This window comes from Gigantopelta aegis, chromosome 2 (genome assembly GCF_016097555.1).
Source record: "Gigantopelta aegis isolate Gae_Host chromosome 2, Gae_host_genome, whole genome shotgun sequence".
NCBI lineage: Eukaryota > Metazoa > Mollusca > Gastropoda > Neomphalida > Peltospiridae > Gigantopelta > Gigantopelta aegis.
The window spans coordinates 10,185,401-10,240,646 of NC_054700.1; the positions used below are offsets into that span (position 1 = coordinate 10,185,401).

Sequence of the window (55,246 nt, forward strand, 5' to 3'; positions counted from 1 at the left end):
GAAGCCTTTTCAAAAGTGTTGATAGATGTCGTGGGACCATTACCGAAAACGCATTCAGGCAACCGATTCTTGTTAACAATTATGTGCTTAACTACGCGTTTTCCAGAGGCGATTCCCTTAAGGAAGGTTACTGCGTCTGTTGTAGCTAGTGCACTGCTTAAGTACTTCACGTATACGGGTTTACCAGGTGAAATTCAAAGCGACTGGGGTACGAACTTTATGAGCAAGTTAATCCAACAAGTACTGTCTATGTTAGATATACGACAGATTCGTTCTGCTGCATTCCACCCTGAGAGCCAGGGCGCAATAGAACGTTTCCACCAGAGCATGAAAAGTATGCTCCGCTGCCATTGTTTCGACAATGATACTGACTGGGACCAGTCAATTCCTTTCGTGTTGTTCGCAGCACGGGATGCTAAGCAAGAATCCTTAGGATTCACCCCATTTGAGTTGGTCTATGGGCATTCAGCCCGAGGCCCTCTCAAATTGGTAAAAGATAGTTGGTTAGACAAGGATAATGCCGAAAACCTGCTGATTTATGTAGGGAGAGTTAGAGATAGGTTGTGGCAGGCGACCGAACTGGCTAGGAAGCATCTGAGCTATGCTCAGAGCAAAATAAAATCAGTGTTTGATAGGAAGGCTAAGAGTCGGGAATTTAAACCAGGGGATAAAGTGCTGCTGTACCTTCCCATTAAACGGGGTTCTGTGCAGAACCGGTATTTTGGGCCCTATGTTGTGCACAAACGGGTTAATGAGACAGGGTATGCGATAAACACTCCTGATAGGGTTAGGAAAAATAGGTATTGTCACATCAATTTGCTAAAAGGTTATTTTGACAGACTGCCGATAGATCCAGTGTTACCTGTCCAAATTGAGAGTCACTCAATTTCCTGTGATGACGTCAAGACTGCAGAGGTCAAGTTGGCCAACAGCCAGATTCTAGCAGACTTGAGCCCCCAGCGAGCAAAGTTGACTACGTTGATACAAGAAAATGTTTCCATTTGTCAGGACCTTCCAACGGTTACCAATACCTTAAGCCAGGATGTGTGCTTGGAACCCAACGCTAAACCGATTCGACAGCATGCCTATCGGAGAAAACCTGGAAAACGTGCGACACTGAAAAAGAAGGAAACGAAGTTCTAGTGGTCAGATGAATGCGAGAAGTCATTCAACCGTCTCAAGCAGATGCTCTCCTCGTCTCCCGTGATGGCAGCACCAGACTGCTGGCTATGAATGCCAGTGACGTGGGAGCTGGAGCTGTGCTGTTCCAGGAAGACGAGAAGGGAATGGACCATCCTGTAAGTTTCTTCTCCAAAAAATTTGACAAACACCAGGTGAACTATTCCACTATAGAGAAGGAAGCTTTGGCCATGGTACAAGCTCTAAAGCATTTTCAGATCTACGTGAAGTCTTCTTCTGCAGAAATTCCCAATTACTATTGAACATATCAAGGGCACATCCAATGTAATCGCTGATGCCCTGTCCCGAAGTTGAACGTTGTGATAATGTGTTGACGTTCTTGTTTTCTGTTTGTTTTTATATATTTTATTGTATACCAGGGACTCAGAGACTCAGTGTGATTACTGGTAGTCACCTTATTATTATGTGTTGTAAATGTCCGGATGCGTCGGTTAACGCACTTTTTGTTTTGTTTTAATGTAGTATATTTCCCTATTCCTAGAGTAGAGGAAATATCCTTTTTGAGGTGGGGGTGTGTGACGGAACATGCTCTTATTTTTTTTTTCGCCTGTGGCGATGTTAATTGTTTCAGAGGGCTGTGTGCACTTGGTTACATAATACCTCCGCGCGACCGTACCCCCCTAATACACACTTAGACCAAGTGTGGAGGCCATGTGGTCAGTAGTTACGTAATACCTACGATAGTGCGGTTTTACGACCGTGATTTTTGGCGAACTAGGCGACAGTAAGTCTGGCCATCTAAGGAAAAATACCGTCTCTGGGAGTTGGGGCAAATTCACATGATAGGTGAGGTACCGCTTTGTGGCCCCAGGCGATATTCGCTGTCTCTCAGATTTTTGAATACATAGATAGGATACCAATATTATTTAGACAGTGTTTCCGGTAACTGACGAAGTAAATTGTAGGCTTCACTGTTCTAAACATATAAAGCTTAGCCGGTCATCCTAGAGGACCTAGGTAAACTGTATGTTATTGTCTTTATTGTGATAGGTACCAGTATTAATTCTGTATTACAAGGTTACTGAATGAGTAGTTAAGGGTTAATTAAAAATTAACCAGTTAGGAATAGAGTTGTAATTCCTTTATTAATTAAGTTCCCCTGGAAGCGTTTCTCAATTATCACACGTGTATGAGCTAGAATCCTCCCACCCTCATTTCGAAGAATTGCATTTCTCTTATTTTAAAGGTACAATCCCTAGTTTCCGCTCGTGAAAATTAACACTAAGTTTAGTTAATCTACAAACCTGTAACACATCTGGATAAAGGTACAGTGCCTAGTTTCCGCTCGTGAAAATTAACACTAAGTTTAGTTAATCTACAAACCTGTAACACATCTGGATAAAGGTACAATCCCTAGTTTCCGCTCGTGAAAATTAACACTAAGTTTAGTTAATCTACAAACCTGTAACACATCTGGATAAAGGTACAGTCCCTAGTTTCCGCTCGTGAAAATTAACACTAAGTTTAGTTAATCTACAAACCTGTAACACATCTGGATAAAGGTACAGTCCCTAGTTTCCGCTCGTGAAAATTAACACTAAGTTTAGTTAATCTACAAACCTGTAACACATCTGGATAAAGGTACAGTCCCTAGTTTCCGCTCGTGAAAATTAACACTAAGTTTAGTTAATCTACAAACCTGTAACACATCTGGATAAAGCTACCACGGAGTGAAGTTAAAGTATGTAATGTTTAAACGAGGAAATATTGTCTTTAAAAAAAAGTAGAGCTTGTCTTGATAACCATTATTTCTCAGACGAACGTGCGTTTTTAGCATTATGAAAAATGCATTTTGGGTTACAATAAACACCTGTATGTAATATGTAAGTTTAATCGTAGAGATATTTTAATAGTCGGAAACACCTTACAATGCAGGAAACTCAGGAATGTCCCTTTAAATATATTGTCTTGTTTAGAATATCAGTGTCTGTATATTCAATGTGCCTCTGATCGTCTTAATATTTGTAAGAAGCCAAAACTGGATTTTGTCTTCAAATACCTTCGTACGGATGAAAACAAAGCATATTTTAGGAATTGAAATGAAATTTAACCTAGTACAAATATTAGAACGATCAGAAAGATGTCAAACATTTGGTAATTCTGACTCGTAGTCATCAGAGGAAACCCTTTACATTTGTCCTAATGCAGCAAGGGATGTTTTATATGCACGTTTCCACATACAGGAAAGCATATACTACGGCCTTTGTCCAGTTGTGGTGCACTGGATGGAACGAGAGAAAACCCAGTGAGCTGAATGGATCCAGCGAGGTGGTTCGATCCTGCGACGTAAGCAAGTCAAGCAAGCACTCAACCGACTGAGCTAAATCTCGCCCCTCATTGAGAGATTGAATCTGGACTCTGAACGTTTTATATGGGTGGGATGTAGCCCAGTGGTAAAGCGTTCGCGTGATGCGCGGTCGATATGGGATCGATTCCCGTCGGTGGACCCATTGGGCTATTTCTCGTTCCAGCCAGTGCACCACAACTGGTGTAACAAAGGTCGTGGTATGTACTATCCTGTCTGTGGGATGGTGCATATAAAAGACCCCTTGCTGTTAATCGAAAAGAGTAGCACACGAAGTGGCGACAGCGGGTTTTCTCTCTCAATACCTGTGTGGTCCTTAATCATATGTCCGACGCCATATAACCGTAAATAAAATGTGTTGAGTGCGTCGTTAAATAAACCATTTCCTTCCTTCTAAACGTTTTATAAGCACGGACCCTGATCGTCATCGGTGGCTAATTTATGCAAACAATTATTGATCGTGACAACCCCCACCAAAACTACAGTTATGTAATATAACGGATATCCGCCCATGCACTCCGTAAAGTGTGAATAGATATGCATTAGTAATCGTTTTCCCTAGCCTGTACTGCATAATAAACAACGCCTTTAACCCTTGTTGGGTCATTATGCGAATTGTAATCAATACAAAGTACCTCTTTCCATTCACGGGCACTGAGATATCTCACGAACATAAAACGTAAATTTAAAAAAAAAAACCCACACACATAAAAATAAGGAGTGTACAAGTGAAAAGAGCGTCGATCGTAAACTTCATTCAATATGAAATTCGTATTGAAATCTTTTATGTCATTGTTACTAATGCAGGGGTCGAATTTCAATTTTTGGGGGTCATGCCAGTTATAGCCTTCGGTTTAATATAAAACATTAAAGCACCAAGGCAAGTTAGAGGGCACAAAGGCAAACTTTTCCTTCAAAGGAGGGGCACAAAGGCAACTTACTTTGTATCAAGGTTCTAAGACAAAAATTATTTCACATTATGGTCTTTGACTCTAATGTTTATTTTTGATACAGATATATGCCATACTAATGTATTTTACAAAGTTAATAACATGTAGCATATATGCTACATTTCCCTTAAATGCCCAATGTAGCCGATATTCTACATTATTAAAGGAACATTCCTGAGTTTGCTGCATTGTAAGATGTTTCAAATTAATAAAATATTTCTACGATTAAACTTACATATTAACTACATTTTCTTGTTTAGAATATCAGTGTCTGTATATTCAATGTGTTTCTGGTCGTTTTAATATTTGTAAGAAGTACAAACTGGATTTTGTCTTCAAATAATTTCGAAAAAAAATATTTTAGGAAATAAAATGAAATATAACCTCGTACAAATATTATAACGATCAGAAACACGTTTAATATACAGCCACTAATATTTTATGCAGAAAAATATATTTGATATGTAATTACAATCGTTAAAAAGTCTCTGTTAGTCGATAACATCTTAAAAATTGCAACAAACATAGGAATGTCCGTTTAAAAGTATATACAAATTTATGAAAATTCAAAACTCAACATGGAAGTATTCAATGTACACTAACATCTGTAAGTTGAATGAATATGATAATTTTTTATATTTATTTTGAACACTAGAGGGTTAAAATACATGAATGTGTCAAATATGCGGGCACCGTCACAAGACTACTTTATCCTTCCTGCACTGACGATAGGAAGACTTACACTCTCAGGACTGGCTAGAAAGAATGAAGCTCCGAAGGTCACGGTGGCAAACCAGATTAGGCAGTTCGGCATTTTTGTTGCCGTCGACACCGTAAGATTTTAATGGTATAACGCAAGTAAGAAGGGCACCGACAGCAATTGCTTGGTGAAATTCGAACCGTGCTAAAGCTGTGTAAAGCCATTAATCAGTTTATTTTGGCTGGGATCGATCCCTGTCAGTGGGCCCATTGCGCTATTTCTTGCTCCAGCCAGTGCACCACGACCGCCCCCCCCCCCCCCCCCCCCCTCCCCGCCGCTGAAGCAAATGGTCCGCTTTCAGAACTAAAACATACCATACAGCTTTATGCATATGGAGTTGCTGGTGGTGCAAACCAAAATAGGAAAAGGGTCCACTTGGTTCAAATTCGACCACCACCCCCCAGGTCCAGATCACGCTACCCCCCTGCAACACGTCAGTGATACGTGCATTCAAACGAACTGTTATATAAAGACAGACACACATACACATACCCAACACGTCAGTGATACGTGCATTGAAACGAACACTAAATTAGTTACGCTGATCAAAAGGTTGACACCTGCTCTACGTTCAGTGAGCAAACGTTTCGCTAACGTTCGCGAACTATCTGATTGGTTCCCAACGTGGCCATTTTGGTTTACTATGACGCGCATAAACCAGTCTAGCGGACGTTTTTTCTGCTTGGTCTGACTGAACGCAACCCAGACTCATTTACCTGACGAATGAAGCTACTACACCTGTGTTCGAAGAACTCGCGCTGACATGGCGAGGTAAGTGCGATTTTATTACAGGGAAGGGACGTGTGATTTTATTACAGGGAAGGGACGTGTGATTTTATTATAGGGAAGTGTGATTTTGTTATAGGCAAGTGTGATTTTGTTAGAGGGAAGTGTGATTTTATTATAGGGAATTGTGATATTATTGTAGGGAAGTGTGATTTTGTTATAGGGAAGTGTCATTTTGTCAGAGGGAAGTGTGGTTTTATTATAGGTACGCGTGATTTTATTGTAGGGAAGTGTGATTTCGTTATAGGGAAGTGTGATTTTATTTAAAGGCGAATGTCCAGTAACTCTCTATTCATAAAAAAACAATGGAGAAATGGCTCGCGTCGGCCCATTTTTTTTTTTGGTGTTTTTTTTTTTTTGTTGTGGGTTTTTTTCAGAAATGGAGAGTTACAAGGATATTCCCTTACTTACAATACACCACTAAATAATAACTATATGCTAATATAAGTTAGTATGGAGTTTAACACCAGTGTTTTTGGTGGGTTAAGTAGTGTTTTGGGTATTAATTAAAACAACTGTGATCATACCGCTACCTCGTAGACATAATGGAAGCAAATATAGCAGGTTTCCTCTCTAAGTCTATGTCAATGTTACCAAATGTTTGACATTCAGTAGCCGATGTGCTCTAGTGTTGTCGTTAAACAACAACAACAAAAATACCTTTTAGCTTAAAACATTTTGTCAATGGTAAGACAAGCGATGTGTGGCTGCAGTGGATACTTCTCCCACTCTCTAGGCGTTGACCACGCCACATCATTGGTTCGTTAAATAAGCATCCCGTCCGTAACCAGTCGGGTGTCAACCGGCCTCAGTGGTGTCGTGGTTAAGCCATCGGACATAAGGCTGGTAGGTACAGGGTTCGCAACTCGGTACCGGCTACCAACCGAAGCGAATTTTAACGACTCTCTCAATAACCACTAACAATTAACAACAAATCCACTGTCCTGGCCAGACAGCCCAGATAACTGAGGTGTGTGTGTCTCTGTGTGTGTGCGAAAGCGGGCTTCGGGCTACAGTTTATACGAAAATTCCGTCACACAGCGGGCTTTGGGAACCAGTAGCATTTGGGCGACAGTAAATGCCGTCGCCCAAATGCCATTACCACTGTATTGTCGTTAATTGTTAATATATTTAACATTAATTGATGTTCTTTAATAGTTATTCGTTGATAATTTGAAAATATGACGAAACGTTGCTCGAAAAATAAACAATAATTTTAAGAAACGAGCTTTAAATTGGCTTCTACCGAAATGTGTGTGAACGATAAACTGTCAGAGAGCAGGCTTCGGGATACAGGTGTGTGAATCGTATAACGGCGTTGTTTGTTCACCAATAGCGCCAGTACTCTGAAAACCTCGTTTTATTTTTATATTCCATCTATGTGCAAATTATCAATTAATTCTAATACGTGAAAGCTAATAACACCAGGGGAGTGCGCAGGAAATTTTGCAGGGGGGGGGGGGGGGGGGGGGGGGGGGGGGGGGGGGGGGGGGGGGGGGGGGGGGGGGGGGCAGGCGAAGCCCGACACCGCGAGCGCCGCAGGCTCGAAGCCCGTGATGGGGGGTCTTTAAGACTCGATAAGAATAACGTTATCTAAATTTGATAGAAAAAAAACCCTGTGGATCTTTGGTAAAAAAAAAGAAAAGAAATAATAATAATAATATAAAAATCGACACCATATGCGCACGGTATCAAACGAAGGTAAATATATACATGGAAGATGACGCTACTGTACTACATATAGCAACTGAAATTTTAGATGTATAGTCTGCTTTTTTAAAGTCTAGGCACGGATTTAGATTGCCCCTATCGCCTTAATAAAAACAAAAACAAAAACACCTACATATATCCGCGCATGGATGTTATTTATTGTTGCGATCTATCAGCAGTGACGGCAGCAAATTGACCTGTCTTCCTAGAAAAATCAATCAGTCAATCAATAAAGTAAAAAATAAATGAGATGACGATGATTGGTTTCATCCACACTTAATTTACTTTGTTTTTAATTTATGACATTTGGACTGTCTTTGGATTTCTTTCTCTTAATACAGTTTAATAAAGTTCAAAGCCAAATAATAAGAAGACAAAGAAGAAAGACCGTTAAAGTAGTGTCTGATATATGTTATGTATATGTAGAATAAAATAAAATTATCAAGTTATATTAACCAAAAACGCATTTAATGGTTAAAGAATTTAACCCCACCCCAATAATAAATAATGAAATTAAATCTCCCAGAATGCACCCACAGACATCTTGAATTAACAAAAAAAAGAGAAGAAAGTCTACACATCATTTATGTGGCACGTAATCGGAGGGGACTCTTTTTTTCACCAAATTTACAGGCTCTATTCCTACCCTCACCCCGAAAAAAAGAGAAAAAGACTCCGCCCAATAATTTTTTACCGTTATGCTACCCACCACTGATACATTATACCAGCTGGACGGTATTGTAGTGAATTACACGAACCCATGGTCGGGCCACATGGCTTTTATAGGTACTTCGGGCCCCTTCCGGTACTTCAATCTTTCACCCCACTACAGTGCCTCAGCAAAAAAAAAAAAAAAAAAAAAAAGTAAATAAATATATATATATATATATATATATATATATATATATATATATATATATATATATATATACAATTGGCGGGCTCGTGTTTACGTGTGCATATTTAGCTATGTCCCAATTATGGCGATAAAATAATGTTGACTTTCTCTTATATTTATGTCATACTTATCTAACAACCAACATGAAGATATTCCACTTCTTCTTTCGCAAAAATATATTTTGACCACTGGTTTATTTGTGTGATATCGCCTTTCTTCATCTCTCCCCCTCCTCTCTCTCTCTCTCTCTCTCTCTCTCTCTCTCTCTCTCTCTCTCTCTCTCTCTCTCTCTCTCTCTCTCTCTCTCTCGTTCCAGCCAGTGTTCCACAAATGGTGTAACATAGGCCGTGGTATGTACTATCCTGTCTGTGGGATGATGCATATAAAAGATCCCTTGCTGCTAATCGAAAAGAGTAGCCCATGAAGTGGCGACAGCGGGTGTCCTCTCTCAATATCTGTGTGGTCCTCAACCATATGTCCGACGCCATATAACCGTAAATAAAATGTGTTGAGTACGTCGTTAAATAAACCATTGCCTTCCGTTTCAAACGAAAGGCGAAAATCTCACTCGTTTCGGCAGGCACAGTTTCAAAATGTTCACGTGCCTTTAAATAGTGTAACCAGAGCCCCACGATTGGTATATCAAAATGTGTTCTATGTGCCGTCCTTTCTGTGAAAAAGCATATAAAAGACCCTTTGCTGCTAATAGAAAAATGTGACAGGTTTCCTCTCAAGACTACGTGTGATAATTACCCGTTGTTTGAAACCTAATAGCAGATTATTAATTAATTAACATGCTCTAGAGGTGTCGTTAAACAAAAAACAATTTGAATTATTTAAGCAAATGTAACAAAGTAATATGGCATATCTAGGCCCAAGATGTCCCAATTGGGACATCTGGGGTAATTGGGACATTTTGGGCTTCAACTTGCCCCTCCATATTCGATGCATATCAGCTAAGCTGCAGATAGATCATGCTGTCTGCTACAGACACAGACGTAGTTTGCCTTAGCTATTGCAACAGTGGGTATACCTGAGAGATGTGAACAGTGGGTGGCTTTTATTAGTACCTGTCCACATCACCCCGACCAAATTGGTAGGGCAAAGGGAATGGGGATTAGTTCTTCTCCAATATCGAGTAATGGCTGACTGGAATTAAAGTTGTGTATGCAGTTTACAAGGTCACGTTGTATTAACTTTGAGATTATATAATAAAGAGATTATTACCCTTCTGTGTTTCGGTATCGTCAATATCACATATTGGGAGTAAAAATAATGTAACTTTAAACGTCATTTCCAACTAAAACGTATTTACGGCCCTAGTACTTCTAGTTAACGTGTGTGTCATAAAGAAATCAATTTCAGATTAACCTAAATACATCACAGTATCGATTTCCATTGCGCCTTTTTCACTGGGTGGTATGGTAGTGGCGACCTTCCCCAAGTTCAGCCAGCAAATGTTTCGCTAACGTTCGCGAACTATTTGACTGGTTTTCGACATGACCATTTTAATTGGTTTAGCATAAACTAGTTTAGCCGACGTTGTTGTTTTTTTTTTTTTTTTTCTCGGTCAGACTAAACTGAGCCCTGGTCATCACCTAGGAGCAGGAAGTCATTCATTCATTCATTCGTTAACTTGCTATCACACGTATATGTATTGGCATTATGTGTTATCGAAAAATAACGAATGGTGTTATCACCGACGGGTGTGTGAGAAAAATATTTATTACATACCTATTCAATCTTACTATAGTGATAAAGGCATTTTGAAACTGTGTGGTAAATATATGTTGTATCGTACATATATGCGATCTGGACCGGAACTTTTAAATGGGGAATTCCCTTTTCTTTTTACTGCAGTTAGCTCCTTTTATTTACTGACGTCATATATGATTTACAAATGACATTATATCGTATTTGAAACATCACACAAGACTGCCGCAGAGTATGATTTTTAACCATAAATGAATCCATGAAAGGTGTTTTGATCATAGATTTAACAGTGTTGTTATGACGTTAAATAAAAACCGTTTTTGTAAAACACAAAAGAAGGTATGTAATACATACAAAAATTCACATATGTTGTTTTCGCTTCCTATTTATTGCATTCGTTTATTTTGCGAAAGAACATACCATGAGACCGCTAAGCAAAATAAATCCGTGCAATAACTAGGAAGCGAAACAACGTATGTGAAGTTCTGTCTATTTATTACCCCAGCAGGCACTCATAACTGGGAAAATAACTATGATAAATTATCATGCATTGGTCTAACGAACAGTACTATTGGATGACCTTGTCGGTCCTAAATATGACGTCATCACGATTTGGCAAAAACACAATGATGTCATGTAGGTTAAAGATTTTGTGTTTACGGCTGTCTGGTTTTGGTGTTAAATGTGTAACAAAATTTCATTTTAATGCAATTTATTATAGATTTTGTACCAGAATAAAGAAAACTTTTGTTTTTGAAAATTATCTATGTACGTGATTAAAATACAAAGTTATAACAATACTCAAAACAGTGCGTAAAGTGGTTTATATGATTTATATACATATATGTGTCGAAACTAAAGGCTTTTAGAGAACAATTGGTAATACATAGAATAACAAACTCGCTACCATTTATTATTATTATTATTTCACTCGGGACATAAATTTGATAATAATTGGTAACTCGTTTATTATCCTCTATATTATCATTGAACAGAGTGGAGATATGATCAGGGTTCTCAAGAATTAAATATTTCTTTTTAGATATAATCAAAATCGTTGTAGCGAAAACGTGTTTAGCGTCATCGTTTTTATAGCCTACAGGACGCCAATAGAATCTCAGTTTATTTTGTTATCTTAATTTAAATAAAATAAATGATATTTTATAACAAACGAGCAATGTATTACTGAAATCATTGTTTACTCATAGGAAAGGCATCCAGGGGCGGACTCGGTGATAGTGATATAATGGGGTGTTCACCCTTTGTGGATTTGTTTTGACAGATATATTTCACCAAAATATTGAGTCCTCGCCCTGGAGGTAGTACTAAACCAGCTTATATGGAGTACCTGTTAAAAAAAAAAGTGTACTCAAATTTTGTGCGGAATTAGGGTAGTCATAGACGCTACCCGTTATTTCTGAAATGGGCAGCTTGACCTCTGTTTTTTTTTCTGATTCACTTCAAAGGTGAGGGTTGATAGTATTTATATCCGTGGTATTTATTTTGCCTGATACGCTGCAGATAGGAGGTTTAGCCATATATGTTACTATTGCTGTCTATGGGATTTGATTTGGTAGTATACACCCTGGAGTATTCGTCATGTACTTCGACATTTAAAGCTTAGCCCAATAACCGTTCACACACCCTTTTTCAAGTATCTGTCTCCGTAACAGGTGTGCTGGTAACCTAATATAACTCCTTTGTGTTAACCAGGATGTTGTTCGACAGGCTAGGTATCTGTTACAAGCGATACAGCCAACGAACAATGACTGGGATTACAATGATCTACAGTTTCTATCTAAATTTACGCGTATTCATATCATGTTCGTCCACTTTTGGTGTCTCCACTGTTCAAAGGAACCAAGCGAGACCTAACTGAAGGAAAGAAGATCTGTTTTATTTAACGACGCACGCAACACATTCTAATGGGGGTTATATATTCAGGCCCGTACGCAGGGGGGGGGGGGGGGGGGGGGAAGGGGTGCGACGGGTGTGTACGCACCCCCCCCCCCCCACAAAATTACTAAAGGTCCACTTTTCTCTATTAAATTTAAATAACGTTACGTAATCGTTGTTTTGGGGGGTTATTTTTATGTTGATTGGTCCCATCACGAGCAAATCGCACCCACCCATTAAAAATCCTGCGTACGGGCCTGTATATGGTTGCAAATGATGAAAGAGAAAACTCGCCGCCATCACGCAATGAGCTATTCTTTTCGATTAGCAGCAAGGGTTCTTTCATACAGACAACATCCTACAGATAGGACAGTACATACCACGGACTTTGTCACACCACTTTTGGAGCACTGGCTGGAAAAAATAGCCGAATGGGCATAAAACATTATGTCACCTCATAATAATTTCAATCTACCTGCAAGAAAATAAGGTGTCACATGACATTTATGATTTAAAGAGTATTTATGAATTGAAGAGTATTTTGTTAAGTAACCTTCATTTCAGCTGAAAATCGCAGTCCATTTAAGAAACAAATATTTTACCCTGTGCCGGTTTCAACCTCAAGTGTACACCGCATATCAAATATAGACATTGGGTGGATTGATTGAGTAAACCCCCAGCTCCCTCCTTCCTGCTCCGCCGTGCCTGATACTACTTAAAAATATATTAACTTAGTGGGAATAGATAATAGTACAAATAATCAATGTCGCATATTACTATCAATTGGACCTGCATTTTCATAACAACAATATGTTTGTCCCTGTGTTAACTGTTTGTGGCGTTTTATTTTTGTTTTGTTTTTTTGTTACACATATAGGAATCTACACAATAGAAACAAACAAACAAACGAACAAACACAAAACAAAACAAAACAAAACAGAAAACAATACAACCGCAATTTAGTGTAAATAAAAAATTGATTCAATGAAACAGTAAATATTTCTTATCAAATTCAGTTACATTTTTATTTTTACTCCAAAGATGTATACTAAATATATTTAGTTGGATAAAATAAACTACATTTAATGTGTGTGCGTGTGTGTGTGTGTGTGTGTGTGTGTGTGTGTGTGTGTGTGTGTGTGTGTGTGTGTGAGTGCGTTTGTGTATAATAGGTATACACCAATGAAGCGTGAATAATATGTAATTTATAACTTCACTTAAAGATATTATGTCAATTATAATAAACATAATATTTGGCTTTATTGGTTTGTTTTTGAAGTGATATTGGCTAATTCGTTTACACCTTTGGAATATTATAACAATACACAATTACATACAATATTTTTAAAGTGCTAAACGAAGGAACTAATTGGTTATTCGTTATTTAAAATGTGCAAACCAATATAACTATCAACAATAAAGTTTAATATTGCGAGCCTTATTATTACTCAAAATTACAGACAGCAACAAAATATACAGTTCTTGTCATCCACGTAAAATAGGGATGCGTTCAGCGACAACGAACAGCACCAACGTTCAAGAACTATTTGACTGGTTCTTGATTCTGTTTAAATTCAAACTCAATACCAAGTCTGTGATCATTGCAATTAATTAAGATTGATAAACTGATTGTTGTTAGCAACTGGCCTCAGTGGCGCAGTGGTTAAGCCATCGGACTACAGACTGGTAGGTACAGGGTTCACAGCCCGGTATCGGCTCAAACCCAGAGCGAGTTCTTAAGGTCTCAATGGGTAGGTGTAAGGCCACCACATCATCTTCTCAATCACTAACTTCTAACTAACCAACTAACAACTAACCCACTGTCCTGATGTGTGTATCCAGGACAGCGTGCTTGAACCTTAATTATTTCTCACTCCAGCCAGTGCACTACGACTGGTACATCAAAGGCCGTGGTATGTGCTATCTTGTCTATGGAATGTTGCATATAAAAGATCCTTTGCTGCTAATAAAAAAAGAGTAGCCCTTTGAAGTTGCGACAGCGGGTTTCTTAGATATCAATATCTGTGTGGTCCTTAACCGTAACCGCGTCAAACAATTAGTGGTTTATAGTGTACTGCTGGAGTTTTATATAGCAATGACCTTAAGTGGTCATCCGTATAGGTGGCCCATCCAAAGATGGTAAGCTCACGAATGCTCTTGGAACTTTATGGGTCACCTCGGAAGTTCAACAACAACATCTTCAATATAACAAAATGACATGTTTTATTTAACGACGCACTCAACACATTTTATTTACGGTTATATGGCGTCAGACATATGGTTAAGGACCACACAGATATTGAGAGAGGAAACCCGCTGTCGCCACTTTATGGGCTACTCTTTCCCATTAGCAGCAAGGGATCTTTCATATGCATCATCCCACAGAACAATACTGTCGAATTACGTACTTTACATGAACATGCACGCTCTTTGAACTGGATACACATTACGCAATAGGGTTTTATGGCTCTTTGCTGTATAGCTTTGTACTTGCTTTGGTGGTCTGTATGGAGAGATGGTAAGAACACATGTACGTACGTACACCTGATTGCGATGCAATACACATGAACACCTGCATACATGTGCATGTGCAGACTATGACATAAAGACAAGTTTGTCAAATGGATTTCGAATACAGGTTGTGTGGGGTTTTTTCGGGTTTTTTTTTTTTTTTTTTTTTATCTGTTGCTTTGATATTGCAAGGACTGTGCGGTCACGAACAAGCTTCATTTTGTTAATCCAATCTTGGAATAGTGGCAGTCCTCTTACTGCCGGTGCAGGAAAGATGAAGTTGTCTTGTGCCTTGCTCGGACACATTCATTTGAGTCTAGAATCGTGGTCGATCCCTGCCAGTGGGATTATGCCTCGTTCCAGCTACTAAGGCATGGGTATGTATTATCATGGGGGGGGGGGGGGGGGGGGGGGCGTATTTATAAATAATAAAATTGAAGTGGAGATATTTTATTTTGATTTTTGGGGGGTGAGGTGGGATGGATATAGCCTATAACAATGACCGTGGAGTGTATTTGAAAGGGTGGAGAGGGTGGGGGCATGGTGTCGGTTCAATGGTCTGGGAGATGAAAATAAATGAATTTCACGGTCTCAACCTGCTTCCCTGAGAAAAGTTTGAATTTCAGGTGTTAAAATGTCACATTTCCGGTCTTCTGAACAGAGTAACTGGAAAAGTGGGAGAATGAGGACTATTAGGTCGGTACCCTTTAGGATATTAACATTTATTCCATTGATAGTAATATAACGTTGGATAAAAATGGAAATACATGGAATTTTGCCCAATATGTACCAGATTCTTCTTCGTAGTTAATTAATCTCATTTTATTATCTGTAGTTTTATTTCTAGCATATATTGTTTTGGCCTCGAGATACTTTGTACGTAAATGTGTGTGTCTTATCCCGAACCAGGGTCGCTTGTTGTGCGCTGACCTTTTGTTACTGCTGTCACTGTTTACACGCACGTGACCGAATGTCGAGGCTGCCGTGTCTAAAAATAGATCTTTTAACATATCGGTAGCTTTTGTGACACATGCTTTTGTATTAGTAGACTCGTCGTCAAGAATTAGATAAATGCTTTCGATTATGTTTAAAATACATGAATGCGTCAAATATGTATCGCCGATGCGGACACGGCACAAGACTACTTCATCCTTCCTGCACCGCCTGTAGGATGACTGCCACTCTCCCAGGACTGGCGTGACAGAATGAAGCTTGTTTGCAACCGCACCGTCCCAATCATCTTGCCAAGTCGGAAAAATATATTGATTAATACGAAATTTAAAAAGCACTGTAGGGGACACCAATATGGACACGGGGCAAGTTCAAAGCAGACTTGACAAATTTAACGAAGACACAAAAAATAAAGTAAATACTACAATATACTACTGGCCCCAAAACTTGTGGCAGCACATGAAAAGGTATCATAAAACATACTAATAGACTTAGCGTGGATCAAATAGCATATATGTAATGTCGTATTTTATTGGCCAAACAAAAAAATTAATAAAATTAAAAAACAATTATAACCCAGCGAACAGATTCGACATCACAGGCCCGTGGGAAATGAGGTGGAGGTGGACGGGGTGTAATACAGCCAGCCCCGCTTGTACTCGAGGACGAAAATGAATAAAGGTAAAAATGTGACTTGTGTCCCGTCTCCACACTATGGACGCTGAAATGCCCCGCTAGAAGTCATGCACCCTCCCCCAGATATTGTTCCTACGGACCTGGAACCTGCTCCCCTCCGACAAATTAGACAACATCCATAGCTGCCTGTGACAATCGTCACGTAGGCAAAAACAAACATTATTATTTTTAAAATTTTATATATTTTTTAATGTTCCGTCTAACTCGCAGTATCCCCCCCCCCCCCCCCATCCCTTTTAAAAACATTTTTATTTTGTTTTCTCTTTCTTTTTTCATTATTATTTATTTTACTTTTTTGAAATACAGTAAACGTAAAAACAGATTCGACCTCCTCTCACAAATGAAATGAACTTTCCGCTGATGTGCCAAATATCACATACGCAAAACCAAGCGTATTCTTTTTTCCCCCCCTTTTTCTCTTGATTTCACTTATTTTGTTAGTAAACCGAAGAACTCTCCATTCTCCATACACTCCTTTTTATTGTTTGCTTATTGTAATCGTTTCCCTTTGAACGATTTACAAGGGTTAATGGTCAATACAAATGTATTATTTACTTATTATTTTCCTTGTAATGCGAATGCCTTGTAAACACGTATATCGCGATTTTAAAAAAAAAAAACCACATGAAATAAATATATAATTTTTTTTTCTTAATTCATAACGTAGTGTAACTGACAACCGTAGCGGCAATTGACAACAAGAAAAAGGTCAGAGGCGCAAATCAAGTAGCTCGTGCACGTTTGCAGTGACCGCCGATCAACCGTCTAACAGGATTTTTTCCCCCGACTAGTCTAGACGCCGTCTAGCTTGGGCGGAGTCGCCGTCTAGACGCAATTATGGTTTGTTCGCGTACTGTAACCATATCACTTTAAAAAAAAAAAACCTCATTGTTACTGCTTACTTACATATTCATATACACTTTGTTATTACAATTAATAGTGCTATTTCTGTTCGTTGTTTAATAAAGAATATTCTTTAATTATGGCTTATTTTCTTGTCTTTATGTTTATATTTTTCATATACAGGACAACAAAGACACATTCTAGTTCTTCCCATCAATTAACATAATTATGGAAAATAACAATAGCGTGCTATACATAGTTCTGTGAATATAGGTTCCCCCTACACACACACACACAGTTGAAAGGCGATAAAAACATGGATTTGAATTAATATTTTGTGTTTTATTACGTTTTATTTTAGAGCCAAATATAACCGACCTGTCAGTTCGAGTGTCAACAAAAAAGCCGACCTTAATTGTTAAATTAATATATATAATTAATATAATGCTATTTTGTTTCTAAATAGGACGTTATTTAGTAGTAGTATTGTAGTTATATTAGACGCTGTAAGTTGACCTGTTGTTTATTTACTTCCAAAACGGTTGAGTATCTCTCATGCTTGAAACAATATTTTAAAATGTTATTTTAGATACAATACTCGAGATCGATAGAGCTAGTAACAACTTTTCAATATTCACTGGCGAGAAAAAAATGCACTGATGTAACACCACATAATTTAAAATATATATATATAAAATACCATTAAAATGAACTAGTATTATCTTATTTTATGTGAGAGTCCACTTAATCTGTATTCCTTACAAACAAAAAGAAAGAAGAAACAAACAACAAAAAGAACAACACGACTCAGGGCCGGGTGGAACAGGGAGTGATGGTATGACCCTCTCACGTCTGAAAGGTCACTTTAAATGTATTTTTTAATGCTATCAAGCAATTTTATATGTTCGCGTAGATACCGACAACAAAATCATACTTTTAGAATAAAATCTTTAACTGTAGGCCTATTGGTCACTGCATAGCTCTTCTGATCTATGTACAACATATATATTTTGTGCAACATAATTATGATAACCGTATCCAGGTTTGTCATTCAGTTCAAAATAATCAATGTTATTGAAGAAACCAAAACCGTGGTTTGATAAATCCTTCGAAAGCTGTCAAAACTTTGCCAGGAGATTGTTAAAAAGGGTCAATGTATGATAACAAAATGAGGAAGGGCTATACCTCAACACTAGTTCCACATAATATTTTTTGGTTTCATTGCAATATTAGGCTATTCTTATAGGCGTCCGCTAAGTACACTCCCTCGGGTCCAGACCACGCTAAGCCTACGATACGTTCCCACTACCCCAATAATCCATACCATGTCCTAAATAAGTTTAACCGACGGCCGCCCCCTATTAGGAATTCAGACTAATGTTTCTTGTCTTCATTAGTTTCCAACTACGTATTAAATCTACTAACATTTAACAACTGGTAAAAAATCCAGCCCTCGTATTAAAATACCGTGCACAAAAATAGTCATGTGCCTGTCTTCAATTTCCAGCGCCATTTCCTGCTCTGTCCATCATCCGCCTTAAGGACTCGAGTTATTAATAATACTTGGATTGACCCAAAGTCAGATGCGAAAAGAGAGGTGGTGGGGTACAGGGCATTTATGTATTTAATTGTAATAATCATTTGAAAATATCCTTGTTTTAAAAAAAACCCAAATCGATAGAAAATTGTGTTCTTCGAAAGTTGGCTAGGCCTATCTGGGTATTTCTTCATGCAATTTTAAAAGGGTATAGAAACAAACGAATAATGAAAAATAGCCGAAACGTAGTGTTTTTTCCTCTTTACGTTTTGATAATCTCCCATCAGTACACTGCTTTCGCTGCGTTGTAGGCTACTCTCAAATACCTCTATTTTGTCACGCTTTTAAAATTCGCGTTTTACCACATGTATCCTACAACAAATTCCGCGTTTTAAAACGTGACCATTCATTTAAAGGAAAGATAACTCTTTCATTAAATTAAAGTTTATTTGGTGTGACTGTGAATTTTCATGCAATATGTTTGTTTGATTCTATTCGTTCAAATCGTAACAATATTTGGTTTGTTACTGTTAAAAAATTCTGCATTCAAGATAAGTAGGAAACTTATTATACACTTAATTTTAACAAAAAAACCCACAACCACCACACCCAAAAAGCATTCGACAAAATTCAACTCATTCCCCGTATTTGTTTTTATTAGATCTGAAACTGTCGTCCAAACCCGTTGTGACATTCAGAGTGTGAGAGAGCATTTGGGCGACGCGTTGTCATACAGGCTTTGGGCGACAGTTGGTGTGTGTTTTGGTTAAAACAATTAACTTTTTTCATTTTTATGTTGGAATTATTACTATTTACTAGATTTTACTCTGTACGTGACAAAATGTGTGGTGCATATTATTTTATCTCAGGAAAAACACACCTAGCTTCAATACTGTAGCCCGAATACAGCTCTGTGACAAGCTGTCACCCAAAGCCTACTGATTTGTACACAAAAAACGTGTGTGCGTGTGCTGTCTGTATGTGCGTGTGTGTGTGTGGCGCGCATGTGTGCGTGTGTGTGTGTGTGAACCTTAATTGGATATAAGCACGAAACATAGGTTGAAATAAATAGTCGGGTGTGTTGCATTACATGCTATTTACATATATTTACATACTATGGGTGACAGCTGCCAGCTCTGTTGTTCAACTTTGGTTGGGGTACATACAACTTTGAGGTTGCAATATACCAAATAAATACCTATTGCTGATAATGTTAACGTTACTAATAAAACGGTATTTTTCATTTGATTTTCATCTGATGTTCGGTGGCTTATAGATCCAAATTAAGGTTCAAAACCACGCTGTCCTGGGCCCACACCTCAGCTATCTGGGCTGTCTAGGTCCAGGACAGTGGGTTAGTTATTAGTTGGTTAGTGAGAGAGAAGAGGATGTAGTGGGTCTTATACTACCCACTGAGTCGTTAAAACTCGCTCGGGGTGGGGAGCCGGTGACCGGGATGCGAACAGCAGTACCCCTACCAGCCTTATTTACGATGTCTTAACCACGACACCACCGAGGCCGGTTAAACGGATATAAGCTTAAGAGAAATGAAGCCTGCTCGCACGTGCCCCGTTCCATTCATCTTGCCAAGTCGAAAATAGATATTGGTTAATATGATATTAAAACATCACTTTAGGGGCACCAACACTGGCAATACCCGTAATGGCAACATGGCCGGGTACCCAACAAAATATAACATCTTTAATTTCAATGCATCCAATCGATGCTCCACTTAGCGTTTACCGTAAAGTTGGTAGACACGAAAGTGAGTCCCTGTAAAACCACCTATATTGAAAGTTTGTTTTGTTGTTACCGACACCACTAGACCACATTGATTTATTAATCATCCGGCTGTTTGGATGACAAACATTTGCTCATTTTGACGTTTAGTCTTAGAGAGGAAAGCTATACGTTTTTTTCATTAGTAGCAAGGGATTTTTATATACACTCTCCAAACAGGGACGATCAGCACATGCCATCATGGGTCTTTGATATGATACCAGTCGTGCAGTGCCCTGTCTGGAACACAAGAAAATAATATAGTTGGATGCATATGAATCCTTATATACGTCTCCAGGGGCTTGAATGATTGCCCAAACTTTCAGCAGTAAAGATTGATGATGAAGTCGGGCAATATCGCGTAGAAAATTATTAATTATGATGGCAAAACGTAGCTAGAAGCCACATAATTCACATCCCGTGAGCCGTCTGGTTGTCAACATCTAGTGTATACTGCATAACGAGCTGTATAATTTAGTGCCAGTAGAGAAGTATCTGTACAAATAATCGATGTCATATGTTACTACCAGTCAGAGCCGCAAATAGCTTTTACTAGCTCAGTAAATATTTGACACTGTACCTCACACTTTGATCGGAACTTTCTGCTTTAGTAAATGCAAAATTCAGGTTAATTATGCTAGTCTGGCTCAGTTGTGGATATTCGCTGACTCACTTGTTTTTTTGTTTTTGTTTGTTGTTTTGTTTGTTTGTTTTGTTGTTGTTGGGGTTTTTTTTGTTTTTTTGGGGGGTTTTTTTTTTTTGGGGGGGTGGGGGGTGGGGGAGTTTTGAACGTGTTTTGTAGGTCACCGAGAAAACGGATTATTTGGACTTTGAACTCTATCAACGTGCCCATATCCAATCAAGGTTCAGGCACGCCCATCCCGGACTTAAATTCTTACATCGCCCCGTGACTAATTCCGGGGACAGGAGGGAGTGGGGTGGGGGGTAGGGAGGGGACTGTTCATTCTTAAAAATTATTTTCGGGTCGGTTTTCGGTTTTTGTTTCCCTGATTCGATTTATTGCGCGGTACGTTTCACAAGTAGTACAAGTACGGCAATTATCATACATCCATTTTAAACTATTTTAGAGCAAGACATTTTATTTTTATTGGCATTTTTTTAAATATAATTCCAAATATAAAATTATATCTTGACTAGAAAACAAAAATTGCATTTTTACCATGCCATCTTAGCGTGTTGGGTTCTGGGATAATTGGGCAATGTGTCCCCAGGATTTGAGTTCAGAGAGTTGGCAACATAATTCGGGGAGAGAGAATGCTTGGGATAGTCCTCCAGTTTTTTTGTTTGTTTTTTGCTTCTTCTTTTTTCTAATTCAGTAGTCTATATACGCATTAAAGAGTACATAATATATGGGTGCCATGTACATATTATAGAAGTCCTAAAAGAAAGATATATGTCAAGACCTATTTCTGTAGTGTTTATTATTACATCGATAATGTCAAAATCATTGATGAGAAGTCTACATATATATATATATATATTTATATAAACGATATATATATATTATATTTAAAAGTAGGGATTACTCGATATAAGCACACATACATAATATATAGGCCTTGTGTTTGAGCTATTAACTCAACACAAGTAGTTACATAAAAAGGTATTCACTGATTAAATACTACTACTACTACTACTACTAATACTACTACTATACTACTACTACTACTACTACTACTACTACTACTACTTACTACTACTAATAATATATAATAAATAAGCAAGCAACAAGTATATGCATAATATATAATAGGGAATTATTTAACTAGTTATTATTTTTGATTTACTTTTTGCTCGTACTGAAAATGAAAAATAAATCTGCAAAGGATTTTTTAAAACTTTTTTTAAAATAACAAAAAAATGTCAAAGTTATTTGCGTACATTGTAGTCCAGGAACTGCGGAACGATTTCGTCCCGATATAAAAACGTACGGAAATTACCGATGTTGAATCGTTTTAAAATTAATAATTGACGGGAATCATTCCCAGTCTGGAAGCTGGATCGCGGTAATGACGTGTTGTTTCGCTTGTGCACACTGCACATGCTTCGCGTGGCTCGACTTGGGGATCCTTCACTTCGCTTGTGTTTTGTCAGCGAAGTGAAAGTTTCTACTGGAATGTATGGCTGCCATTGGAACTGATTGAACGCTGGGACGCTTCTCGTTTTGACAGGCCTAGGTTGGATTCTTTTTTTTTAGCGAGATTTATTGCCTCCACGTCATTTCATATTTTCTCCGTCTGACTATGTTGACTTGTTTTTTTCGTGACTCGTATGACGGCCATTCTGCAGAACGCACACGTTGTTCGCGTTTAGTGTCTACATGTCCGAGCCTGTCCTAGCAGCACTGGGAAGATGTGACGCCCCACTCTAAGAAGAAATAGGAAGCGGGGTCGGCCCCTACTTACTATTTTCTAGACTTTACTTTGTTTTAATTGTGATACCATCCTCGTATCCTCCTATCCTCTTCTTCTTTCTCTTATTTATTTTTGGACTGTCATTAGATCTAAAATGCTCCAAATTATATAAGATATATCCGACCGAGCAGTCAATTCCTTTTATTTTTGGCTTGTAACTTTTTTATGTTTGTTTTTAAATTGCTATTTTCAAAATTCTGCCCATTTTTACAAAACTCTCCATCCCGATCAGGCACCGATCTTAGTTAAAGCTCTTTTCGACCACCCCATCTAATCTTCGATGCGACAAATTTAATGATATAGAATTTTCTTTATAATTATATTAATTAGAGCTGGCGCATCAAAATTTTAAAGGCCCAATATATTAAAGTGGAATAAATATAATATAAATAGATTATATAATAATTTGAAAATTATTATTGATACAATTCTGATAAATATATGCGTGCTGTTCCCCTTTATATTTATAAATTAATCATTTGGTACTTGGAAGGAAAATTAAGATAATAAATGTATAAACAATTAGGGATTATTAAATAATATTAAAAATAATCATTAAAAACATGAAATAAGTCCTCGCGAAGATAGCTACTAATAGAAAACCACAGGAAAGAAATACTGGAAAAGATTAATTGTAATAATCATTTGAAACATATCCTTGTTTTAAAAAAACCCAAATCGATAGAAAATTGTGTTCTTCGAAAGTTGGCTAGGCCTATCTGGGTATTTTCTTCATGCAATTTTAAAAGGGTAGAACAACGAATAATGAAAATAGCCGAAACGTAGTGTTTTTCTCTTTACGTTTTGATAATCTCCATCAGTACACTGCTTTCGCTGCGTTGTAGGCTACTCTCAAATACCTCTATTTTTTGTCACGCTTTTAAAAAGTTCGCGTTTTTTAACCACATGTATCCTACAAATTCCGCGTTTTAAACGTGACCATCATTTAAAGGAAAGATAACTCTTTCATTAAATTAAAGTTTATTTGGTGTGACTGTGAATTTTTCATGCAATATGTTTGTTTGATTTCTATTCGTTCAAATCGTAACAATATTTGTTTGTTACTGTTAAAAAATTCTGCATTCAAGATAAGTAGGAAACTTTATTATACACTTTAATTTTAACAAAAAAACCCACAACCACCACCACCCAAAAAGCATTCGACAAAATTCAACTCATTCCCCGTTATTTGTTTTTATTAGATCTGAAACTGTCGTCCAAAACCCGTTGTGACATTCAGAGTGTGAGAGCATTTGGGCGACGCGTTGTCATACAGGCTTTGGGCGACAGTTGGTGTGTTTTTGGTAAAACAATTAACTTTTTTCATTTTTATGTTGGAATTATTAATATTTACCTAGATTTTACTCTGTACGTGACAAAATGTGTTGCATAATTATTTTATCTCAGGAAAACACACCTAGCTTCAATACTGTAGCCCGAATACAGCTCTGTGACAACTGTCACCCAAAGCCCTGATTTGTACACGTGTGTGTGCGTGTGTGTCTGTATGTGCGTGTGTGTGTGTGCGCGCATGTGTGCGTGTGTGTGTGTGTGAACCTTAATTGGATATAAGCACGAAACATAGGTTGAAATAAATAGTCGGGTGTGTTGCATTACATGCTATTTACATATATTTACATACATGGGTGACAGCTGCCAGCTCTGTTGTTTCACTTTGGTTGGTACACACAACTTTGAGGTTGCAATATACCAAATAAATACCTATTGCTGATAATGTTAACGTTTACTAATAAAACGGATATTTCATTTGATTTCATCTGATGTTCGTGCTTATATCCAATTAAGGTTCAAACACGCTGTCCTGGGCCCACACCTCAGCTATCTGGGCTGTCTAGGTCCAGGACAGTGGGTTAGTTATTAGTGGTTAGTGAGAGAGAAGAGGATGTAGTGGGTCTTATACCTACCCACTGAGTCGTTAAAACTCGCTCGGGGTGGGAGCCGGTACCGGGATGCGAACATAGTACCTACCAGCCTTATTTCCGATGTCTTAACCACGACACCACCGAGGCCGGTAAAACGGATATAAGCTTAAGAGAATGAAGCCTGCTCGCACTGCACCGTTCCATTCATCTTGCCAAGTCGAAAATATATATTGGTTAATATGATATTAAAACATCACTTTAGGGGACACCAACACTGGCAATACCGTAATGGCAACATGGCCGGGTACCCAACAAAATATAACATCTTTAATTTCAATGCATCCAATCGATGCTCCAACTTAGTTTACCGTAAAGTTTGTAGACACGAAAGTGAGTCTGTAAAAATAATATATTTGAAAGTTTGTTTTGTTTAACGACACCACTAGACCACATTGATTTATTAATCATCGGCTGTTGGATGACAAACATTTGCTCATTTTGACGTTTAGTCTTAGAGAGGAAAGCCTATACGTTTTTTTCATTAGTAGCAAGGGGATTTTTATATACACTCTCCAACAGGGACGATAGCACATGCCATGGCCTTTGATATACCAGTCGTGGTGCACTGTCTGGAACAAGAAAATAATATAGTTGGATGCATATGAATCCTTATATACGTCTTCCAGGGCTTTAATGATTGCCCAAACTTTCAGCAGTAAAGATTGATGATGAATCGGGCAATCGCGTAGAAATTATTAATTCTGATGGCAAAACGGTAGCAGAAGCCACATAATTCACATCCCGTGATCCGTCTGGTTTCAACATCTAGTGTATACTGCATAACAGCTGTATAATTTAGTGCCAGTAGAGAATAGTATCTGTACAAATAATCGATGTCATATGTTACTACCAGTCAGAGCCGCAATAGCTTTTACTCCGTAAATATTTGACACTGTACCTCACACTTTGATCGGAACTTTCTGCTTTAGTAAATGCAAAATTCAGTTAATTATGCTAGTCTGGCTCAGTTGTGGAATATTCGTGACTCACTTGTTTTTTTGTGTTTTTGTTTGTTTGTTTGTTTGTTTGTTTTGTTGTTGTTGGGGTTTTTTTGTTTGTTTTGGGGGGTTTTTTTTTGGGGGGGTGGGGGGTGGGGGGAGTTTGAACGTGTTTTGTAGGTCACCGAGAAACTGATTATTTGGACTTTGAACTCTATCAACGTGCCCATATCCAATCAAGGTTCAGGCACGCCCATCCCGGACTTAAATTCTTACATCGCCCGTGACTAATTCCGGGACAGGAGGGAGTGGGGTGGGGGGTAGGGATGGGACTGTTCATTCTTAAAAATTATTTTCGGGTCGGTTTTCGGTTTTTGTTCCCTGATTCGATTTATTCGCGGTACGTTTCACAAGTAGTACAAGTACGGCAATTATCATACATCCATTTTAAACTATTTTAGAGCAAGACATTTTATTTTTATTGGCCATTTTTAAAATAATTCCAAATATAAAATTATATCTTGACTAGAAAACAAAAATTGCATTTTTACCATGCCATCTTAGCGTGTTGGGTCTGGGATACTTGGGCAATGTGTCCCCCAGGATTTGAGTTCAGAGAGTTGGCAACATAATTCGGGGGAGAGAATGCTTGGGATAGTCCTCCAGTTTTTTTGTTTGTTTTTTGCTTCTTCTTTTTTTCTAATTCAGTAGTCTATATACGCATTAAAGAGTACATAATATATGGGTGCCATGTACATATTATAGAAGTCTAAAAGAAAGATATATGTCAAGACCTATTTCTGTAGTGTTTATTATTACATCGATAATGTCAAATCATTGATGAGAAGTCTACATATATATATATATATATATATATATATATATATATATATATATATTTAAAGTATGGATTACTCGATATAAGCACACATACATAATATATAGGCCTTGTGTTGATTATTTAACTCAACACAAGTTACATAAAAAGGTATCACTGATTAAATACTACTACTACTACTACTACTACTACTACTACTACTACTACTACTACTACTACTACTACTACTACTACTACTACTACTACTACTAATAATAATAATAATAAGCAAGCACAAGTATATGCATAATATATAATAGGGAATTATTTAACTAGTTATTATTTTTATTTTACTTTTTGCTCGTACTGAAAATGAAAAAATAAATCTGCAAAGATTTTTTTAAACTTTTTTTTAAAAGAACAAAAAAATGTCAAAGTTATTTGCGTACATTGTAGTCCAGGAACTGCGGACGATTTCGTCCCGATATAAACGTACGGAAATTACCGATGTTGAATCGTTTTAAAGTAATATGACGGGAATCATTCCCAGTCTGGAGCTGGACGCGGTAAGACGTGTTTGTTTCGCTTGTGCACACTGCACATGCTTTCGCGGCTCGACTTGGGGATCCTTCACTTCGCTTGTTTTTGTCAGCGAAGTGAAGTTTTCTACTGGAATGTATGCTGCCATTGGAACTGATTGAACGCTGGGACGCTTCTCGTTTTGACAGCCTGGTTGGATTCTTTTTTAGCGAGATTCCTTGCCTCCACGTCATTTCTCCGTCTGACTATGTTGACTTGTTTTTTTCGTGACTCGTATGACGGCCATTCTGCAGAACGCCACGGTTGTTCGCGTTTAGTGTCTACATGTCCGAGCCTGTCCTAGCAGCACTGGAAGAGTGACCGCCCCACTCTAAGAAGAAATAGGAAGCGGGGTCGGCCCCTACTACTATTTTCTAGACTTTACTTTGTTTTATTGTGATACCATCTCGTATCCTCCATATCCTCTCTTCTTTCTCTTATTTATTTTTGGACTGTCATTCTAAAATGCTCCAAATTATATAGATATCCGACCGAGCAGTCAATTCCTTTTATTTTTGGCTTGTAACTTTTTTCTGTTTGTTTTTTAAATTGCTATTTTCAAAATTCTGCCCATTTTCAACTCTCCATCCCGAGTCAGGCCACCGATCTTAGCTTATTTCTTTTCGACCACCCCATCTAATCTTGCGACCAAATTTAATGAATAGAATTTTCTTTATTAATTATATTAATTAGAGCTGCGCATCAAAATTTTAAAGGCCCACTATTTAATTTTTGGATGTAAATTTCAAAATTGTTCCCTTAATTCTTTTTTCTGTCCCGGGACGAGCCCCTAGCTATCCAGAGACAGGCCCCGGGACGGACATGCTCGAAACGCTAGTGGTATATGAGCTTGTAAAAATTATTCGCACTCGCATGACGGGAATGTTATAATTATTGACGTTATCATGTCTTTACTTTTTTCAGTTTTGACAACTGGGACGAAACACACTTAACATGTTTATTCTCTCGGCGGATTAATCACTGAGGCCAGTCCATATTTTGGGATGTTACAATTTTTACTGTCCCGGTAAGAAATTCGCGGGTTCTGTGAAGGATTCGAACGGCACCTATCGCCCATGCAAACATGTCCGGTTTAAGGAAATCGAATGCTGTGATTGGCTGAAATACTTTACGCGTCATCGGGATTACCAGCAATGTGCGGAAAGATTTATACATGAACCATTAAAAACACATCGAAATGAACAGCGGTTCACAAATTGGGAAATGGTGCACCGAAGCGTGGGCCTAAAACCGCGGTTTTCAGTAACATCGAATAATCGTCCCCTCCCTAGTGTGTGTGTGTGTGGGGGGGGGGGGGGGGGGGGTTGAAGTGGGCGGAATTTGAAATTTGTTTTGTGTAAAGTTGAGAATAACCATATCTGGTCAATTTAGAGGCCAAACAAAACATAAGAGTGCTCAATCCAAAGTCTGAATGTGATTGGAGCAATTTATACGGACTGCCAAAAATAAAGGTTGTCAGACTATTTACCAAACATTTTTAAAAATAAACAAAGTTTTTGAAATGACGGCCAAAATGTTTTAAGTCTGACTAAATCTATTTTTGAAATGACGGTCAAAGGTTTTAAGTCTAAGTCCATACTCACGAACCCTCACACGTGGCGGTTGTCTAGTTCCGGCAGAGGCATACTGGATTCGTCCGTGATAGTGTGTAGGATCTTGTCCTCTTCCAACCGCTTCAGTGTTCCAGTATCGGCGTGGGGCGGCGACGCAGAAGGAGCCGCCGCCGCCGGTAGTTTAGCCACCGTTCACCCACCCACCCAACCAACCCGCATGCCGCCCCTGGAGCACGTTTCCTCTTCCACAATATCCCCTTCTTCTATTCCCGGTCGCCGTACACCAAGGTCACTGCTGCCCGTGACCCGGTCTACACGACGCGCTACTCTAGTAGAACTCCATATGTACTGATAAGTGTCTCCAGGTGGGGGCGGAAAAGTGGGAGGGGAGAGGGGCAAAGACAGCGAGCAAGGAGACACGTCCTGTTTTATCGCGTGAAAGTACTGGAATGCTCTTTGATTAAACAAGCATTCTGAGGGTACTGCTAAAGCAACACATGTCCCCAACCGGGTCCAACAAATTTATCTCCTAAGATCATGGGCCATGACTGTGAACAATGGGGAAAATGCCATGAAAGCCAAACTGTATCTTTAACGGTACATGATAAAGCTATACATCAACTTTATTTCAAGATCTTGAGTCATTGCGAAAAAAAAGTTCAGAAAACAAAGTTTCCTATCTCCTTAGTTCAAGGGCCTTAACTCTATCAAAAATAGGTAAATAGGCATGTAACCGTACACGGTAGTGTTGAGGTAGAATCCAAAAAAGTGGCTTAGAGTGTTCGAGCCCGGGGAGTTCATGCTTGAAACCTTCGTGGTATAGGAGCATGTTAAAAACTCTAATGAATGAATTAGAAAAGGATTTTGTTCTACCCGAGAGATAACCATAGTTATTCCATGTGGGATGTTGTGCTGCATATCCTAGTAGAGGTCAACTCTGAAAACTGTGCGTGTGCGTGTGTCGGGGTAGAGGGTCACCAGAGTTCATTAAAGGTCAGGGGGTACAAATTTGAAGCAAAAAAAAAATAAAAAATTTCATCATAAATATTATCTTCGTAGTCCTACTCTTTATGTGGGATTACTTGTAAACACAAATACCACACTGAATTAGCCAAAGTATTGCTTTAAAAATTAATAAATAAAAGTTCGCTTGATGCGCGATCAGTCTAGGATCGATCCCCGTCGGTGGACCTTTTGAGTTATTTCTCGTTCCAGCCAGTGCTCCACAACTGGTGTAACAAAGGCCGTGTTATGTACTATCCTGTCTGTGGGATATGATATGCATATAAAAGATCCCTTGTTGCTAATCGAAAAGAGTAGCACATGAAGTGGCGACAGCGGGTTTCCTCTCCCAATATCTGTGTGGACCGTAACTATATGTCTGACGAAATATAACCGTAAATAAAATGTGTTGAATGCGTCGTTAAATAAAACATTTCCTTCCTTCCTGTTCCATAGGTATTTATTAATATCAGCTATTTTGGATAACTTAAATTAGAAGTACTTTAATTTATGGTATTTGACTTGCCATATACAACTGCTCTTAAATATGGTATTATATATAGGCAACCTGAACTAAGATTTTAATAGCAATTTATTTTTATATTAAAAATAGCATGTGCCAATAGTGGGTTAATGTCTTTAGTTTCCATTAACATTGTTAATTTTTTATGTATGAAATTCTGAAAACTCAAATTTGTAAAGAACTTGATTTTTATTGTCATTTTGACATATTTATAGGATGCTAAGTTATATTTTAGACAAAATAGTAGTTTTATGAAATTTTTTAATTCAATTTGAAGAAAAACTTTACCAAAAACATAATTAAATTTGTTGTCACTATTGTGCCTTCTATTCTTATTTGTACACAACAATAAGGTTGTTAAACATATACTTAGATCTCCAGATCATTTTTTTTTCTTAATAATCACTTAGTTAGCTCTCATGAAAAGCATTTTGAGTTTATACGAGATTCAGAACCAATTTTTTCAGATTTGATTATCTGCCTTGGATTAAGTTGATAATTTATTTTATTGTTAAAGCTGTATTACCTAATGTTACTAGCTAAATAAAATGCTGGATTACAGATTGTAGGAATACATCTAATATACATATTGTATTCATCCGGATTAGAAAATAATGCAAGAAAATAGATGTTCGGGTAATTTTGTCATTTAAAAATAGTTTTTTTTCCAGTAATTAATCAAAAATAAATGTGTGAAAGCTGCATGATAATTCCAGATATCACAACTATTAAAACCTCCAACTACAGTAGGCTATAAATAAAATATAGTCAGGAATATTGGTGGCTGCCAATGGTTTTCATGGTTCATTATGAAAATCAGCATGGCCGATGGATTTGAAATTCCCACACCTGGTAACTTGAAGACACCCACACCCAGCATACAGGATTTCCTCCCAACACTAATGTTCAGGACATTAAGTCATTACTTCATACAGGTACAGTCATGTTTGTGTTTCCTTCCTCAAACAGTGTATTTTTTTTAATACTGATATTTATTTGATGTGCCTGTTAAGGTCTTCATAATCTAGTGGTCAATCATGTGCATGTGTTTTAATGGAATTCTTTAAAGGGGTAGAGGTACTCTGACTATCTTTGTTGTCTCTATATATATATACCTGAGTACACACACCCAACTGAAAGTAAATATCTTCAGGAGTTTTATTTTAAAACATTTTGTTGTTTAATATGACATATTGCATTTGTACAAAACTATATGCAATATATATGTTTTTTGAGGTGTACATTATATTAGGTTGCACTGTAGAAACAACAGTTTCAGTGAGGTTGTCAGTTTATGTCAGAATACACCAGATCCTGGTTGTCATAAAGACACATAGCTGGACACTTTTTGAAAAATGTATGTTATTAGTATAGGTAGTACTAGACCAAATAACTTCCGACTGGGTCAAAGTTCGAGGTGCACCGAACTTTTGATAGAGAAGTGAACACCACAAGTCCTGTGATTGGTTATAAATGTGAGTGTGTTGGTTGTAAAAAATAATCGTTTTATCTGGGTTAAAAAAAAATGCAATTTTATTTCATCTAGTACCAATGTGTCAAGTAGCCTTGTGCTTGAAACATGTATGGGGTACCTGTAAAAAAAAGTACTCGAATTTTGTGCGGAACTAGGGTAGTCATAGACGCTACCCGTTATCTCAGAAACGAGCAGCTTGACCCCCATTTTTTTCTGATTCACTTTAAGTGTGAGGGCTGGTAGTATTTATATCCGTGGCGTTTATGTCGGTTGATACGTTGCAGGTAGGAATTTTAGCCACATATGTTACTATTGTCGTCTATGGGATTTGATTTGGTAGTATACACCCTGCACATTCGGAGATTTTTTGGCTATCCTGGAGATTTTAATGTCATAAACGGTATTTTTCATATTTTGTTAAAAATGCACGTGCGTCTGAGAAGTAACAGTTATTGAGTAGAGTTTTTAGAGGATATCTCACCATTTCAAAGTCACAGACTCATGTTTCACTCAGTTGTAACTTTTTCCAAATGTGTTACAGATTTGTAGATTAACTAAACTTCGTGTGCATTTCCATCGGCTGAAACTAGGATCTGTCCCTTTAATGTTAATTTCAGCCGAGTTTAATGTTAATGTGATTTTTTTTTGCGTTGCGTTACTTTTTGTTCGGTTTTATTTGTTTTTTGTTTCTTTGTTGTTTTATGGGATCTGATCTTCATTAATTTATAGAGGAGTGGTATGAAACCCAGTGGTAAAGCTCTCGCCCGATGCGCGGTCGGTATGGGATCGATCTCCGTCGGTGGCCCATTGGGTTTTCTCTCGTTCCAGCCAGTGCACCATGACTAATATATCACAGGCCGTGGTATGTGCTATCCTGTTTCTAGTGCATATAAAAGACCCCTTGCTACTAATGCGGATTTCCTCTCTAAGACTATATATCGAAATGACCAAATGTTTGACATCCAATAGCCGATTATTAATAAATCAATATGCTCTAGTGGTGTCGTTAAACAAATTAACTGTGTTTTCATATGTATAGCTGATCCAAAGACAGAACACGGAGGGGGGGGGGGGGGGTAGTGGCTGGACGTAGCCCAGTGGTAAAGCGTTCGCTCGATGCGCGGCCGGTTTACAATCGATCCCCGTCGGTGGCCCCATTTGGCTATTTCTCGTTCCAGCCAGTGCTCCACAACTGGTGTAACAAAGGCCTTGGTATGTACTATCTTGTCTGGGATGGTGCATATAAAAGATCCCTTGCTGCTAATCGAAAAGAGTAGTCCATGAAGTGGCGACAGCGTGTTTCCTCTCTATATATCTGTGTGGTCCTTAACCGTATGTCTGACGCCATATAACCGTAACTAAATGTGTTGAGTGCGTCGTTAAATAAATAAAACATTTCCAAAGACAGAACACATGAAGACGGTTACCATCTCTGAAAAAAATGGCATTGTATGAATAACCTCTTCTCAACATTTTTATTTATTTTGCAGGTGTTGTGAACAGCCTGGCTACAAAAAATGTCTTATGAGTGTCCTGTGTATTGGTTTCGCCACTTCAATCTTGTGGATGTTTATCATGGGAAATGGTTTCAACTTGAACATGGAAATGCTGAAAAACACATTTCAAAGGAGGCCCATCGAACTGTCCATTAGAAAAGGAAATCAATCATCGGTTATTGCTAACCATTCAGAGGGAGAGAGCACCACGCCTAAAGAGACGTCTGCTAGAAAACAAAATACTTCTGCAAAAGTGAGAAAATTAATCTTATTAAAAAACAACCCACGATGGAGTCTACATTCGATTGTAGTCAGACAACTTTCTTTATGTTCTGCTAAGTGCACACTCGTAAAGTCTGGCAATAACCTCAGCGCTTTTGATGCTATTATATTCAACGCAGTGGGTTATCCAGAAAACCTTCCACCTAGAAAGGTCCCAGGACAAGTGTGGATTTATTTCACACTAGAATCTCCATACTACAGCGATGACTATAAGTTTAACAGGCCGGAATGGAGACACAAGTTCAACTGGACTATGACATATAGAGCAGATTCTGACATATGGAATCCGTATGGACGTATACTTAAAAGAGAAAAACCTATACAGTTAGATTTTAAAGGACTAACGAAAAATAAAACCAAACTGGCAGCGTGGTTTGTCAGTAACTGCAGAACGCCAGGCGAACGTCATAAATACGTCCAGAAGATGAAGAAGACGATTTCAGTTGACATTTTCGGAGGTTGTGGAGATAAAAAATGTCCTTCCAATAATGGCACCTTCTGCGGTCAGATGCTTTCTCGGGACTATAAATTCTATTTGGCATTTGAAAACAGTCTCTGTTATGACTATTTGACAGAAAAGGTATTTCAATACATCACACAACAAATTGTCCTTGTGGTAAGAGGAGGTGGAAATTACAGTAAATTTTTACCTCCCAATTCGTTCATCAACACAGCAGATTTCAAGAGTCCCAAGCTCCTTGCTGAATATCTTCTCTACCTGGACAAAAACCACACGGCGTATGTGGAGTATTTCAAGTGGAGGAATCATTACTATGTGGGTACAAATGAGTCGCCTGGTTGTCTACTTTGTAAAAAGCTGTCAAATGCTACAGCCTATGCCAATGTCTATAACGACATTTACTCTTGGTGGCATAAAGATACTTGCAAGCAACGACAGGATTTGAGTGCTTGAAACAACATACATTGTAGCCCGAGTACGCCGCCATTCTAGAGCTAGATGGATGTTTGGGCGATGTCGGATATCTGCTTTATCCTGTGAAGGTTTCTCATTCGGTCTGAACAAGATAAAGCAGATATCCGACGTCATTAACTAGTTATTATTTTTATCCCGCAGACCATACAAATTAAGGGGAAAAGCTATTATTTCTGTTATTTCATCCACATTGTACGATGACCTCAGGGGCGGATCCAGGAATTTTAGCAGGGGGGTGTCCAGTGTGGAGCCTTTGAAGGCCCCCCCCCTCGATAAGAAATTTTCATATTTGAAGATAGCTTTAGATGGATTTGAAGTATATTCCCGTTGTCAAGATCAACTCTCTGGTCACGAGCGTGGGGGGGGGGGGGGGGGGGGGGGGGGTTCAGACCCCTCTCCCCCCCCCCCCCGGATCCGTGTCTGGACCTAGAGGTCAAATGAGCGATTTTCTTATGTAGGCTTTGCGTGTGACGTCAAAAGTCATATCAGAATATGACTTTGTTTTACCCGTCATCATATTCTGTCAGTGGTTGCAGGATCAATAGAGGATTCGTCACGAGTGTTTTTTAATATGGAATATATCAACCGAGTCTATGTTAATCAGTATTTGTCGAGACTGCCGAGACAGCTACCGATTAACTAGACGAGGTTGATATTTTACATATTAATAAACACGAGTAGCGAATTCTATTTATCCTGTAAAGCCTATATCACATTACACGACGCGGCGTAACTCAACTCATCAGTTCAGTCGCGTCGTGTAGTGTGTATTGAAAAATCAGCCGTCGGCGACTAATTTTCAGTCGGCCCGACTGCATTTGACACGACCGAACATGTTCAGTCGCAGACGACGGCCGTCGTATAGTGTGAACGGGTCTACGATGCGACGCGACTGCCTTGTCGTGTAGTGTGCACGGTTTACACAATGCTATACAACTGATTTCTATCAGTATCCAATGGATTGTCTACATTTCATCATGTGACATAAAAGTTACAATTATTCTGGACAGGGGAATAGACCCCTTCGCAGTCTGTAGCACCACCTGCATAACTACGAAAACGAGGCTGGGCATTGATTAACATGGGATGTGAGCTTTGTTTTTCTTCTAAAATGAAGAACACAGAATGGTTCGCATCATTTGTTCTGTCTTTAATCGTGGTCACCAGAGGAGTCGTAGAGTGAACTGTACTGCTTTTTATATATTTTCTAAAGATATAATATTTTAGGCATATTGAGGCTGATATTTACGCCGTGTCGATAGGTATTATTAAAACATTATTTTAAGCGTCCATGGAAACCATAAAGGAATTCTGATAAATATATAGTTTATGTTGTCGACGTTTTTGGAACCATCGGATTTGAAAAGAAGATGTTATGAGTGCAGAACGTGGGAGGGGGGCGGGACCCATGCTCTCTCGCCCGCATTTCCCCCGTTATTGTTCTCTGGCTGAGAATGCTGTACTAGAACGCCTGAAAGTCAAACTTTTGTTGAGGGATCATGCCACAAATTCCTTATAGACCCCAGTTTTCCATCCCATGTAACTTCCCCCTCCCTCCTTCAAATACTCTCCTCGGACCTTGGGTGGAACCTTCTTATTCAAGACCAGTGCTTGCCCCTCCCTCCTTCAAATACTCTCCTCGGACCCTGGGTGGATAAGTATGCATGTGGCAAAGACCCAGTCATACGTACCGGTAAATACTAATGTTCCGTCACAAATACTCTCCTCGGACCTTGGGTGGAACCTTTTTATTCCAGACCATTGCTTCCCCCTCCCTCCTTCAAATACTCTCCTCGGATCTTGGGTGGAACCTTCTTATTCCAGACCATTGCTTCCCCCTCCCTCCTTCAAATACTCTCCTCGGACCTTGGGTGGAACCTTCTTATTCCAGACCATTGCTTCCCCCTCCCTCCTTCAAATACTGTCACGGGGATCCTATAATACCCGTAACTGAATAACACACGATTATCCAAATATCTCTCCTAACTGTATATCTATTAAAGCTCTCTGTATCGGGCAGTGTATACCCGAGTGGCTCGGCTCTAGGTAATCAGAGATAAGATCTTATATAAAGTATATGTATATAGCACGTTTAGTTCACTAGAAAACACAACACAACACAATACACTTTGGAATATGTATTAACCTTACGCTGACAATTATATTTGCCGCAGTTAATTACTTACAACAACAATAATAATAACAACCCGGAACTAATCACTTAATTAGTTAATCACTAGGTGTCTAGTTTACACAATATTCTAATCACTTCACCGTGATACAACACACACACGTGTGATAATTGAGAAACGCTTCCAGGGGAACTTAATTAATAAAGGAATTACAACTCTATTCCTACTTGGTTAATTTCTAATTAACCCTTAACTACTCATTCAGTAACCTTGAAATACCGAATTAATACTGGTACCTATCACAATAAAGACAATAACATACAGTTTACCTAGGTCCTCTAGGATGACCGGCTAAGCTTTATATTTTTAGAACAGTGAAGCCTACAATTTACTTCGTCAGTTACCGAAAACACTGTCTAAATAATATTGGTATAATACAGTATTAAAATATTTAAAGTCACATCAATCACATCAAGGTTATACAACAGAGCAGAAATATATATTTACCAGTCCGGACGGACAACGTTCCCCTGGAACCTTCCTTTTGTTTCTCCCCGATATCTCTAAAATCCTATCTATTTATTACAAAAACCGAATATCGCCTGGGGGCACAACGCGGCACCTCACCTATCATATGAATTTGCCCCAACTCCCAGAGGCGGTATTTTTCCTTAGATGGCCAGACTTACTGTCGCCTAGTTCGCCAAAAATCACGGTCGTAAAACCGCACTATCGTAGGTATTACGTAACTACTGGCCACATGGCCTCCACACCTGGTCTAAGTGTGTATTAGGGGGGTACGGTCGCGCGGAGGTATTACGTAACAAGGTGCCCACCTAATGTACGTGCATATTGGGAACAGCTCGACCACCGTCGCGCGGTGGTATTACGTAACCACGCTGTACACAGCCCTCTAAAACCATTAACATCGCCACAGGCGAAAAAGAAAAGAAAAGAGCATGTTCCGTCACAAATACTCTCCTCGGACCTTGGGTGGAACCTTCTTATTCCAGACCATTGCTTCCCCCTCCCTCCTTCAAATACTCTCCTCGGACCTTGGGTGGAACCTTCTTATTCCAGACCATTGCTTCCCCCTCCCTCCTTCAAATACTCTTCTCGGACCTTGGGTGGAACCTTCTTATTCCAGACCATTGCTTCCCCCTCCCTCCTTCAAATACTCTCCTCGGACCTTGGGTGGAACCTTCTTATTCCAGACCATTGCTTCCCCTTCCCTCCTTCAAATACTCTCCTCGGACCTTGGGTGGAACCTTCTTATTCCAGACCATTGCTAATAAACAATTTGTGGATTTGTGGATAAGTATGCATGTGGCAAACACCCAGTCATACTTACCGGTAAATACTAACTCGTTACATATTCCGTTGTCTTATCTCTCACATCCGTTCATGAATTAGGCAATGTAACATTCTAGTGGGGAGGGGAAGGGATTTCATGGGAGTGTTACGAAACATGGGAATGGAGGAGGTGTTCGTCAAGAGTTGTATATCATATTTTAAAAATAAGTTTATCATGTTTATTTATAAATTAAAATGCAGCTAATCATTGCTGTTGCGTTTTTTAACTGATGATTTTCTATCCAGTGGTATTATTACCAAACAAACATAAATACAAAATCTTATAATATTAGTCAATATGTCTTTTGGGAGAGGTTATGCATTGAATGTTACATAATTTTCGAGTAGTGGCCTATGCGTTACAGAAGGTCACACGGTTATGGGAGGCGGTCGTCTGAAAAGAAGCTTTTAAAATACTTTTTCCTACTAGTGAATAGTTGGGGGTTCTTATTACTTGGATAGATCTCGAGTGCTGAATTTAAAGCATTTTGAAAGTATTGTCTCATGAATGAAATATCTCACTGGTCAGCATGATTAGAAAAATTTTAGTCCTATCGGAAGATGCCAACAATTGGATGTGCCAGTAATATATTAATTGTTCCTCCTATTATTTTCAGATTCTTGCTACTCACTTCAAGCGCCTGTGACTGACTCTCTCTCCCCCTCCCCCCCCCCCCCTCCCCCCCCCCCCCCCCCCTCTCTCTCTCTCTCTCTCTCTCTCTCTCTCTCTCTCTCTCTCTCTCTCTCTCTCTCTCTCTCTCTCTCTGTTTCTCTCCTGCCTCTCTCTCTCTCTCTCTCTCTCTCTCTCTCTCTCTCTCTCTCTCCTCTCTCTCTCTCTCTCTCTCTCTCTCTCTCTCTCTCTCTCTCTCTCTCTCTCTCTCTCTCTCTCTCTCTCTCTCTCTCTCTCTCTCTCTCTCTCACACACACACACACACACACAATGTAAATTGTACATTATTTCGATTTGAAACAGATACAGGTACGTGTGTGAATGAAAATGTCGCTGAGGACAGACATCAATAATGTATAAAGAAACACCATGCACAAGTACCATGTCACTTTAGGCGATGTCGTTTTAACATCCTCATATCAACTACGGCAGTCCGAGCTCTCAAGTGTCTTGTTGGACCCATCTTAGATTTTTAAAACAAAGACTTATTTTTTTCAGTTAAGTTGAGTCGCGTCGTATAGTGTGAACGCATTTCAGACACGACCGATTGGTCAGCGATCGTGGCCCACGACGCGACGCGACCGTCCAGTTGAGTCGCGTGGTATAATGTGGTCAAGGCTTAACACTTCTAAAATAACATTTTAATACATTTTTTTAGTAAATCACAGTACTAAAGTCGCCGTCATTGGTAATTATGACGTCATCACGATTAGCACATATTAGTTTGACATCCCGCATTTTAACTAAATCTTTGAAAACTTTAAGCTCGGGTATACAGGTCTTGTTGGCTTGTAAGCAAATGACCTATCCACAGCAACACATTATATAGACACCTTGCACATCTGCATACCATTATTAACCGGGTTAATACACTAAAATTATCACATGGGTTTATGACATGGATATTATGGGTAAGTTATAGGATAAAACATTTTAACACATTTCCGTGAATAAACAGTAATTATATAAGTGTAACTTTTCATCCGGACTGTATTATTAAATATTAAGAGTCAGGTTTCGAAATGTACCTATATATTGACATTTGAAGGTCTGGTGAAGCACAGAGTTTAAATTCTGATACCTTTTACTTTTAATATAAGAATGTTTATGGATGAATATTTATATTTTTTGTGACGTTGTGTAATTTATTACCCATATGGGCAGTGAGATGCAGGTGAATATATTTTCTATCTTTCTCTAGGGAAAGATATAGAGGATAATAAACGAATTACCAGTTATTATCAAATTTATGTCCCGAGTGAAATAATTTTCAGTTGTCACGAGCTTTAGCGAGTGACAAATGAACATTGTTTCACGAGGGACATAAATTTTATAATAACTGGTACCTAGTTTGTTATTCTATTTATTACCTTAGCTATTTTTTCTCTCTCTTAAAACCTTTATTTTCGACGCACATGCACGAAGGCCAACCTGTATAGAAACAGTGTAAACCACTTTACGCACTGTTCTGAGAATTACTATAGCTTTGTAATTTAATCACGTTCATAGATAATTTTCAAAAACACAAGTTCTCTTAATTCTGCTACAAAATCTATAATGCATTGCATTAAAATGACATTTTGTTATATATTTAACACCCAAAACAGACAGTCGTAATAAACGCAAACTCTTTAACCTACATGACGTCATTTTGTGTCAAATCGTGGTGACGTCATATTTAGTACCGACAAGGCCATTGGTTTGTAAGCGTCAAATTGTCCAATAGCATTGTTCGTTAAACCAATGCAAAATATTTCTCACTGAGAAAATATGGAAAATATTTTCCTTGTTATGAGTGACCGCTGGGGTAATAAAGAAGCTATATTTCCCCGCTGACGTCATGACGTTAGTTTGGTGATGTCATCAATTTCCTCGACTGTCAAGTCTCTTGTTGATGATATTTTACAAACAACAATGAATGTTTAGTGTTCAGTTTTTGTTAAAATCGTTTAAGCAATTTGTTCTTGTTAAAGATTAAACATGCTCTAGACAAATTTCTTTGTAGTTCATTCACTTCCCACTAGAAACCTCAGTTCATTACGAATATGACCTCTCTTGCGTACATTTGATTTGTGTACCTAAAGATAGCTTTTGACGTCATTGCTTTTCTTTTGTGACGTCATTGCTTTTCTTTTGTGACGTCATCAGTTTCACCAGACATTCTCGTCTTGTATATTATATAGTTTGTGTCATGTAACAAGTTTGAAATTTAGGTTTCTAAACTATTTACACTATGGGTAGTAAATACAATAACCCACTCGATACTCGGAATTACGGAAAGAAAGAAAGAAAGAAAGAAAGAAATGCTTTATTTAATGACGCACTCAACACATTTTATTTACGGCTATATGGCGTCAGACATATGGTTAAGGACCACACAGATTTTGAGAGGAAACCCGCTGTCGCCACTTCATGGGCTACTCTTTCCGATTAGCAGCAAGGGATCTTTCATTTGCGCTTCCCACAGGCAGGATAACACAAACCATAGCCTTTGTTGAACCAGTTATGGATCACTGGTCGGTGCAAGTAGTTTATACCTACCCAATGAGCCTTGCGGAACACTCACACAGGGTTTGGAGTCAGTATCTTAATTAGAAATCCCATGCCTCGACTGGGATCCGAACCCAGTACCTACCAGCCTGTAGACCGATGGCCTAACCACGACGCCACCGAAGCCGGTCGGAATTACGGATTATCTGTCCCTCGTGAAATTAATGCTGTCAGTCATAAAAACCCTAAAGCTCGTGACTGACAACATTAATTTCACTCGGGACAGATAATTAGATCACCTGTTTCCATTTTTTTCTTCTCGAGGTGACGGTGGATTGACGGATGACCACCGAGCCAAGTAGGGGCGAGGTGGTCATCAGCCTATCCACCGTCAATTAGACAATATCACCTCGAGAAGAAAAAATAATAGAAACTAGTGATCTCCATTGTAAAATACCTTTTACATTCTTTTATTTTATTTTCTGTAAATTATATATGTTTTATTTTTAATGTAATATAAATAGCGAACTATTTTCATTCACGAAACTCTTCCACATTTTGTCAAACGTGTCTGTAACTGAATGACGTCAATCGATAGGAAGAGTCCATCATGGGGGTAACGAAATTGGAAGTAAATTTTCAAAACTAGTTATATGAAAAATACTATTGTGTATTTGCACCAATTTTTATTTACACAGACGCAAAAACAACAACAACAAAATGCTTTAAACTTAAAGCAATGCCAATAAGATGGAAGAACATAACAAAATTTCAAATATCCTGCAATATGGAACGGTCTGAATTGTAAACTTGTAAAAGTGTTTGTCGACTGTCACGGGGATCCTATAATACCCGTAACTGAATGAAACACGATTATTCAAATATCTCTCCTAACTGTATATCTATTAGATCTCTCTGTAACGGGTGGTTATACCCGCGTGGCTCGTCTAGGTATGTTCAGAGATAAGATCTTATATAAAGTATATATTATTATAGCACGTTTAGTTCACTAGAAAACACAACAAAACACAAAACACTTTGCAATCTGTATTAATACTACGCTGACAAATGTACTGCCGCAGTAGTTAATTAACAACAACAAATAATAATAACCCAGAACTGATCACTTAATTAGTTAATCTCTAGGTGTCTAGTTTACACAATATTGTAATCACTTCACCGTGACACAACACCCACACGTGTTATAATTGAGAAACGCTGCCAGGGGAACTTAATTAATAAAGGAATTACAACTCTATTCCTAACTGGTTAATTTTTAATTAACCCTTACTACTCATTCAGTAACCTTGTAACACAGAATTAATACTGGTACCTATCACAATAAAGACAATAACCTACAGTTTACCTAGGTCCTCTAGGATGACTGGCTAAGCCTTAATAATTATTTAGAACAGTGAGCCTACAGTTTACTGCGTCAGATGACCGGCAGCACCGTCTAAATAATATTGGTATAATACAGTATTAAAATATATAAAGTCACATCAATCACATCAAGGTTATACAACAGAGCAGAAAATATATAATTACCAAGTCCAGCCGGACTAACGTTCCCCGTCCCCGTCCAATATATTTCTCCCTGATATCTCTAAAACCCTAGCTATTTATCATAAAATTCGAATATTGCCTGGGGGTACAACGCGGTCCTCCCCCTATCAAGTGATATTTTCACAGCGACCAAGCCGGCATAATTTCCTTAGATGGCCAGACTTGCTGACGCCTAGTCCGCCGGCAATACCCCGATCGTACCGAACTAGCGGAGGTATTACGCAACTACTGGCCACATGGCCTCCGCATCTGGGCTGGGTGTGTATTAGAAAGAGCTCGACGACCGTCGCGCAGAGGTATCACGTAACAAAGTGCCCATCTGGGCTTAAGTGCATATTGGAACTGCACACGGCCCTCTAAAACAATTAATATCGCTACAGGCGAAAACAAAATTAAGAGCATGTTCAGTCACATCGACCAACCAGATTTGGAATATATTCTTTTTTATTTATTGTTCTACGTTGCTAATTCATATTTGTTGTGTGGTAATGGTTGTGAATTTCAACTCTACTGCCTGTCATGTTAAAGGTAGATGTCTTTTGAGTAATTTTGTTGATGTTTGTTGTAATATTCGTGTTTTTAAAGTTCGTTTGAAAACTTTGAGAGGCCATGATCGGGTAAACGGGGTCACTTGTCGCGGTTTTAATTTGGGGTTTACACGACGATTTTTCACTGCTAGGTGCACTTAAGGGATCAATATTTTTATCAATTTGTTGTAGAATTTTTGAATATTTGCGTTTTTGTTGGCAAAGCGTGAGTTATTGGTGTCGTCTGCTGTCAGTGACTATAGGTGCCTACATGCTCGATCAGCTGATTTCACTCAACAGGACGATTGTTAGTTGAAATTCTGCTTGAAGAGGCCGATGCAGCAAATGTTGCTATATCGTCTGGGGAGTATTCTTCAGGGTTATTTTCTGGTCCGAATATTTCTTCCAATTCACCCAAATTAAACGACTCGACGTCTTCTACGTGTACGTCATCCATATTTACAAACAGTGACACTTCACCGCGTATGAATACACGTTAACAACGCTACAGTAAGTACATTGACTTTCGGAGATGGTATATCGTAGAATGAACCACTTCTAATCAGCCAATCAAAATGCTTGATTTCTTACAGGTATTTTACAATCCTAATTCCTCGTAGCTCGTACGTTATTGTCTCTGTGTATGATGTAATTAGAATTCAAACTGCCATCGCGCATTAACATGTAGGTCATGCATCATGTAAAGCGCGTGTTAAGCGCTTCTCTGCTTTGTACTTGCATGAACGTCAAAAGTTATCATGTTCAATTTGTAACTAACAGTAGTTGTATCAGCTATATAAATAAAATGTATTAAAAAAAAAAAAAAATTAAAACAAATAATAATAATAAAAAAACCCAAAAACCCACACCGTTGAAATAACTTTCAACAAAAGATAGAACTCATTTTAATTGATATTTAGCTGAAAGTAAGAAATTTAGAAACCGCCATATTAGTTATTGAACAAGAAAAGGTTTTGTCATCATGGCAAGTCATCTTATTTTATTTTTTTACTATTATTATTATTATTATTATTATTATTATTATTATTATTATTATTATTTATTATTATTATTATTATTATTTTTTTTTTTTTTTTTTTTTTTTTTTTTTTTTTTTTGCTGATTACCTACAACACAAAATTGAGAAGTTTAGATTGAGATTCCGTTATTAGCTAACGTTGATGGTACAATTTCTGTGGATCCAAGATGGCGGACTTAGGTTTATTTTTTAATTATGAATTTAATTTCAAGTTACTGTACCCTGTCGAAACAGACACTATTTTTTTAATGAAACATTTAATTAGCATACATATTTTATATAGTATTTCAACATGAGGGGGATAACTGCAAATCTGACATATTAAACACATTCTCCATCCGTTAAAAAAAAAATTAATAATAATAATAATACAAAAAAACAAAAAAAACACAACAACAACCGAGATACCGACAAAGTTTCTTACCCATTACAGGCAGCCAGCAATAAAGTAAAATTAATTAATTAAATTAATAAATTAATAAATTAATACATTAATTAATTAATATAAAACATTAATCACCGGCCTCAGTGGTATAGTGGTTAAGCCATGGGACATGAAGCTGGGCAGGTCCTGGCTTAGCCTCTTGGTATCCAGGGCCGTACCCTCGGGGGCGGGGTGGGGGGTGGGGGGGGCAGTTGCCCCATTGAGAATTCAGAAAATAGCATACACATCTCAGGGTTTAATTTGTATAGTGTTTCATTTGTTTATAAAAAGTAGTGCTCCCCCCCCCCCCTCCCCATATATTTTGATCAGGGTACAACCCTAGTATCCGCTCCCACGAATTTCAGAGCAAACGTTTATTACATCCGGCATCTCTCTTAACTAACAACTAATCTCAGTATGCTGAACAGGAAGCCCAGATACCTGAATGAAGTGTGTGCCCAGGAATGCGTGCTTTAACCATAAATTGGATACAATAAACGAAAATAAGTATAAATGAATGATCGTTTTGGATGTTGTTGTATTGTGGGTTTTTGTTGTTGTTGTTGTTGTTTGTTTTTTGGGTTGTTGTTTTTTATCTGACCAGCAGTGGTAAACTGCGGTAAATTGATATAATTCTAACCTCATCTTGTAATTGGTCATGATCCAAATAACTGACATCGATCCCCGTCGGTGGGCCCATTGGGCTATTTCTCGTTCCAGCCAGTGCACAACGACTAGTATATCATAGGCGGTGGTATGTGCTATCCTGTCTCGGACAATATGTGGGATGGTGCATAAAAGATCCCTTGCTATTAGTGGAAACAATGTAGCGAGTTTCTTCTCTGAGATTATATGTCAAAATTACCAAATGTTTGACATCCAATAGCCGATGATTAATAAATCAATGTGCGCTAGTTGTGTCGTTAAACAAAACAAACTTCTTGATCCAAATAAATAAAGTGCAATAACTCTGTCTCCAATGTGATCTAAAATGTGTAAGAGTTATTCCTCTTGAAGTAATTTCAGCGAAACTAATTTAAAAAAGAAGAAAACAAAATTTGTATAGGAGGATGGGACGGACTATAGCAGACCATTTTGTCTACATTTTCCTGAACACCTATGCGACACCCCTCCCCCCGCCTACGCCCCTGATATACTGACTGTGTATTTTATTAACTTAATCCCACCCCATCCCGTTTGTTGCAAACGACGGTTAATTGACATTGTCACAGAATTACAAGCCTACTTCAGTTATTTGCGAGCCTTGACCTGTTATTTTCTTATTTTATTACACAATAGATATTAAAGGGAGATTTCTGAGTTTTCTGCAATTTTTAAGATGTTATCGATTAACAGACTTTTTGACGACTGTAATTACATAAAATAAAATACATAAAATACCAGTGGCTGTATATTAAACGTGTTTCTGATCGTTCTAATATTTGTACTAGTTTAAATTTCATTTTATTTCCTAAAAAAAAATTAAGACGACCAGAAAAACATTGAATATACAGACACTGATATTCTAAACAAGAAAATATATTTAATATGTAAGTTTAAACGTAGAAATATTTTATTAGTCGGAAACATCTTACAATGCAGCAAACTCGAGAATGTCCCTTTAACAATTATTGTTTCGACAAACGACAGTGTTCTGGGGTTATGGTGTGTCTGTAGTGTCATAAATGGAATACAAACCAGGGCCCGATTTCACAAAACATCGTAACCCTAATTTTACACGTAAACGTAAATCTACGACTAAACCACAATTCTTATTACTATCATACTGAGATAGTACAACAAATATAGTTAGAAATACATATATTTCATTTTCTTTTGTCCTTAAAATGCTCCATTTTGTGCTATCCTGTCTTTGGGATGGTGCATATAAAAGACCCCTTGCTACTAATGGGAAAATATAGCGGGTTTCCTCTCTAAGACTATGTCAAAATATCTGATGATTAAACAAATCAATGTACTCTAATCGTGTCGTTAAACAAAACAAGCTTTATTGTGCTGGGTGTCGTTAAACAAAACAAGCTTTATTGTGCTGGGTGTCGTTAAACAAAACAAGCTTTATTGTGCTGGGTGTCGTTAAACAAAACAACCGTTATTGTGCTGGGTGTTGTTAAACAAAACAACCGTTATTGTGCTGGGTGTCGTTAAACAAACCAACCTTTATTGTGCTGGGTGTCGTTAAACAAACCAACCTTTATTGTGCTGGGTTTCGTTAAACAAAACAACCTTTATTGTGCTGGGTGTCGTTAAACAAAACAACCTTTATTGTGCTGGGTGTCGTTAAAAAACCCAACCTCTATTGTGCTGGGTGTCGTTAAACAAAACAACCTTTATTGTGCTGGGTGTCGTTAAACAAAACAACATTTATTGTGCTGGGTGTCGTTAAACATTCATTCATTCATTGATCTTTTTTTTTTATTCCGTTAGTTCCACCATCCACCACCTTCCACCACCACCATCCACCACCACCACCACCACCACCACCACCACCACCATCCACCAACACCACCACCACCACCTTCCACCACCACCCACCACCACCATCCACCACCACCACCACCATCCACCGCCACCATCCACCGCCACCACCACCATCCACCACCACCATCCACCACCACCATCTACCACCACCACCATCCACCACCACCATCCACAACCACCACCATCCACCACCATCACCACCATCCACCAACACCACCATCATCACCACCACCATCCACCACCATCCACCACCACCATCCACCACCACCACCATCCACTATCCACCACCACCACCATCCACCACCACCATCCACTATCCACCATCACCACCATCCACCACCACCACCACGATCCACCACCACCATCACGATCCACCACCACGATCCACCACCACCACCACCACCACTATCACCACCATCCACCACCTTCCACCACCACCACAACCACCACCACCACAACCATCCACCACCACCATCCACCACCACCACAACCGTAAAACGTTCTTCATGGATCCGGGTGGCAGGACGTAACCCAGTGGTAAAGCGCTTGCTTGATGCGCGGACGGTCTGGGATCGATCCCCGTTGGTGGACTCATTGGGCTATTTTTCGCTCCATCCAGTGCACCACGACTGGTATATCAAAGGCCGTGGTATGTGCTATCATGTCTATGGGATGATGCATATAAAAGATCCCTTGCTGCAAATCGAAAAGAGTAGCCCATGAAGTGGCGACAGCGGGTTTCCTCCCTCAATATATGTGTGGTCCTTAACCATATGTCCGACGCCATATTATCTTAAATAAAATGTGTTGAGTGCGTCGTTAAATAAATCATGTCCTTCCTTCATTCTTTTTTTTTTTTTTAAATCAATCCTACTATAGTGATAAAGACATTTTGAAACCATGTGATAAAATTATTTTGTATCGCACATATGTGTTGTCTGGACCGGAAGTTTTAAATGGGGGATTCCTTTTTATTTCTACTGCAGTTAGCGCCTTTTATTTATATGATTTACAAATTACGTCACAACTTATTTGAAACATTACACAATGTCACAAGGCTGCCGCAGAGTATGATTCTTAACGTTAAGCAAATCCATGAAAGGAGTTTTGATCATAGATTTAAGTGTTGTTATGACGTTAAATTAAAAACCGTTTTTGTAAAACAGAAAAGAAGGTATGTAATAAATACAAAACTTCACATACGTTGTTTTGACTTCCTATTTATTGCACTCGTTTATTTTGCGAAAGAAATCACTCGACCGCTACGCGGTCTCGTGGTATATATTACTACGGAAAATAAAATCGTGCAATAAATAGCAATCTGATTGAAATTAGCTCTACTGGGTCTACCAGTAGATCTAACAGCAGTGCGTGGACTCCCATGTCCAGGTGACATTTCATCTATAAATAACAATTTATTTCATTTCATTTCAACTTATTTTCGTCCTTATATCCAATTAAGGTTCAAGCACGCAGTCCTGGGAACACACCTCAGCTATCTGGGTTGTCTGTCCAGGACAGTGGGTTAATTGTTAGTTGGTTAATGGTTAGTGAGAGAGAAGAGGGTGTAGTGGCCTTACACCTACCCATTGAGTCCTGTCACGGGGATCCTATAATACCCGTAACTGAATAAAACACGATTATCCAAATATCTCTCCTAACTGTATATCTATTAGATCTCTCTGTATCGGGCAGGCTACTACCCGAGTGGCCCGGCTCTAGGAGTAATCAGAGATAATATCTGATATAAATATATATATATGTAGCACGTTTAGTTCACTAGAAAACACAACAAAACACCATACACTTTGGAATCTGTATTAACTCTAACGCTGACAAATGTACTTGCCGCAGTAGTTAATTAACAGCAACAATATAATAACAACCCAGAGCTAATCACTTAATTAGGTAATCACTAGGTGTCTAGTTTACACAATATTCTAATCACTTCACCGTGATACAACACACACACGTGTGATAATTGAGAAACGCTGCCTGGGGAACTTAATTACTAAAGGAATTACAACTCTATTCCTAACTGGTTAATTTTTAATTAACCCTTAAATACTCATTCAGTAACCTTGTAATACAGAATTAATACTGGTACATATCACAATAAAGACAATAATCTACAGTTTACCTAGGTCCTCTAGGATGACCGGCTAAGCTTTATCTTACCAAATACTCGTATAAAAATATTAGAACAGTGAAGCCTACAATTTACTTCGTCAGATTACCGGAGACACTGTCTAAAGAATATTGGTATAATACAGTATTAAAATATTTAAAGTCACATCAATCACATCAAGGTTATACAACAGAGCAGAAATAAATATATTTACCAAGTCCGGTCTGAACTAATATATTTCGTTCAGTTGGACCACGTCCGTTCCCCTGGATACTTCCAATGTTTCTCCCCGATATCTCTAAAATCCTATCTATTTATTCAAAAATCTCAGACTAGTCCGGAGACAGCGAATATCGCCTGGGGGGCACAACGCGGTACCTCATCTATCATGTGATATTTCCACAACTCCCAGAGACGGTATATTTTCTTAGATGGCCAGACAGACCGTCGCCAGGTCGCTAGAAATACCCCGGTCGTAAACCGAACTACCGGAGGTATTACGTAACCAATGTGCCCAACTGGTCTAAGTGCATATTGGGACGCAGGACTACCACCGTCGCGCGGAGGTATTACGTAACCAAGCTGCACACGGCCCTCTAAAACAATTAACATCGCCACAGGCGAAAAGAAAAGAGCATGTTCCGTCACAAGCCCTTAAGAACTCGCTCTGGGTTGGAGCCGGTACCGGGCTGCGAACCCTGTACCTACCAGCCTGTAGTCCGATGGCTTAACCACTGCGCCACCGAGGCCGGTATAACAATTTAAATATCGGCCAATTACACTTCGCCTTTTATAGTGTTATTCGGGAGCATACAAATACTTGTGCTGGACGGAGGAGCCGGCCTTGGCCGGCTCTTGTGCCCAAGACAGGCGTGCGCTACAACAGCTTGCTCTGAATGTGCACGTAAAGCCCTATGACATGACATGACAAGCATACAAATTCTAAAAATATCGGGCGAGACTATTTATGATATAGGCGAACTTGTTGGTCTATTTCAACATTGAAATAACAAGGGGGAAAGTGCAGTTATAAACTGGATTGTATTTAAGAACTGAACGTTATATTTTTGACGTTCATGCATTAATATTGCCATTATACAAAACTATATTTAAAAACCCAATCGAACTCTATTCAACAATGATTTACAACTGTATCAATACACAAACAAGGGAATTCCCTTAGAAAGTTACATTCGTTTTTTCCCGTCAAATCTTCGATTCATTATATTGATTTACATAAGGTTTTTACAAATTTTAATTTTCAAATCAAATGTGGATAAAACGTTATAAAATTTTAAATAACAGAACATCAACTGATAACGCAAACATTTTTTTTCGATGAATTTTTAATTAATTAACATGAGGAAGAGCGTCAAATTATTTAGAAGATTTATCTACTACCTATATTAAAGGGACATTCCTGAGTTTGCTGCACTTTTTAAGAGATTATCGACTAACAGAGACGTTTTAACGATTGTAATTACATGTCAAATATATTTTTCTGCACAAATATTAGTGGCTGTATATTAAACGTGTTTCTGGTGGTACTACTATTTGTACTAGATTAAATTTCATTTTATTTCCTAAAATATTTTTTTTTTGTACGTACGAAATTATTTGAAGACAAAATCCAGTTTGGGCTTCTTACAAATATTAAGACGACCAGAAACACACTGAATATACAGACACTGATATTGTAAACAAGAAAATATATTTAATATGTAAGTTTAATCGTAGACATATTTTATTAGTCGGAAACATCTTACAATGCAGCAAACTCAGGAATGTCCCTTTAAAATTACAGTTGTCAAAAGGTGAATTAGTGAAAATTAATGTGAAGACTGACTTGATACAAGTACAAAGAGGGAACCTAGATCACTCGAACCCTAAGCTCAGGTATCCGTATGGACGTATATATAAAAGAGAAAAACCAAGACAATTTGACTTTTTAGGATTAGCGAGAAACAAAACGAAACTGGCAGCGTGGTTTGTGAGCAACTGCAGGACGCCAAGCCAACGCGAGCGATATGTCCAGGAGACGAAGAAGACGATGGTGGTGGACGTTTACGGAGCTTGTGGCGATACACAATGTGGTGTTAGAAATAGTGATGACGGCTGTAAAAAGATGCAGTCACGGGAATACAAATTCTATCTATCATTTGAAAACAGTTTGTGTCATGACTACATTACGGAAAAGGCCTTTCTTTACATGGGGGCAGACATCGTGCCCGTGGTAAGAGGAGGTGCGAATTACAGTAAATTTTTACCTCCCAATTCGTTCATCAATACAGCGGATTTTAAGAGTCCCAAGCACCTTGCTGAAAATCTTCTCTACCTGGAAAAAAGTCACACGGCTTATGTAGAATATTTGCAGTGGAAGAATCATTACTATTCGAAAAGAACTAGGATTGGTGTTTGTGAATTGTGCCAAAAGTTGTTCAATGCTACAAGGTACGCCAATGTTTACGAGGATGTTTATTCTTGGTGGCATAAAGGTACTTGCTTCTCTCCAAAAGATTTGGATTCAGAAACAAAATCAGGAAACAAGAAGATGAAAGTGTAATTAAATTTATATTAAAAGTATATCAGCTTCCGGGAACAAACGTGGTCTAAAACAAGTTTACGTGGTTTGTGTATTGTTATCTGTGTTGTCTAAAACACTTTTACTTGGTTTGTTTGTTTGTTTTTATTTATTTATTTGTGTTCTCTAAAACACTGTCACGTGGTTTGTTTGCTTGTTATTGTTGATGTCTAAAGCACTGTTACGTCGTTTGTTTTGTTTGTTTGTTGTTATTGTTATCTGAAACATGTTTAGCTGATGGAGGTTTGTTTGTTGTTGATGGTGATGGTGATTATTTATTTGTTTATTTATTAAATTCATTTGTGAATCTTCAATTGCCAACCTGACATACACAAATGTATTAAAACTGTTTGATACTGGAGGAGGTATTAAACATTGTGTGTCTGTGTTTTGTAATGATATTAAAGCTGGTGTTATAGTTAAAGGAAATGTGTCGGCATATTGTTCTGTAAACCACGATTGCAGGCAAGGAAATCCATTATCGCCCTGTGTATTCCTTCTCAGTGCTTAAATTATAAAAATACAATTTTGTTTATAAAATTAAAGTTATTTCAATATACGATAAAGAATATCTTATTTCACAGTATGCAGATGATACAGATTTCATACTCGATGACAGCAGAACATTTGTTAAGTTAACAAAAACGAAAATTAAAAGAGATGAGACATATACACATTTAGACGACTCTCCAATTCATAGGCGTACGGGCTCCCATTTGTAGGGGGAGGAGGGAGGGTGGGGGAGGGTGAGAGGCAGGAAATGTTTTGCTCGAATTAAAGAAAAAAAAGCCCGAATATGAATGACAACATTTATTCATATTAGCACTAAATTACGGCCAAACATCTATGAAAGGTTGTAAACGAATCACTACGTATTTGAACATGGACCATAACTAATATTGTGGGTAAAATGACGGAAAAAAGACCAGGGTGAAATGATTTCAGGCCATCTCATTTTACCCGAATGTCTCTATTGTTGTTTGCACGAATTTGACGATTTGTTTCAACTGCCCCTACCTCCACGCCACTAACCCGTCCTGTACGCTTATACTCTCCAATTCAAAGAAAACTTTACTCTGTGGCGAAATGGTCGACATTTTATTATTATTATTACTACTAACCTCTTCTAAATTGCCAATTACTGCTATATGAAAGTGGCAACCTATTTTTCTTCACATCTCTGTTGGTCCAGGGGCGGGACGTAGCACAGTGGTAAAGCGCTCGCTTGATGCGCGGTCGGTTTGTGATCGATTCGCGTCGGTGGGCACACTGAGCTATTTCTCGTTCCGGCCAGTGCACCACGATTGGTATATTAAAGGCCGTGGTACGCGCTGTCCTGTTTGTGATATGGTGCATGTAAAAGATCCTTTGCTACTGATAGAAAATACAGCGGCTTTCCTCTCTGAAACTATATGTCATAATGACCGAATGCTTGACATTCAATAGCCGATGATTAATAAATCAATGTGTTCTAGTAGTGTAGTTAAACAAAACAAACTTTAACTAAAAATCTGTTCAGGACTTGCACCATTCTATTAGTGTCAAACATTACAATAAATGTGTGTATTTCAGGTTGGCAACTGAATATTAACAGAACCACTTGTTGAAGACTTGCAACATGCTATTAGTATCAAACATTTTAATAAATATGTGTCTGGCAGGTTGGCAACTGAACATTAACAGATTGTTTTTTTCGAGACTTTTATTATTGCTTTGCTTGATCGCTGACAAAGCACAATGGTGAGTAGAAATATGATTCATTGCTTGAATTTATATCAACCATCGACTTAAAGGGACAGACCCTAGTTTTTAAACACTAAGGCATATGATTCAACAAGACCCTAATTTTAACCTGTAACAAATGGACACTAAGTTTATTTAATTTACAAACATTTAACAAATTTGGATACAACAGAGTGAAACAAGAGTCTGTGACGTTGAAATACCCATAAAAATAGACAAAAACGCGACTCCATAATCATTGCTTCTCAGACGATGATACGGAGTCATTGACAAAGCCAGAAAGGAGAGAAGATTCTGGAGGTGTTTTCTCCTATCAAGAATGCCTCATCTACATTTAAAAATAGCTAAGTTCTATACATACTTTTAAGCATTCCATAATTTGACAGTGGTCTACCTCCTGCTTAAGGAGTTTGGAAAAATAATTGGAATATAGCAAAACAAGGCTGCTATCTAGCAATCATAATATGAAACTGGTTAGTTATATGACAATTGTTCATGTTGAATGATACGTTTAATCATAGAAACCAAATACATACCATTTTAATTGCTGCTAGAATAACAGTGGTATTGTCTTTGATTAAATAATGACATTATATCTTAAATACTGATATCGAACCACTACCCCCAAAATAAATAATAGCAATGAATAATAATAATAATAATAATAATAATAATAATAATAATAATTTTCCTTAATGTGTGCCAAATGACTTTAAATTATCTTAACATAATGGGGTGCCTACCCTCTCTGTTAACATTACCCTATATAGTATTAAGCATATGTCCCCATTTCTAACCAAACGTGCCTGAAATTGTTTTTGGCCATCCGTTTAGAAAGAAAGATGGGATCTGTTTAAATTCCCAATAATATTATATGGAGCATATTTGATTTCATTCTACACCAAAACCAAAGATTAAACAAAACATATATGAATTTATATTTCATATTTTCATTCATTCATAAATATCTTTGGAACAAATAGTTAACTTAAATATATAATTTGACTTTATTCAGGTTGAGGATCGAAGTGAGTAGTTTCTTTGTCTTTGGGTAGAGGCTGACAGAGGAAACAATGTTGACATACTATTAAAAACATGCACATTCCCAGCTAATGCACATAACTGCTATTCCAAACAAAAAAAGAAAAAGAAGTTTGCTAGAGCACATTTATTTATTAATACTCGACTATTGGATGTCAAACATATGGTAATTGTGTCAGTCATAGAGAGGAAACCCGCTACATTTTTTAATAGTAGCAAGGGATCTTTTATATGCATCATACCCCAGCATTTGATATACCAGTCGTGGTGCACTGGCTAGAACGAGAAATAATCCAATGGGCCCACCGACGGGGATCGATCCCGGACCGACCGCGCATACCCTCACCAAAAACTATACTCTGTACAAACCTCAGTAAGCATGGGTACCCATTTCTAACAAACTGCCCCAAAATGTGGACGTAACCTTTTCCTAAACATGTCCCCCTTTCGTTAAAATATGGATCTACTCCTGAAATTTCAATCAGGAAGCACCCCTACTAGATGTGTAATGGATATATCTA

General features: G+C 38.2%; 2 protein-coding genes across 2 annotated transcripts; both read left to right on the forward strand.

Annotated features, from left to right (window-relative positions):
• Positions 1-5,912: 5,912 nt before the first annotated feature.
• Positions 5,913-34,901, forward strand: LOC121381027 (alpha-(1,3)-fucosyltransferase C-like). Its single transcript, XM_041510111.1, has 2 exons — positions 5,913-5,986; positions 33,311-34,901. The coding sequence occupies exons 1-2, from the start codon at positions 5,979-5,981 to the stop codon at positions 34,509-34,511; spliced, it is 1,209 nt and encodes a 402-aa protein (XP_041366045.1). The 5' UTR covers positions 5,913-5,978; the 3' UTR covers positions 34,512-34,901.
• A 16,217-nt stretch (positions 34,902-51,118) lies between these two features.
• On the forward strand, positions 51,119-52,253 carry LOC121381044 (alpha-(1,3)-fucosyltransferase C-like). The gene has a single exon (XM_041510127.1). It carries the CDS (start codon positions 51,411-51,413, stop codon positions 51,921-51,923), a length of 513 nt encoding a protein of 170 aa, XP_041366061.1. The 5' UTR covers positions 51,119-51,410; the 3' UTR covers positions 51,924-52,253.
• Positions 52,254-55,246: the final 2,993 nt, after the last annotated feature.

Coding starts and splice junctions, on each gene's coding strand:
- LOC121381044 (XM_041510127.1), top strand. CDS start 51,411: ATGGTGGTGGACGTTTACGGAGCTTGTGGCGATACACAATGTGGTGTT.